The sequence below is a fragment of the Dendrobates tinctorius genome, unplaced genomic scaffold, assembly GCF_039654945.1.
Source record: "Dendrobates tinctorius isolate UK_male_01 unplaced genomic scaffold, ASM3965494v1 ptg000019l, whole genome shotgun sequence".
NCBI classification, from domain to species: domain Eukaryota; kingdom Metazoa; phylum Chordata; class Amphibia; order Anura; family Dendrobatidae; genus Dendrobates; species Dendrobates tinctorius.
In genome coordinates, this window is record NW_027361687.1 from 12,529,278 (window position 1) to 12,601,366 (window position 72,089).

The following is a 72,089-nucleotide window of genomic DNA, read 5'->3' on the forward strand; positions in this document are numbered from 1 at the left end:
TTTGATGATGTCTTAATCATTGGATGATGTCATAATCATTTTGTTGATGTCATAATCATTTGATGATGTCATAATCATTTTGTTGATGTCATAATCATTTGATGATGTCATAATCATTGGATGATGTCATAATCATTGGATGATGTCATAATCATTTTGTTGATGTCATAATCATTTGATGATGTCAAAATTATTTGATGTCATAATCATTGGATGATGTCATAATCATTTTGTTAATGTCATAATCATTTGATGATGTCATAATCATTTTGTTGATGTCATAATCATTTTGTTGATGTCATAATGATTTGATGATGTCTTAATCATTGGATGATGTCATAATCATTGGATGATGTAATAATCATTTTGTTGATGTCATAATCATTTGATGTCATAATCATTGGATGATGTCATAATCATTTTGTTGATGTCATAATCATTTGATGATGTCATAATCATTTTGTTGATGTCATAATCATTTGATGATGTCATAATCATTTGATGTCATAATCATGGGATGATGTCATAATCATTTTGTTGATGTCATAATGATTTGATGATGTCATAATCATTGGATGATGTCATAATCATTGGATTATGTCATCATCATTTTGTTGATGTCATAATCATTTGTTGATGTCATAATCATTTGATGATGTCATAATCATTGGATGATGTCATAATCATTTTGTTGATGTCATAATCATTTGATGATGTCAAAATCATTTGATGACATAAACATTGGATGATGTAATAATCATTTTGTTGATGTCATAATCATTTGATGATGTCATAATCATTTTGTTGATGTCATAATCATTTGATGATGTCATAATCATTGGATGATGTCATAATCATTGGATGATGTCATAATCATTTTGTTGATGTCATAATCATTTGATGATGTCAAAATTATTTGATGTCATAATCATTGGATGATGTCATAATCATTTTGTTAATGTCATAATCATTTGATGATGTCATAATCATTTTGTTGATGTCATAATCATTTTGTTGATGTCATAATGATTTGATGATGTCATAATCATTGGATGATGTCATAATCATTGGATGATGTCATAATCATTTTGTTGATGTCATAATCATTTGATGTCATAATCATTGGATGATGTCATAATCATTTTGTTGATGTCATAATCATTTGATGATGTCATAATCATTTTGTTGATGTCATAATCATTTGATGATGTCATAATCATTTGATGTCATAATCATTGGATGATGTCATAATCATTTTGTTGATATCATAATCATTTGATGATGTCATAATCATTTTGTTGATGTCATAATCATTTGATGATGCCATAATCATTTTATTGATGTCATAATCATTTGATGATGCCATAATCATTTTGTTGATGTCATAATCATTGGATGATGTCATAATCATTTTGTTGATGTCATAATCATTTGATGATGTCTTAATCATTGGATGATGTCATAATCATTTTGTTGATGTCATAATCATTTGATGATGTCATAATCATTAGATGTTGTCATAATCATTTTGTTGATGTCATAATCATTTGATGATGTCATAATCATTTGATGATGTCATAATCATTTGGCTGATGTCATAATCATTTGATGATGTCATAATCATTTTGTTGATGTCATAATCATTTGATGATGTCATAATCATTTTGTTGATGTCATAATCATTTGATGATGTCATAATCATTTTGTTGATGTCATAATCATTTGATGATGTCATAATCATTGGATGATGTCATAATCATTTTGTTGATGTCATAATCATTTGGTGATGTCAAAATTATTTGATGTCATAATCATTTGGTGATGTCAAAATTATTTGATGTCATAATCATTGGATGATGTCATAATCATTTTGTTAATGTCATAATCATTTGATGATGTCATAATCATTTTGTTGATGTCATAATCATTTTGTTGATGTCATAATGATTTGATGATGTCATAATCATTGGATGATGTCATAATCATTGGATGATGTCATAATCATTTTGTTGATGTCATAATCATTTGATGTCATAATCATTGGATGATGTCATAATCATTTTGTTGATGTCATAATCATTTGATGATGTCATAATCATTTTCTTGATGTCATAATCATTTGATGATGTCATAATCATTTGATGTCATAATCATTGGATGATGTCATAATCATTTTGTTGATATCATAATCATTTGATGATGTCATAATCATTTTGTTGATGTCATAATCATTTGATGATGCCATAATCATTTTATTGATGTCATAATCATTTGATGATGCCATAATCATTTTGTTGATGTCATTATCATTGGATGATGTCATAATCATTTTGTTGATGTCATAATCATTTGATTATGTCTTAATCATTGGATGATGTCATAATCATTTTGTTGATGTCATAATCATTTGATGATGTCATAATCATTAGATGTTGTCATAATCATTTTGTTGATGTCATAATCATTTTGTTGATGTCATAATCATTGGATGATGTCATAATCATTGGATGATGACATAATCATTTTGTTGATGTCATAATCATTTTGTTGATGTCATTATCATTGGATGATGTCATAATCATTAGATGATGTCATAATCATTTGATGTCATAATCAATGGATGATGTCATAATCATTTTGTTGATGTCATAATCATTTGATGATGTCATAATCATTAGATGATGTCATAATCATTTTGTTGATGTCATAATCATTTGATGATGTCATAATCATTTTGTTGATGTCATAATGATTTGATGAAGTCATAATCATTGGATGATGTCATAATCATTGGATGATGTCATAATCATTTTGTTGATGTCATAATCATTTGATGATGTCAAAATCATTTGATGTCATAATCATTGGATGATGTAATAATCATTTTGTTGATGTCATAATCATTTGATGATGTCTTAATCATTTTGTTGATGTCATAATGATTTGATGATGTCATAATCATTGGATGATGTCATAATCATTGGATGATGTCATAATCATTGGATGATGTCATAATCATTTTGTTGATGTCATAATCATTTGATGATGCAATAATCATTTGATGTCATAATCATTGGATGATGTCATAATCATTTGATGATGTCATAATCATTTTGTTGATGTCATAATCATTTCATGATGTCATAATCATTTTGTTGATGTCATAATCATTTGATGATGTCATAATCATTTTGTTGATGTCATAATCATTTGATGATGTCATAATCATTTTGTTGATGTCATAATCATTTGATGATGTCATAATCATTGGATGATGTCATAATCATTTTGTTGATGTCATAATCATTTCGTGATGTCAAAATTATTTGATGTCATAATCATTGGATGATGTCATAATCATTTTGTTGATGTCATAATCATTTGATGATGTCATAATCATTTTGTTGATGTCATAATCATTTTGTTGATGTCATAATGATTTGATGATGTCATAATCATTGGATGATGTCATAATCATTGGATGATGTCATCATCATTTTGTTGATGTCATAATCATTTGATGATGTCATAATCATTTGATGTCATAATCATTGGATGATGTCATAATCATTGGATGATGTCATAATCATTTTGTTGATGTCATAATCATTTGATGATGTCAAAATTATTTGATGTCATAATCATTGGATGATGTCATAATCATTTTGTTAATGTCATAATCATTTGATGATGTCATAATCATTTTGTTGATGTCATAATCATTTTGTTGATGTCATAATGATTTGATGATGTCATAATCATTGGATGATGTCATAATCATTGGATGATGTAATAATCATTTTGTTGATGTCATAATCATTTGATGTCATAATCATTGGATGATGTCATAATCATTTTGTTGATGTCATAATCATTTGATGATGTCATAATCATTTTGTTGATGTCATAATCATTTGATGATGTCATAATCATTTGATGTCATAATCATGGGATGATGTCATAATCATTTTGTTGATGTCATAATGATTTGATGATGTCATAATCATTGGATGATGTCATAATCATTGGATTATGTCATCATCATTTTGTTGATGTCATAATCATTTGTTGATGTCATAATCATTTGATGATGTCATAATCATTGGATGATGTCATAATCATTTTGTTGATGTCATAATCATTTGATGATGTCAAAATCATTTGATGACATAAACATTGGATGATGTAATAATCATTTTGTTGATGTCATAATCATTTGATGATGTCATAATCATTTTGTTGATGTCATAATCATTTGATGATGTCATAATCATTGGATGATGTCATAATCATTGGATGATGTCATAATCATTTTGTTGATGTCATAATCATTTGATGATGTCAAAATTATTTGATGTCATAATCATTGGATGATGTCATAATCATTTTGTTAATGTCATAATCATTTGATGATGTCATAATCATTTTGTTGATGTCATAATCATTTTGTTGATGTCATAATGATTTGATGATGTCATAATCATTGGATGATGTCATAATCATTGGATGATGTCATAATCATTTTGTTGATGTCATAATCATTTGATGTCATAATCATTGGATGATGTCATAATCATTTTGTTGATGGCATAATCATTTGATGATGTCATAATCATTTTGTTGATGTCATAATCATTTGATGATGTCATAATCATTTGATGTCATAATCATTGGATGATGTCATAATCATTTTGTTGATATCATAATAATTTGATGATGTCATAATCATTTTGTTGATGTCATAATCATTTGATGATGCCATAATCATTTTATTGATGTCATAATCATTTGATGATGCCATAATCATTTTGTTGATGTCATAATCATTGGATGATGTCATAATCATTTTGTTGATGTCATAATCATTTGATGATGTCTTAATCATTGGATGATGTCATAATCATTTTGTTGATGTCATAATCATTTGATGATGTCATAATCATTAGATGTTGTCATAATCATTTTGTTGATGTCATAATCATTTGATGATGTCATAATCATTTGATGATGTCATAATCATTTGGCTGATGTCATAATCATTTGATGATGTCATAATCATTTTGTTGATGTCATAATCATTTGATGATGTCATAATCATTTTGTTGATGTCATAATCATTTGATGATGTCATAATCATTTTGTTGATGTCATAATCATTTGATGATGTCATAATCATTGGATGATGTCATAATCATTTTGTTGATGTCATAATCATTTGGTGATGTCAAAATTATTTGATGTCATAATCATTTGGTGATGTCAAAATTATTTGATGTCATAATCATTGGATGATGTCATAATCATTTTGTTAATGTCATAATCATTTGATGATGTCATAATCATTTTGTTGATGTCATAATCATTTTGTTGATGTCATAATGATTTGATGATGTCATAATCATTGGATGATGTCATAATCATTGGATGATGTCATAATCATTTTGTTGATGTCATAATCATTTGATGTCATAATCATTGGATGATGTCATAATCATTTTGTTGATGTCATAATCATTTGATGATGTCATAATCATTTTCTTGATGTCATAATCATTTGATGATGTCATAATCATTTGATGTCATAATCATTGGATGATGTCATAATCATTTTGTTGATATCATAATCATTTGATGATGTCATAATCATTTTGTTGATGTCATAATCATTTGATGATGCCATAATCATTTTATTGATGTCATAATCATTTGATGATGCCATAATCATTTTGTTGATGTCATTATCATTGGATGATGTCATAATCATTTTGTTGATGTCATAATCATTTGATTATGTCTTAATCATTGGATGATGTCATAATCATTTTGTTGATGTCATAATCATTTGATGATGTCATAATCATTAGATGTTGTCATAATCATTTTGTTGATGTCATAATCATTTTGTTGATGTCATAATCATTGGATGATGTCATAATCATTGGATGATGACATAATCATTTTGTTGATGTCATAATCATTTTGTTGATGTCATTATCATTGGATGATGTCATAATCATTAGATGATGTCATAATCATTTGATGTCATAATCAATGGATGATGTCATAATCATTTTGTTGATGTCATAATCATTTGATGATGTCATAATCATTAGATGATGTCATAATCATTTTGTTGATGTCATAATCATTTGATGATGTCATAATCATTTTGTTGATGTCATAATGATTTGATGAAGTCATAATCATTGGATGATGTCATAATCATTGGATGATGTCATAATCATTTTGTTGATGTCATAATCATTTGATGATGTCAAAATCATTTGATGTCATAATCATTGGATGATGTAATAATCAGTTTGTTGATGTCATAATCATTTGATGATGTCATAATCATTTTGTTGATGTCATAATGATTTGATGATGTCATAATCATTGGATGATGTCATAATCATTGGATGATGTCATAATCATTGGATGATGTCATAATCATTTTGTTGATGTCATAATCATTTGATGATGCAATAATCATTTGATGTCATAATCATTGGATGATGTCATAATCATTTGATGATGTCATAATCATTTTGTTGATGTCATAATCATTTCATGATGTCATAATCATTTTGTTGATGTCATAATCATTTGATGATGTCATAATCATTTTGTTGATGTCATAATCATTTGATGATGTCATAATCATTTTGTTGATGTCATAATCATTTGATGATGTCATAATCATTGGATGATGTCATAATCATTTTGTTGATGTCATAATCATTTCGTGATGTCAAAATTATTTGATGTCATAATCATTGGATGATGTCATAATCATTTTGTTGATGTCATAATCATTTGATGATGTCATAATCATTTTGTTGATGTCATAATCATTTTGTTGATGTCATAATGATTTGATGATGTCATAATCATTGGATGATGTCATAATCATTGGATGATGTCATCATCATTTTGTTGATGTCATAATCATTTGATGATGTCATAATCATTTGATGTCATAATCATTGGATGATGTCATAATCATTGGATGATGTCATAATCATTTTGTTGATGTCATAATCATTTGATGATGTCAAAATCATTTGATGTCATAAACATTGGATGATGTAATAATCATTTTGTTGATGTCATAATCATTTGATGATGTCATAATCATTTTGTTGATGTCATATTGATTTGATGATGTCATAATCATTGGATGATGTCATAATCATTTTGTTGATGTCATAATCATTTGATGATGTCAAAATTATTTGATGTCATAATCACTGGATGATGTCATAATCATTTTGTTAATGTCATAATCATTTGATGATGTCATAATCATTTTGTTGATGTCATAATCATTTTGTTGATGTCATAATGATTTGATGATGTCATAATCATTGGATGATGTCATAATCATTGGATGATGTCATAATCATTTTGTTGATGTCATAATCATTTGATGTCATAATCATTGGATGATGTCATAATCATTTTGTTGATGTCATAATCATTTGATGATGCCATAATCATTTTATTGATGTCATAATCATTTGATGATGCCATAATCATTTTGTTGATGTCATAATCATTGGATGATGTCATAATCATTTTGTTGATGTCATAATCATTTGATGATGTCTTAATCATTGGATGATGTCATAATCATTTTGTTGATGTCATAATCATTGGATGATGTCATAATCATTTTGTTGATGACATAATCATTTTGTTGATGTCATAATCATTTGATGATGTCAAAATCATTTGATGTCATAATCATTGGATGATGTCATAATCATTTTGTTGATGTCATAATGATTTGATGAAGTCATAATCATTGGATGATGTCATAATCATTGGATGATGTCATAATCATTTTGTTGATGTCATAATCATTTGATGATGTCAAAATCATTTGATGTCATAATCATTGGATGATGTAATAAACATTTTGTTGACGTCATAATCATTTGATGATGTCATAATCATTTTGTTGATGTCATAATGATTTGATGATGTCATAATCATTGGATGATGTCATAATCATTGGATGATGTCGTAATCATTTTGTTGATGTCATAATCATTGGATGATGCAATAATCATTTGAAGTCATAATCATTGGATGATGTCATAATCATTTGATGATGTCATAATCATTTTGTTGATGTCATAATCATTTGATGATGTCATAATCATTTTGTTGATGTCCTAATCATTTGATGATGTCATAATCATTTTGTTGATGTCATAATCATTTGATGATGTCATAATCATTTTGTTGATGTCATAATCATTGGATGATGTCATAATCATTAGATGATGGCATAATCATTTGATAATGTCATAATCATTAGATGATGTCATAATCATTTTGTTGATGTCATAATCATTTGATGATGTCATAATCATTAGATGATGTTATAATCATTTTGTTGATGACATAATCATTTGATGATGCCATAATCATTTTGTTGATGTCATTATCATTGGATGATGTCATAATCATTTTGTTGATGTCATAATCATTTGATGATGCCATAATCATTTTGTTGATGTCATAAGCATTTGATGATGTCATAATCATTTGATGTCATAATCATTGGATGATGTCATAATCATTTTGTTGATGTCATAATCATTTGATGATGTCATAATCATTTGATGTCATAATCATTGGATGATGTCATAATCATTTGAAGATGTCATAATCATTTTGTTGATGTCATAATCATTGGATGATGTCATAATCATTTTGTTGATGTCATAATCATTTGATGATGTCATAATCATTTTGTTGATGTCATAATCATTTTGTTGATGTCATAATGATTTGATGATGTCATAATCATTGGATGATGTCATAATCATTGGATGATGTCATAATCATTTTGTTTATGTCATAATCATTTGATGATGTCATAATCATTTTGTTGATGTCATAATCATTTGATGATGTCATAATCATTTGATGTCATAATCATTGGATGATGTCATAATCATTTTGTTGATATCATAATCATTTGATGATGTCATAATCATTTTGTTGATGTCATAATCATTTGATGATGCCATAATCATTTTATTGATGTCATAATCATTTGATCATGCCATAATCATTTTGTTGATGTCATAATCATTGGATGATGTCATAAACATTTTGTTGATGTCATAATCATTTGATGATGTCTTAATCATTGGATGATGTCATAATCATTTTGTTGATGTCATAATCATTTGATGATGTCAAAATTATTTGATGTCATAATCATTGGATGATGTCATAATCATTTTGTCAATGTCATAATCATTTGATGATGTCATAATCATTTTGTTGATGTCATAATGATTTGATGATGTCATAATCATTGGATGATGTCATAATCATTTTGTTGATGTCATAATCATTTGATGATGTCTTAATCATTGGATGATGTCATAATCATTTTGTTGATGTCATAATCATTTGATGATGTCATAATCATTTTGTTGATGTCATAATCATTTGATGATGTCATAATCATTGGATGATGTCATAATCATTGGATGATGTCATAATCATTTTGTTGATGTCAAAATTATTTGATGTCATAATCATTGGATGATGTCATAATCATTTTGTTAATGTCATAATCATTTGATGATGTCATAATCATTTTGTTGATGTCATAATCATTTTGTTGATGTCATAATGATTTGATGATGTCATAATCATTGGATGATGTCATAATCATTGGATGATGTAATAATCATTTTGTTGATGTCATAATCATTTGATGTCATAATCATTGGATGATGTCATAATCATTTTGATGATGTCATAATCATTTGATGATGTCATAATCATTAGATGATGTCATAATCATTTTGTTGATGTCATAATCATTTGATGATGTCATAATCATTTTGTTGATGTCATAATCATTTGATGATGTCATAATCATTTTGTTGATGTCATAATCATTTGATGATGTCATAATCATTTGATGTCATAATCATGGGATGATGTCATAATCATTTTGTTGATGTCATAATCATTTGATGATGTCATAATCATTAGATGATGTCATAATCATTTTGTTGATGTCATAATGATTTGATGATGTCATAATCATTGGATGATGTCATAATCATTGGATGATGTCATCATCATTTTGTTGATGTCATAATCATTTGATGATGTCATAATCATTGGATGATGTCATAATCATTTTGTTGATGTCATAATCATTTGATGATGTCAAAATCATTTGATGACATAAACATTGGATGATGTAATAATCATTTTGTTGATGTCATAATCATTTGATGATGTCATAATCATTTTGTTGATGTCATAATCATTTGATGATGTCATAATCATTGGATGATGTCATAATCATTGGATGATGTCATAATCATTTTGTTGATGTCATAATCATTTGATGATGTCAAAATTATTTGATGTCATAATCATTGGATGATGTCATAATCATTTTGTTAATGTCATAATCATTTGATGATGTCATAATCATTTTGTTGATGTCATAATCATTTTGTTGATGTCATAATGATTTGATGATGTCATAATCATTGGATGATGTCATAATCATTGGATGATGTCATAATCATTTTGTTGATGTCATAATCATTTGATGTCATAATCATTGGATGATGTCATAATCATTTTGTTGATGTCATAATCATTTGATGATGTCATAATCATTTTGTTGATGTCATAATCATTTGATGATGTCATAATCATTTGATGTCATAATCATTGGATGATGTCATAATCATTTTGTTGATATCATAATCATTTGATGATGTCATAATCATTTTGTTGATGTCATAATCATTTGATGATGCCATAATCATTTTATTGATGTCATAATCATTTGATGATGCCATAATCATTTTGTTGATGTCATAATCATTGGATGATGTCATAATCATTTTGTTGATGTCATAATCATTTGATGATGTCTTAATCATTGGATGATGTCATAATCATTTTGTTGATGTCATAATCATTTGATGATGTCATAATCATTAGATGTTGTCATAATCATTTTGTTGATGTCATAATCATTTGAAGATGTCATAATCATTAGATGATGTCATAATCATTTTGTTGATGTCATAATGATTTGATGAAGTCATAATCATTGGATGATGTCATAATCATTGGATGATGTCATAATCATTTTGTTGATGTCATAATCATTTGATGATGTCAAAATCATTTGATGTCATAATCATTGGATGATGTAATAATCATTTTGTTGATGTCATAATCATTTGATGATGTCATAATCATTTTGTTGATGTCATAATGATTTGATGATGTCATAATCATTGGATGATGTCATAATCATTGGATGATGTCATAATCATTTTGTTGATGTCATAATCATTTGATGATGCAATAATCATTTGATGTCATAATCATTGGATGTTGTCATAATCATTTGATGATGTCATAATCATTTTGCTGATGTCATAATCATTTGATGATGTCATAATCATTTTGTTGATGTCATAATCATTTGATGATGTCATAATCATTGGATGATGTCATAATCATTTTGTTGATGTCATAATCATTTGGTGATGTCAAAATTATTTGATGTCATAATCATTTGGTGATGTCAAAATTATTTGATGTCATAATCATTGGATGATGTCATAATCATTTTGTTAATGTCATAATCATTTGATGATGTCATAATCATTTTGTTGATGTCATAATCATTTTGTTGATGTCATAATGATTTGATGATGTCATAATCATTGGATGATGTCATAATCATTGGATGATGTCATAATCATTTTGTTGATGTCATAATCATTTGATGTCATAATCATTGGATGATGTCATAATCATTTTGTTGATGTCATAATCATTTGATGATGTCATAATCATTTTCTTGATGTCATAATCATTTGATGATGTCATAATCATTTGATGTCATAATCATTGGATGATGTCATAATCATTTTGTTGATATCATAATCATTTGATGATGTCATAATCATTTTGTTGATGTCATAATCATTTGATGATGCCATAATCATTTTATTGATGTCATAATCATTTGATGATGCCATAATCATTTTGTTGATGTCATTATCATTGGATGATGTCATAAACATTTTGTTGATGTCATAATCATTTGATGATGTCTTAATCATTGGATGATGTCATAATCATTTTGTTGATGTCATAATCATTTGATGATGTCATAATCATTAGATGTTGTCATAATCATTTTGTTGATGTCATAATCATTTTGTTGATGTCATAATCATTGGATGATGTCATAATCATTGGATGATGACATAATCATTTTGTTGATGTCATAATCATTTTGTTGATGTCATTATCATTGGATGATGTCATAATCATTAGATGATGTCATAATCATTTGATGTCATAATCATTGGATGATGTCATAATCATTTTGTTGATGTCATAATCATTTGATGATGTCATAATCATTAGATGATGTCATAATCATTTTGTTGATGTCATAATCATTTGATGATGTCATAATCATTTTGTTGATGTCATAATGATTTGATGAAGTCATAATCATTGGATGATGTCATAATCATTGGATGATGTCATAATCATTTTGTTGATGTCATAATCATTTGATGATGTCAAAATCATTTGATGTCATAATCATTGGATGATGTAATAATCATTTTGTTGATGTCATAATCATTTGATGATGTCATAATCATTTTGTTGATGTCATAATGATTTGATGATGTCATAATCATTGGATGATGTCATAATCATTGGATGATGTCATAATCATTTTGTTGATGTCATAATCATTTGATGATGCAATAATCATTTGATGTCATAATCATTGGATGATGTCATAATCATTTGATGATGTCATAATCATTTTGTTGATGTCATAATCATATGATGATGCCATAATCATTTTATTGATGTCATAATCATTTGATGATGCCATAATCATTTTGTTGATGTCATAATCATTGGATGATGTCATAATCATTTTGTTGATGTCATAATCATTTGATGATGTCTTAATCATTGGATGATGTCATAATCATTTTGTTGATGTCATAATCATTTGATGATGTCATAATCATTTTGTTGATGTCATAATCATTTGGTGATGTCATAATCATTGGATGATGTCATAATCATTGGATGATGTCATAATCATTTTGTTGATGTCAAAATTATTTGATGTCATAATCATTGGATGATGTCATAATCATTTTGTTAATGTCATAATCATTTGATGATGTCATAATCATTTTGTTGATGTCATAATCATTTTGTTGATGTCATAATGATTTGATGATGTCATAATCATTGGATGATGTCATAATCATTGGATGATGTAATAATCATTTTGTTGATGTCATAATCATTTGATGTCATAATCATTGGATGATGTCATAATCATTTTGATGATGTCATAATCATTTGATGATGTCATAATCATTAGATGATGTCATAATCATTTTGTTGATGTCATAATCATTTGATGATGTCATAATCATTTTGTTGATGTCATAATCATTTGATGATGTCATAATCATTTGATGTCATAATCATGGGATGATGTCATAATCATTTTGTTGATGTCATAATCATTTGATGATGTCATAATCATTAGATGATGTCATAATCATTTTGTTGATGTCATAATGATTTGATGATGTCATAATCATTGGATGATGTCATAATCATTGGATGATGTCATCATCATTTTGTTGATGTCATAATCATTTGTTGATGTCATAATCATTTGATGATGTCATAATCATTGGATGATGTCATAATCATTTTGTTGATGTCATAATCATTTGATGATGTCAAAATCATTTGATGACATAAACATTGGATGATGTAATAATCATTTTGTTGATGTCATAATCATTTGATGATGTCATAATCATTTTGTTGATGTCATAATCATTTGATGATGTCATAATCATTGGATGATGTCATAATCATTGGATGATGTCATAATCATTTTGTTGATGTCATAATCATTTGATGATGTCAAAATTATTTGATGTCATAATCATTGGATGATGTCATAATCATTTTGTTAATGTCATAATCATTTGATGATGTCATAATCATTTTGTTGATGTCATAATCATTTTGTTGATGTCATAATGATTTGATGATGTCATAATCATTGGATGATGTCATAATCATTGGATGATGTCATAATCATTTTGTTGATGTCATAATCATTTGATGTCATAATCATTGGATGATGTCATAATCATTTTGTTGATGTCATAATCATTAGATGATGTCATAATCATTTTGTTGATGTCATAATCATTTGATGATGTCATAATCATTTGATGTCATAATCATTGGATGATGTCATAATCATTTTGTTGATATCATAATCATTTGATGATGTCATAATCATTTTGTTGATGTCATAATCATTTGATGATGCCATAATCATTTTATTGATGTCATAATCATTTGATGATGCCATAATCATTTTGTTGATGTCATAATCATTGGATGATGTCATAATCATTTTGTTGATGTCATAATCATTTGATGATGTCTTAATCATTGGATGATGTCATAATCATTTTGTTGATGTCATAATCATTTGATGATGTCATAATCATTAGATGTTGTCATAATCATTTTGTTGATGTCATAATCATTTGATGATGTCATAATCATTAGATGATGTCATAATCATTTTGTTGATGTCATAATGATTTGATGAAGTCATAATCATTGGATGATGTCATAATCATTGGATGATGTCATAATCATTTTGTTGATGTCATAATCATTTGATGATGTCAAAATCATTTGATGTCATAATCATTGGATGATGTAATAATCATTTTGTTGATGTCATAATCATTTGATGATGTCATAATCATTTTGTTGATGTCATAATGATTTGATGATGTCATAATCATTGGATGATGTCATAATCATTGGATGATGTCATAATCATTTTGTTGATGTCATAATCATTTGATGATGCAATAATCATTTGATGTCATAATCATTGGATGTTGTCATAATCATTTGATGATGTCATAATCATTTTGCTGATGTCATAATCATTTGATGATGTCATAATCATTTTGTTGATGTCATAATCATTTGATGATGTCATAATCATTGGATGATGTCATAATCATTTTGTTGATGTCATAATCATTTGGTGATGTCAAAATTATTTGATGTCATAATCATTTGGTGATGTCAAAATTATTTGATGTCATAATCATTGGATGATGTCATAATCATTTTGTTAATGTCATAATCATTTGATGATGTCATAATCATTTTGTTGATGTCATAATCATTTTGTTGATGTCATAATGATTTGATGATGTCATAATCATTGGATGATGTCATAATCATTGGATGATGTCATAATCATTTTGTTGATGTCATAATCATTTGATGTCATAATCATTGGATGATGTCATAATCATTTTGTTGATGTCATAATCATTTGATGATGTCATAATCATTTTCTTGATGTCATAATCATTTGATGATGTCATAATCATTTGATGTCATAATCATTGGATGATGTCATAATCATTTTGTTGATATCATAATCATTTGATGATGTCATAATCATTTTGTTGATGTCATAATCATTTGATGATGCCATAATCATTTTATTGATGTCATAATCATTTGATGATGCCATAATCATTTTGTTGATGTCATTATCATTGGATGATGTCATAAACATTTTGTTGATGTCATAATCATTTGATGATGTCTTAATCATTGGATGATGTCATAATCATTTTGTTGATGTCATAATCATTTGATGATGTCATAATCATTAGATGTTGTCATAATCATTTTGTTGATGTCATAATCATTTTGTTGATGTCATAATCATTGGATGATGTCATAATCATTGGATGATGACATAATCATTTTGTTGATGTCATAATCATTTTGTTGATGTCATTATCATTGGATGATGTCATAATCATTAGATGATGTCATAATCATTTGATGTCATAATCATTGGATGATGTCATAATCATTTTGTTGATGTCATAATCATTTGATGATGTCATAATCATTAGATGATGTCATAATCATTTTGTTGATGTCATAATCATTTGATGATGTCATAATCATTTTGTTGATGTCATAATGATTTGATGAAGTCATAATCATTGGATGATGTCATAATCATTGGATGATGTCATAATCATTTTGTTGATGTCATAATCATTTGATGATGTCAAAATCATTTGATGTCATAATCATTGGATGATGTAATAATCATTTTGTTGATGTCATAATCATTTGATGATGTCATAATCATTTTGTTGATGTCATAATGATTTGATGATGTCATAATCATTGGATGATGTCATAATCATTTTGTTGATGTCATAATCATTTGATGATGCAATAATCATTTGATGTCATAATCATTGGATGATGTCATAATCATTTGATGATGTCATAATCATTTTGTTGATGTCATAATCATTTGATGATGCCATAATCATTTTATTGATGTCATAATCATTTGATGATGCCATAATCATTTTGTTGATGTCATAATCATTGGATGATGTCATAATCATTTTGTTGATGTCATAATCATTTGATGATGTCTTAATCATTGGATGATGTCATAATCATTTTGTTGATGTCATAATCATTTGATGATGTCATAATCATTAGATGTTGTCATAATCATTTTGTTGATGTCATAATCATTTGATGATGTCATAATCATTAGATGATGTCATAATCATTTTGTTGATGTCATAATGATTTGATGAAGTCATAATCATTGGATGATGTCATAATCATTGGATGATGTCATAATCATTTTGTTGATGTCATAATCATTTGATGATGTCAAAATCATTTGATGTCATAATCATTGGATGATGTAATAATCATTTTGTTGATGTCATAATCATTTGATGATGTCATAATCATTTTGTTGATGTCATAATGATTTGATGATGTCATAATCATTGGATGATGTCATAATCATTGGATGATGTCATAATCATTTTGTTGATGTCATAATCATTTGATGATGCAATAATCATTTGATGTCATAATCATTGGATGTTGTCATAATCATTTGATGATGTCATAATCATTTTGCTGATGTCATAATCATTTGATGATGTCATAATCATTTTGTTGATGTCATAATCATTTGATGATGTCATAATCATTGGATGATGTCATAATCATTTGGTGATGTCAAAATTATTTGATGTCATAATCATTTGGTGATGTCAAAATTATTTGATGTCATAATCATTGGATGATGTCATAATCATTTTGTTAATGTCATAATCATTTGATGATGTCATAATCATTTTGTTGATGTCATAATCATTTTGTTGATGTCATAATGATTTGATGATGTCATAATCATTGGATGATGTCATAATCATTGGATGATGTCATAATCATTTTGTTGATGTCATAATCATTTGATGTCATAATCATTGGATGATGTCATAATCATTTTGTTGATGTCATAATCATTTGATGATGTCATAATCATTTTCTTGATGTCATAATCATTTGATGATGTCATAATCATTTGATGTCATAATCATTGGATGATGTCATAATCATTTTGTTGATATCATAATCATTTGATGATGCCATAATCATTTTATTGATGTCATAATCATTTGATGATGCCATAATCATTTTGTTGATGTCATTATCATTGGATGATGTCATAAACATTTTGTTGATGTCATAATCATTTGATGATGTCTTAATCATTGGATGATGTCATAATCATTTTGTTGATGTCATAATCATTTGATGATGTCATAATCATTAGATGTTGTCATAATCATTTTGTTGATGTCATAATCATTTTGTTGATGTCATAATCATTGGATGATGTCATAATCATTGGATGATGACATAATCATTTTGTTGATGTCATAATCATTTTGTTGATGTCATTATCATTGGATGATGTCATAATCATTAGATGATGTCATAATCATTTGATGTCATAATCATTGGATGATGTCATAATCATTTTGTTGATGTCATAATCATTTGATGATGCCATAATCATTTTATTGATGTCATAATCATTTGATGATGCCATAATCATTTTGTTGATGTCATTATCATTGGATGATGTCATAAACATTTTGTTGATGTCATAATCATTTGATGATGTCTTAATCATTGGATGATGTCATAATCATTTTGTTGATGTCATAATCATTTGATGATGTCATAATCATTAGATGTTGTCATAATCATTTTGTTGATGTCATAATCATTTTGTTGATGTCATAATCATTGGATGATGTCATAATCATTGGATGATGACATAATCATTTTGTTGATGTCATAATCATTTTGTTGATGTCATTATCATTGGATGATGTCATAATCATTAGATGATGTCATAATCATTTGATGTCATAATCATTGGATGATGTCATAATCATTTTGTTGATGTCATAATCATTTGATGATGTCATAATCATTAGATGATGTCATAATCATTTTGTTGATGTCATAATCATTTGATGATGTCATAATCATTTTGTTGATGTCATAATGATTTGATGAAGTCATAATCATTGGATGATGTCATAATCATTGGATGATGTCATAATCATTTTGTTGATGTCATAATCATTTGATGATGTCAAAATCATTTGATGTCATAATCATTGGATGATGTAATAATCATTTTGTTGATGTCATAATCATTTGATGATGTCATAATCATTTTGTTGATGTCATAATGATTTGATGATGTCATAATCATTGGATGATGTCATAATCATTGGATGATGTCATAATCATTTTGTTGATGTCATAATCATTTGATGATGCAATAATCATTTGATGTCATAATCATTGGATGATGTCATAATCATTTGATGATGTCATAATCATTTTGTTGATGTCATAATCATTTGATGATGTCATAATCATTTTGTTGATGTCATAATCATTTGATGATGTCATAATCATTTTGTTGATGTCATAATCATTTGATGATGTCATAATCATTTTGTTGATGTCATAATCATTTGATGATGTCATAATCATTGGATGATGTCATAATCATTTTGTTGATGTCATAATCATTTGGTGATGTCAAAATTATTTGATGTCATAATCATTGGATGATGTCATAATCATTTTGTTGATGTCATAATCATTTGATGATGTCATAATCATTTTGTTGATGTCATAATCATTTTGTTGATGTCATAATGATTTGATGATGTCATAATCATTGGATGATGTCATAATCATTGGATGATGTCATCATCATTTTGTTGATGTCATAATCATTTGATGATGTCATAATCATTTGATGTCATAATCATTGGATGATGTCATAATCATTGGATGATGTCATAATCATTTTGTTGATGTCATAATCATTTGATGATGTCAAAATCATTTGATGTCATAAACATTGGATGATGTTATAATCATTTTGTTGATGTCATAATCATTTGATGATGTCATAATCATTTTGTTGATGTCATATTGATTTGATGATGTCATAATCATTGGATGATGTCATAATCATTTTGTTGATGTCATAATCATTTGATGATGTCAAAATTATTTGATGTCATAATCACTGGATGATGTCATAATCATTTTGTTGATGTCATAATCATTTGATGATGTCATAATCATTTTGTTGATGTCATAATCATTTGATGATGTCATAATCATTTTGTTGATTTCATAATGATTTGATGATGTCATAATCATTGGATGAAGTCATAATCATTGGATGATGTCATAATCATTTTGTTGATGTCATAATCATTTGATGATGTCAAAATCATTTGATGTCATAATCATTGGATGATGTAATAATCATTTTGTTGATGTCATAATCATTTGATGATGTCATAATCATTTTGTTGATGTCATAATGATTTGATGATATTATAATCATTGGATGATGTCATAATCATTTTGTTGATGTCATAATCATTTGATGATGTCATAATCATTTTGTTGATGTCATAATCATTTTGTTGATGTCATAATGATTTGATGATGTCATAATCATTGGATGATGTCATAATCATTTGATGATGTCATAATCATTTTGTTGATGTCATAATCATTTGATGATGTCAAAATCATATGATGTCATAATCATTGGATGATGTCATAATCATTTTGTTGATGTCATAATCATTTGATGATGTCATAATCATTTTGTTGATGTCATAATCATTTGATGATGTCATAATCATTTTGTTGATGTCATAATCATTTGATGATGTCATACTCATTTTGTTGATGTCATAATCATTTTGTTGATGTCATAATCATTGGATGATGTCATAATCATTGGATGATGTTATAATCATTTTGTTGATGTCATAAACATTTGATGATGTCAAAATCATTTGATGTCATAATCATTTGATGATGTCATAATCATTTTGTTGATGTCATAATCATTTGATGATGTCATAATCATTTTATTGATGTCATAATCATTTGATGATGTCATAATCATTTTGTTGATGTCATAATCATTTTGTCGATGTCATAATCATTTTGTTGATGTCATAATCATTGGATGATGTCATAAACATTGGATGATGTCATAATCATTTTGTTGATGTCATAATCATTTGATGATGTCAAAATCATTTGATGTCATAATCATTGGATGATGTCATAATCATTGGATGATGTCATCATCATTTTGTTGATGTCATAATCATTTGTTGATGTCATAATCATTTGATGATGTCATAATCATTGGATGATGTCATAATCATTTTGTTGATGTCATAATCATTTGATGATGTCAAAATCATTTGATGACATAAACATTGGATGATGTAATAATCATTTTGTTGATGTCATAATCATTTGATGATGTCATAATCATTTTGTTGATGTCATAATCATTTGATGATGTCATAATCATTGGATGATGTCATAATCATTGGATGATGTCATAATCATTTTGTTGATGTCATAATCATTTGATGATGTCAAAATTATTTGATGTCATAATCATTGGATGATGTCATAATCATTTTGTTAATGTCATAATCATTTGATGATGTCATAATCATTTTGTTGATGTCATAATCATTTTGTTGATGTCATAATGATTTGATGATGTCATAATCATTGGATGATGTCATAATCATTGGATGATGTCATAATCATTTTGTTGATGTCATAATCATTTGATGTCATAATCATTGGATGATGTCATAATCATTTTGTTGATGTCATAATCATTTGATGATGTCATAATCATTTTGTTGATGTCATAATCATTTGATGATGTCATAATCATTTGATGTCATAATCATTGGATGATGTCATAATCATTTTGTTGATATCATAATCATTTGATGATGTCATAATCATTTTGTTGATGTCATAATCATTTGATGATGCCATAATCATTTTATTGATGTCATAATCATTTGATGATGCCATAATCATTTTGTTGATGTCATAATCATTGGATGATGTCATAATCATTTTGTTGATGTCATAATCATTTGATGATGTCTTAATCATTGGATGATGTCATAATCATTTTGTTGATGTCATAATCATTTGATGATGTCATAATCATTAGATGATGTCATAATCATTTTGTTGATGTCATAATGATTTGATGAAGTCATAATCATTGGATGATGTCATAATCATTGGATGATGTCATAATCATTTTGTTGATGTCATAATCATTTGATGATGTCAAAATCATTTGATGTCATAATCATTGGATGATGTAATAATCATTTTGTTGATGTCATAATCATTTGATGATGTCATAATCATTTTGTTGATGTCATAATGATTTGATGATGTCATAATCATTGGATGATGTCATAATCATTGGATGATGTCATAATCATTTTGTTGATGTCATAATGATTTGATGATATTATAATCATTGGATGATGTCATAATCATTTTGTTGATGTCATAATCATTTGATGATGTCATAATCATTTTGTTGATGTCATAATCATTTTGTTGATGTCATAATGATTTGATGATGTCATAATCATTGGATGATGTCATAATCATTTGATGATGTCATAATCATTTTGTTGATGTCATAATCATTTGATGATGTCACAATCATATGATGTCATAATCATTGGATGATGTCATAATCATTTTGTTGATGTCATAATCATTTGATGATGTCATAATCATTTTGTTGATGTCATAATCATTTGATGATGTCATAATCATTTTGTTGATGTCATAATCATTTGATGATGTCATACTCATTTTGTTGATGTCATAATCATTTTGTTGATGTCATAATCATTGGATGATGTCATAATCATTGGATGATGTTATAATCATTTTGTTGATGTCATAAACATTTGATGATGTCAAAATCATTTGATGTCATAATCATTTGATGATGTCATAATCATTTTGTTGATGTCATAATCATTTGATGATGTCATAATCATTTTATTGATGTCATAATCATTTGATGATGTCATAATCATTTTGTTGATGTCATAATCATTTTGTCGATGTCATAATCATTTTGTTGATGTCATAATCATTGGATGATGTCATAAACATTGGATGATGTCATAATCATTTTGTTGATGTCATAATCATTTGATGATGTCAAAATCATTTGATGTCATAATCATTGGATGATGTCATAATCATTGGATGATGTCATCATCATTTTGTTGATGTCATAATCATTTGTTGATGTCATAATCATTTGATGATGTCATAATCATTGGATGATGTCATAATCATTTTGTTGATGTCATAATCATTTGATGATGTCAAAATCATTTGATGACATAAACATTGGATGATGTAATAATCATTTTGTTGATGTCATAATCATTTGATGATGTCATAATCATTTTGTTGATGTCATAATCATTTGATGATGTCATAATCATTGGATGATGTCATAATCATTGGATGATGTCATAATCATTTTGTTGATGTCATAATCATTTGATGATGTCAAAATTATTTGATGTCATAATCATTGGATGATGTCATAATCATTTTGTTAATGTCATAATCATTTGATGATGTCATAATCATTTTGTTGATGTCATAATCATTTTGATGATGTCATAATGATTTGATGATGTCATAATCATTGGATGATGTCATAATCATTGGATGATGTCATAATCATTTTGTTGATGTCATAATCATTTGATGTCATAATCATTGGATGATGTCATAATCATTTTGTTGATGTCATAATCATTGGATGATGTCATAATCATTTTGTTGATATCATAATCATTTGATGATGTCATAATCATTTTGTTGATGTCATAATCATTTGATGATGCCATAATCATTTTATTGATGTCATAATCATTTGATGATGCCATAATCATTTTGTTGATGTCATAATCATTGGATGATGTCATAATCATTTTGTTGATGTCATAATCATTTGATGATGTCTTAATCATTGGATGATGTCATAATCATTTTGTTGATGTCATAATCATTTGATGATGTCATAATCATTAGATGATGTCATAATCATTTTGTTGATGTCATAATGATTTGATGAAGTCATAATCATTGGATGATGTCATAATCATTGGATGATGTCATAATCATTTTGTTGATGTCATAATCATTTGATGATGTCAAAATCATTTGATGTCATAATCATTGGATGATGTAATAATCATTTTGTTGATGTCATAATCATTTGATGATGTCATAATCATTTTGTTGATGTCATAATGATTTGATGATGTCATAATCATTGGATGATGTCATAATCATTGGATGATGTCATAATCATTTTGTTGATGTCATAATCATTTGATGATGCAATAATCATTTGATGTCATAATCATTGGATGTTGTCATAATCATTTGATGATGTCATAATCATTTTGCTGATGTCATAATCATTTGATGATGTCATAATCATTTTGTTGATGTCATAATCATTTGATGATGTCATAATCATTGGATGATGTCATAATCATTTTGTTGATGTCATAATCATTTGGTGATGTCAAAATTATTTGATGTCATAATCATTTGGTGATGTCAAAATTATTTGATGTCATAATCATTGGATGATGTCATAATCATTTTGTTAATGTCATAATCATTTGATGATGTCATAATCATTTTGTTGATGTCATAATCATTTTGTTGATGTCATAATGATTTGATGATGTCATAATCATTGGATGATGTCATAATCATTGGATGATGTCATAATCATTTTGTTGATGTCATAATCATTTGATGTCATAATCATTGGATGATGTCATAATCATTTTGTTGATGTCATAATCATTTGATGATGTCATAATCATTTTCTTGATGTCATAATCATTTGATGATGTCATAATCATTTGATGTCATAATCATTGGATGATGTCATAATCATTTTGTTGATATCATAATCATTTGATGATGTCATAATCATTTTGTTGATGTCATAATCATTTGATGATGCCATAATCATTTTATTGATGTCATAATCATTTGATGATGCCATAATCATTTTGTTGATGTCATTATCATTGGATGATGTCATAAACATTTTGTTGATGTCATAATCATTTGATGATGTCTTAATCATTGGATGATGTCATAATCATTTTGTTGATGTCATAATCATTTGATGATGTCATAATCATTAGATGTTGTCATAATCATTTTGTTGATGTCATAATCATTTTGTTGATGTCATAATCATTGGATGATGTCATAATCATTGGATGATGACATAATCATTTTGTTGATGTCATAATCATTTTGTTGATGTCATTATCATTGGATGATGTCATAATCATTAGATGATGTCATAATCATTTGATGTCATAATCATTGGATGATGTCATAATCATTTTGTTGATGTCATAATCATTTGATGATGTCATAATCATTAGATGATGTCATAATCATTTTGTTGATGTCATAATCATTTGATGATGTCATAATCATTTTGTTGATGTCATAATGATTTGATGAAGTCATAATCATTGGATGATGTCATAATCATTGGATGATGTCATAATCATTTTGTTGATGTCATAATCATTTGATGATGTCAAAATCATTTGATGTCATAATCATTGGATGATGTAATAATCATTTTGTTGATGTCATAATTATTTGATGATGTCATAATCATTTTGTTGATGTCATAATGATTTGATGATGTCATAATCATTGGATGATGTCATAATCATTGGATGATGTCATAATCATTTTGTTGATGTCATAATCATTTGATGATGCAATAATCATTTGATGTCATAATCATTGGATGATGTCATAATCATTTGATGATGTCATAATCATTTTGTTGATGTCATAATCATTTGATGATGCCATAATCATTTTATTGATGTCATAATCATTTGATGATGCCATAATCATTTTGTTGATGTCATAATCATTGGATGATGTCATAATCATTTTGTTGATGTCATAATCATTTGACGATGTCTTAATCATTGGATGATGTCATAATCATTTTGTTGATGTCATAATCATTTGATGATGTCATAATCATTAGATGTTGTCATAATCATTTTGTTGATGTCATAATCATTTGATGATGTCATAATCATTAGATGATGTCATAATCATTTTGTTGATGTCATAATGATTTGATGAAGTCATAATCATTGGATGATGTCATAATCATTGGATGATGTCATAATCATTTTGTTGATGTCATAATCATTTGATGATGTCAAAATCATTTGATGTCATAATCATTGGATGATGTAATAATCATTTTGTTGATGTCATAATCATTTGATGATGTCATAATCATTTTGTTGATGTCATAATGATTTGATGATGTCATAATCATTGGATGATGTCATAATCATTGGATGATGTCATAATCATTTTGTTGATGTCATAATCATTTGATGATGCAATAATCATTTGATGTCATAATCATTGGATGTTGTCATAATCATTTGATGATGTCATAATCATTTTGCTGATGTCATAATCATTTGATGATGTCATAATCATTTTGTTGATGTCATAATCATTTGATGATGTCATAATCATTGGATGATGTCATAATCATTTTGTTGATGTCATAATCATTTGGTGATGTCAAAATTATTTGATGTCATAATCATTTGGTGATGTCAAAATTATTTGATGTCATAATCATTGGATGATGTCATAATCATTTTGTTAATGTCATAATCATTTGATGATGTCATAATCATTTTGTTGATGTCATAATCATTTTGTTGATGTCATAATGATTTGATGATGTCATAATCATTGGATGATGTCATAATCATTGGATGATGTCATAATCATTTTGTTGATGTCATAATCATTTGATGTCATAATCATTGGATGATGTCATAATCATTTTGTTGATGTCATAATCATTTGATGATGTCATAATCATTTTCTTGATGTCATAATCATTTGATGATGTCATAATCATTTGATGTCATAATCATTGGATGATGTCATAATCATTTTGTTGATATCATAATCATTTGATGATGTCATAATCATTTTGTTGATGTCATAATCATTTGATGATGCCATAATCATTTTATTGATGTCATAATCATTTGATGATGCCATAATCATTTTGTTGATGTCATTATCATTGGATGATGTCATAAACATTTTGTTGATGTCATAATCATTTGATGATGTCTTAATCATTGGATGATGTCATAATCATTTTGTTGATGTCATAATCATTTGATGATGTCATAATCATTAGATGTTGTCATAATCATTTTGTTGATGTCATAATCATTTTGTTGATGTCATAATCATTGGATGATGTCATAATCATTGGATGATGACATAATCATTTTGTTGATGTCATAATCATTTTGTTGATGTCATTATCATTGGATGATGTCATAATCATTAGATGATGTCATAATCATTTGATGTCATAATCATTGGATGATGTCATAATCATTTTGTTGATGTCATAATCATTTGATGATGTCATAATCATTAGATGATGTCATAATAATTTTGTTGATGTCATAATCATTTGATGATGTCATAATCATTTTGTTGATGTCATAATGATTTGATGAAGTCATAATCATTGGATGATGTCATAATCATTGGATGATGTCATAATCATTTTGTTGATGTCATAATCATTTGATGATGTCAAAATCATTTGATGTCATAATCATTGGATGATGTAATAATCATTTTGTTGATGTCATAATCATTTGATGATGTCATAATCATTTTGTTGATGTCATAATGATTTGATGATGTCATAATCATTGGATGATGTCATAATCATTGGATGATGTCATAATCATTTTGTTGATGTCATAATCATTTGATGATGCAATAATCATTTGATGTCATAATCATTGGATGATGTCATAATCATTTGATGATGTCATAATCATTTTGTTGATGTCATAATCATTTGATGATGTCATAATCATTTTGTTGATGTCATAATCATTTGATGATGTCATAATCATTTTGTTGATGTCATAATCATTTGATGATGTCATAATCATTTTGTTGATGTCATAATCATTTGATGATGTCATAATCATTGGATGATGTCATAATCATTTTGTTGATGTCATAATCATTTGGTGATGTCAAAATTATTTGATGTCATAATCATTGGATGATGTCATAATCATTTTGTTGATGTCATAATCATTTGATGATGTCATAATCATTTTGTTGATGTCATAATCATTTTGTTGATGTCATAATGATTTGATGATGTCATAATCATTGGATGATGTCATAATCATTGGATGATGTCATCATCATTTTGTTGATGTCATAATCATTTGATGATGTCATAATCATTTGATGTCATAATCATTGGATGATGTCATAATCATTGGATGATGTCATAATCATTTTGTTGATGTCATAATCATTTGATGATGTCAAAATCATTTGATGTCATAAACATTGGATGATGTAATAATCATTTTGTTGATGTCATAATCATTTGATGATGTCATAATCATTTTGTTGATGTCATATTGATTTGATGATGTCATAATCATTGGATGATGTCATAATCATTTTGTTGATGTCATAATCATTTGATGATGTCAAAATTATTTGATGTCATAATCACTGGATGATGTCATAATCATTTTGTTGATGTCATAATCATTTGATGATGTCATAATCATTTTGTTGATGTCATAATCATTTGATGATGTCATAATCATTTTGTTGATTTCATAATGATTTGATGATGTCATAATCATTGGATGAAGTCATAATCATTGGATGATGTCATAATCATTTTGTTGATGTCATAATCATTTGATGATGTCAAAATCATTTGATGTCATAATCATTGGATGATGTAATAATCATTTTGTTGATGTCATAATCATTTGATGATGTCATAATCATTTTGTTGATGTCATAATGATTTGATGATATTATAATCATTGGATGATGTCATAATCATTTTGTTGATGTCATAATCATTTGATGATGTCATAATCATTTTGTTGATGTCATAATCATTTTGTTGATGTCATAATGATTTGATGATGTCATAATCATTGGATGATGTCATAATCATTTGATGATGTCATAATCATTTTGTTGATGTCATAATCATTTGATGATGTCAAAATCATATGATGTCATAATCATTGGATGATGTCATAATCATTTTGTTGATGTCATAATCATTTGATGATGTCATAATCATTTTGTTGATGTCATAATCATTTGATGATGTCATAATCATTTTGTTGATGTCATAATCATTTGATGATGTCATACTCATTTTGTTGATGTCATAATCATTTTGTTGATGTCATAATCATTGGATGATGTCATAATCATTGGATGATGTTATAATCATTTTGTTGATGTCATAAACATTTGATGATGTCAAAATCATTTGATGTCATAATCATTTGATGATGTCATAATCATTTTGTTGATGTCATAATCATTTGATGATGTCATAATCATTTTATTGATGTCATAATCATTTGATGATGTCATAATCATTTTGTTGATGTCATAATCATTTTGTCGATGTCATAATCATTTTGTTGATGTCATAATCATTGGATGATGTCATAAACATTGGATGATGTCATAATCATTTTGTTGATGTCATAATCATTTGATGATGTCAAAATCATTTGATGTCATAATCATTGGATGATGTAATAATCATTTTGTTTATGTCATAATCATTTGATGATGTCATAATCATTTTGTTGATGTCATAATGATTTGATGATGTCATAAACATTGGATGATGTCATAATCATTGGATGATGTCATAATCATTTTGTTGATGTCATAATCATTTGATGATGTCAAAATCATTTGATGTCATAATAATTGGATGATGTAATAATCATTTTGTTGCTGTCATAATCATTTGATGATGTCATAATCATTTTGTTGATGTCATAATGATTTGATGATGTTATAATCATTGGATGATGTCATAATCATTTTATTGATGTCATAATCATTTTGTTGATGTCATAATCATTTTGTTGATGTCATAATGATTTGATGATGTCATAATCATTGGATGATGTCATAATCATTGGATGATGTCATAATCATTTTGTTGATGTCATAATCATTTGATGATGTCATAATCATTTTGTTGATGTCATAATCATTTGATGATGTCATAATCATTTTGTTGATGTCATAATCATTTGATGATGTCATAATCATTTTGTTGATGTCATAATCATTTGATGATGTCATAATCATTTTGTTGATGTCATAATCATTTTGTTGATGTCTTAATCATTGGATGATGTCATAATCATTTTGTTGATGTCATAATCATTTGATGATGTCATAATCATTTGATGTCATAATCATTAAATGATGTAATAATCATTTTGTTGATGTCATAATCATTTGATGATGTCATAATGATTTGATGATGTCATAATCATTTTGTTGACGTCATAATCATTTAGTTGATGTCATAATGATTTGATGATGTCATAATCATTGGATGATGTCATAATCATTAGATGATGTCATAATCATTTTGTTGATGTCATAATGATTTGATGATGTCATAATCATTAGATGATGTCATAATCATTTGATGATGTCATAATCAATAGATGATGTCATAATCATTTGATGATGTCATAATCATTTGATGTCATAATCATTGGATGATGTCATAATCATTTTGTTGATGTCATAATCATTTGATGATGTCATAATCATTTGATGTCATAATCATTGGATGATGTCATAATCATTTTGTTGATGTCATAATGATTTGATGATGTCATAATCATTAGATGATGTCATAATCATTTGATGATGTCATAATCATTTGATGTCATAATCATTGGATGATGTCATAATCATTTTGTTGATGTCATAATCATTTGATGATGTCATAATCATTTTCTTGATGTCATAATCATTTGATGATGTCATAATCATTTGATGTCATAATCATTGGATGATGTCATAATCATTTTGTTGATATCATAATCATTTTGTTGATGTCATTATCATTTGATGATGCCATAATCATTTTATTGATGTCATAATCATTTGATGATGCCATAATCATTTTGTTGATGTCATAATCATTGGATGATGTCATAATCATTGGATGATGTCATAATCATTTTGTTGATGTCATAATCATTTGATGATGTCATAATCATTAGATGTTGTCATAATCATTTTGTTGATGTCAGAATCATTTTGTTGATGTCATAATCATTGGATGATGTCATAATCATTGGATGATGTCATAATCATTGGATGATGACATAATCATTTTGTTGATGTCATAATCATTTTGTTGATGTCATAATCATTGGATGATGTCATAATCATTAGATGATGTCATAATCATTTGATGTCATAATCATTGGATGATGTCATAATCATTTTGTTGATGTTATAATCATTTGATGATGTCATAATCATTAGATGATGTCATAATCATTTTGTTGATGTCATAATCATTTGATGATGTCATAATCATTAGATGATGTCATAATCATTTTGTTGATGTCATAATGATTTGATGAAGTCATAATCATTGGATGATGTCATAATCATTGGATGATGTCATAATCATTTTGTTGATGTCATAATCATTTGATGATGTCAAAATCATTTGATGTCATAATCATTGTATGATGTAATAATCATTTTGTTGATGTCATAATCATTTGATGATGTCATAATCATTTTGTTGATGTCATAATGATTTGATGATGTCATAATCATTGGATGATATCATAATCATTGGATGATGTCATAATCATTGGATGATGTCATAATCATTTTGTTGATGTCATAATCATTTGATGATGCAATAATCATTTGATGTCATAATCATTGGATGATGTCATAATCATTTGATGATGTCATAATCATTTTGTTGATGTCATAATCATTTGATGATGTCATAATCATTTTGTTGATGTCATAATCATTTGATGATGTCATAATCATTTTGTTGATGTCATAATCATTTGATGATGTCATAATCATTTTGTTGATGTCATAATCATTTGATGATGTCATAATCATTTTGTTGATGTCATAATCATTTGATGATGTCATAATCATTTTGTTGATGTCATAATCATTTGATGATGTCATAATCATTTTGTTGATGTCATAATCATTTGATGATGTCATAATCATTGGATGATGTCATAATATTTTGTTGATGTCATAATCATTTGGTGATGTCAAAATTATTTGATGTCATAATCATTGGATGATGTCATAATCATTTTGTTGATGTCATAATCATTTGATGATGTCATAGTCATTTTGTTGATGTCATAATCATTTTGTTGATGTCATAATGATTTGATGATGTCATAATCATTGGATGATGTCATAATCATTGGATGATGTCATCATCATTTTGTTGATGTCATAATCATTTGATGATGTCATAATCATTTGATGTCATAATCATTGGATGATGTCATAATCATTGGATGATGTCATAATCATTTTCTTGATGTCATAATCATTTGATGATGTCATAATCATTTGATGTCATAATCATTGGATGATGTCATAATCATTTTGTTGATATCATAATCATTTGATGATGTCATAATCATTTTGTTGATGTCATAATCATTTGATGATGCCATAATCATTTTATTGATGTCATAATCATTTGATGATGCCATAATCATTTTGTTGATGTCATAATCATTTGATGATGTCATAATCATTTTGTTGATGTCATAATCATTTGATGATGTCATAATCATTTTGTTGATTTCATAATGATTTGATGATGTCATAATCATTGGATGAAGTCATAATCATTGGATGATGTCATAATCATTTTGTTGATGTCATAATCATTTGATGATGTCAAAATCATTTGATGTCATAATCATTGGATGATGTAATAATCATTTTGTTGATGTCATAATCATTTGATGATGTCATAATCATTTTGTTGATGTCATAATGATTTGATGATATTATAATCATTGGATGATGTCATAATCATTTTGTTGATGTCATAATCATTTGATGATGTCATAATCATTTTGTTGATGTCATAATCATTTTGTTGATGTCATAATGATTTGATGATGTCATAATCATTGGATGATGTCATAATCATTTGATGATGTCATAATCATTTTGTTGATGTCATAATCATTTGATGATGTCAAAATCATATGATGTCATAATCATTGGATGATGTCATAATCATTTTGTTGATGTCATAATCATTTGATGATGTCATAATCATTTTGTTGATGTCATAATCATTTGATGATGTCATAATCATTTTGTTGATGTCATAATCATTTGATGATGTCATACTCATTTTGTTGATGTCATAATCATTTTGTTGATGTCATAATCATTGGATGATGTCATAATCATTGGATGATGTTATAATCATTTTGTTGATGTCATAAACATTTGATGATGTCAAAATCATTTGATGTCATAATCATTTGATGATGTCATAATCATTTTGTTGATGTCATAATCATTTGATGATGTCATAATCATTTTATTGATGTCATAATCATTTGATGATGTCATAATCATTTTGTTGATGTCATAATCATTTTGTCGATGTCATAATCATTTTGTTGATGTCATAATCATTGGATGATGTCATAAACATTGGATGATGTCATAATCATTTTGTTGATGTCATAATCATTTGATGATGTCAAAATCATTTGATGTCATAATCATTGGATGATGTAATAATCATTTTGTTTATGTCATAATCATTTGATGATGTCATAATCATTTTGTTGATGTCATAATGATTTGATGATGTCATAAACATTGGATGATGTCATAATCATTGGATGATGTCATAATCATTTTGTTGATGTCATAATCATTTGATGATGTCAAAATCATTTGATGTCATAATAATTGGATGATGTAATAATCATTTTGTTGCTGTCATAATCATTTGATGATGTCATAATCATTTTGTTGATGTCATAATGATTTGATGATGTTATAATCATTGGATGATGTCATAATCATTTTATTGATGTCATAATCATTTTGTTGATGTCATAATCATTTTGTTGATGTCATAATGATTTGATGATGTCATAATCATTGGATGATGTCATAATCATTGGATGATGTCATAATCATTTTGTTGATGTCATAATCATTTGATGATGTCATAATCATTTTGTTGATGTCATAATCATTTGATGATGTCATAATCATTTTGTTGATGTCATAATCATTTGATGATGTCATAATCATTTTGTTGATGTCATAATCATTTTGTTGATGTCTTAATCATTGGATGATGTCATAATCATTTTGTTGATGTCATAATCATTTGATGATGTCATAATCATTTGATGTCATAATCATTAAATGATGTCATAATCATTTTGTTGATGTCATAATCATTTGATGATGTCATAATGATTTGATGATGTCATAATCATTTTGTTGATGTCATAATCATTTGATGATGTCATAATCATTTTGTTGATGTCATAATCATTTGATGATGTCATAATCATTGGATGATGTCATAATCATTTTGTTGATGTCATAATAATTTGGTGATGTCAAAATTATTTGATGTCATAATCATTGGATGATGTCATAATCATTTTGTTGATGTCATAATCATTTGATGATGTCATAATCATTTTGTTGATGTCATAATCATTTTGTTGATGTCATAATGATTTGATGATGTCATAATCATTGGATGATGTCATAATCATTGGATGATGTCATCATCATTTTGTTGATGTCATAATCATTTGATGATGTCATAATCATTTGATTTCATAATCATTGGATGATGTCATAATCATTGGATGATGTCATAATCATTTTCTTGATGTCATAATCATTTGATGATGTCATAATCATTTGATGTCATAATCATTGGATGATGTCATAATCATTTTGTTGATATCATAATCATTTGATGATGTCATAATCATTTTGTTGATGTCATAATCATTTGATGATGCCATAATCATTTTATTGATGTCATAATCATTTGATGATGCCATAATCATTTTGTTGATGTCATAATCATTGGATGATGTCATAATCATTTTGTTGATGTCATAATCATTTGATGATGTCTTAATCATTGGATGATGTCATAATCATTTTGTTGATGTCATAATCATTTGATGATGTCATAATCATTAGATGTTGTCATAATCATTTTGTTGATGTCATAATCATTTTGTTGATGTCATAATCATTGGATGATGTCATAATCATTGGATGATGTCATAATCATTGGATGATGACATAATCATTTTGTTGATGTCATAATCATTTGATGATGTCAAAATCATTTGATGTCATAATCATTGGATGATGTAATAATCATTTTGTTGATGTCATAATCATTTGATGATGTCATAATCATTTTGTTGATGTCATAATGATTTGATGAAGTCCTAATCATTGGATGATGTCATAATCATTGGATGATGTCATAATCATTTTGTTGATGTCATAATCATTTGATGATGTCAAAATCATTTGATGTCATAATCATTGGATGATGTAATAAACATTTTGTTGATGTCATAATCATTTGATGATGTCATAATCATTTTGTTGATGTCATAATGATTTGATGATGTCATAATCATTGGATGATGTCATAATCATTGGATGATGTCATAATCATTTTGTTGATGTCATAATCATTTGATGATGCAATAATCATTTGATGTCATAATCATTGGATGTTGTCATAATCATTTGATGATGTCATAATCATTTTGCTGATGTCATAATCATTTGATGATGTCATAATCATTTTGTTGATGTCATAATCATTTGATGATGTCATAATCATTGGATGATGTCATAATCATTTTGTTGATGTCATAATCATTTGGTGATGTCAAAATTATTTGATGTCATAATCATTTGGTGATGTCAAAATTATTTGATGTCATAATCATTGGATGATGTCATAATCATTTTGTTAATGTCATAATCATTTGATGATGTCATAATCATTTTGTTGATGTCATAATCATTTTGTTGATGTCATAATGATTTGATGATGTCATAATCATTGGATGATGTCATAATCATTGGATGATGTCATAATCATTTTGTTGATGTCATAATCATTTGATGTCATAATCATTGGATGATGTCATAATCATTTTGTTGATGTCATAATCATTTGATGATGTCATAATCATTTTCTTGATGTCATAATCATTTGATGATGTCATAATCATTTGATGTCATAATCATTGGATGATGTCATAATCATTTTGTTGATATCATAATCATTTGATGATGTCATAATCATTTTGTTGATGTCATAATCATTTGATGATGCCATAATCATTTTATTGATGTCATAATCATTTGATGATGCCATAATCATTTTGTTGATGTCATTATCATTGGATGATGTCATAAACATTTTGTTGATGTCATAATCATTTGATGATGTCTTAATCATTGGATGATGTCATAATCATTTTGTTGATGTCATAATCATTTGATGATGTCATAATCATTAGATGTTGTCATAATCATTTTGTTGATGTCATAATCATTTTGTTGATGTCATAATCATTGGATGATGTCATAATCATTGGATGATGACATAATCATTTTGTTGATGTCATAATCATTTTGTTGATGTCATTATCATTGGATGATGTCATAATCATTAGATGATGTCATAATCATTTGATGTCATAATCATTGGATGATGTCATAATCATTTTGTTGATGTCATAATCATTTGATGATGTCATAATCATTAGATGATGTCATAATCATTTTGTTGATGTCATAATCATTTGATGATGTCATAATCATTTTGTTGATGTCATAATGATTTGATGAAGTCATAATCATTGGATGATGTCATAATCATTGGATGATGTCATAATCATTTTGTTGATGTCATAATCATTTGATGATGTCAAAATCATTTGATGTCATAATCATTGGATGATGTAATAATCATTTTGTTGATGTCATAATCATTTGATGATGTCATAATCATTTTGTTGATGTCATAATGATTTGATGATGTCATAATCATTGGATGATGTCATAATCATTGGATGATGTCATAATCATTTTGTTGATGTCATAATCATTTGATGATGCAATAATCATTTGATGTCATAATCATTGGATGATGTCATAATCATTTGATGATGTCATAATCATTTTGTTGATGTCATAATCATTTGATGATGCCATAATCATTTTATTGATGTCATAATCATTTGATGATGCCATAATCATTTTGTTGATGTCATAATCATTGGATGATGTCATAATCATTTTGTTGATGTCATAATCATTTGATGATGTCTTAATCATTGGATGATGTCATAATCATTTTGTTGATGTCATAATCATTTGATGATGTCATAATCATTAGATGTTGTCATAATCATTTTGTTGATGTCATAATCATTTGATGATGTCATAATCATTAGATGATGTCATAATCATTTTGTTGATGTCATAATGATTTGATGAAGTCATAATCATTGGATGATGTCATAATCATTGGATGATGTCATAATCATTTTGTTGATGTCATAATCATTTGATGATGTCAAAATCATTTGATGTCATAATCATTGGATGATGTAATAATCATTTTGTTGATGTCATAATCATTTGATGATGTCATAATCATTTTGTTGATGTCATAATCATTTGATGATGTCATAATCATTTTGTTGATGTCATAATCATTTGATGATGTCATAATCATTTTGTTGATGTCATAATCATTTGATGATGTCATAATCATTTTGTTGATGTCATAATCATTTGATGATGTCATAATCATTGGATGATGTCATAATCATTTTGTTGATGTCATAATCATTTGGTGATGTCAAAATTATTTGATGTCATAATCATTGGATGATGTCATAATCATTTTGTTGATGTCATAATCATTTGATGATGTCATAATCATTTTGTTGATGTCATAATCATTTTGTTGATGTCATAATGATTTGATGATGTCATAATCATTGGATGATGTCATAATCATTGGATGATGTCATCATCATTTTGTTGATGTCATAATCATTTGATGATGTCATAATCATTTGATGTCATAATCATTGGATGATGTCATAATCATTGGATGATGTCATAATCAATTTGTTGATGTCATAATCATTTGATGATGTCAAAATCATTTGATGTCATAAACATTGGATGATGTAATAATCATTTTGTTGATGTCATAATCATTTGATGATGTCATAATCATTTTGTTGATGTCATATTGATTTGATGATGTCATAATCATTGGATGATGTCATAATCATTGGATGATGTCATAATCATTTTGTTGATGTCATAATCATTTGATGATGTCAAAATCATTTGATGTCATAATCATTGGATGATGTAATAATCATTTTGTTGATGTCATAATCATTTGATGATGTCATAATCATTTTGTTGATGTCATAATGATTTGATGATATTATAATCATTGGATGATGTCATAATCATTTTGTTGATGTCATAATCATTTGATGATGTCATAATCATTTTGTTGATGTCATAATCATTTTGTTGATGTCATAATGATTTGATGATGTCATAATCATTGGATGATGTCATAATCATTTGATGATGTCATAATCATTTTGTTGATGTCATAATCATTTGATGATGTCAAAATCATATGATGTCATAATCATTGGATGATGTCATAATCATTTTGTTGATGTCATAATCATTTGATGATGTCATAATCATTTTGTTGATGTCATAATCATTTGATGATGTCATAATCATTTTGTTGATGTCATAATCATTTGATGATGTCATACTCATTTTGTTGATGTCATAATCATTTTGTTGATGTCATAATCATTGGATGATGTCATAATCATTGGATGATGTTATAATCATTTTGTTGATGTCATAAACATTTGATGATGTCAAAATCATTTGATGTCATAATCATTTGATGATGTCATAATCATTTTGTTGATGTCATAATCATTTGATGATGTCATAATCATTTTATTGATGTCATAATCATTTGATGATGTCATAATCATTTTGTTGATGTCATAATCATTTTGTCGATGTCATAATCATTTTGTTGATGTCATAATCATTGGATGATGTCATAAACATTGGATGATGTCATAATCATTTTGTTGATGTCATAATCATTTGATGATGTCAAAATCATTTGATGTCATAATCATTGGATGATGTAATAATCATTTTGTTTATGTCATAATCATTTGATGATGTCACAATCATTTTGTTGATGTCATAATGATTTGATGATGTCATAAACATTGGATGATGTCATAATCATTGGATGATGTCATAATCATTTTGTTGATGTCATAATCATTTGATGATGTCAAAATCATTTGATGTCATAATAATTGGATGATGTAATAATCATTTTGTTGCTGTCATAATCATTTGATGATGTCATAATCATTTTGTTGATGTCATAATGATTTGATGATGTTATAATCATTGGATGATGTCATAATCATTTTATTGATGTCATAATCATTTTGTTGATGTCATAATCATTTTGTTGATGTCATAATGATTTGATGATGTCATAATCATTGGATGATGTCATAATCATTGGATGATGTCATAATCATTTTGTTGATGTCATAATCATTTGATGATGTCATAATCATTTTGTTGATGTCATAATCATTTGATGATGTCATAATCATTTTGTTGATGTCATAATCATTTGATGATGTCATAATCATTTTGTTGATGTCATAATCATTTGATGATGTCATAATCATTTTGTTGATGTCATAATCATTTTGTTGATGTCTTAATCATTGGATGATGTCATAATCATTTTGTTGATGTCATAATCATTTGATGATGTCATAATCATTTGATGTCATAATCATTAAATGATGTAATAATCATTTTGTTGATGTCATAATCATTTGATGATGTCATAATGATTTGTTGATGTCATAATCATTTTGTTGACGTCATAATCATTTAGTTGATGTCATAATGATTTGATGATGTCATAATCATTGGATGATGTCATAATCATTAGATGATGTCATAATCATTTTGTTGATGTCATAATGATTTGATGATGTCATAATCATTAGATGATGTCATAATCATTTGATGATGTCATAATCAATAGATGATGTCATAATCATTTGATGATGTCATAATCATTTGATGTCATAATCATTTTGTTGATGTCATAATCATTTTGTTGATGTCATAATCATTTGATGATGTCATAATCATTTGATGTCATAATCATTGGATGATGTCATAATCATTTTGTTGATGTCATAATGATTTGATGATGTCATAATCATTAGATGATGTCATACTCATTTGATGATGTCATAATCATTTGATGTCATAATCATTGGATGATGTCATAATCATTTTGTTGATGTCATAATCATTTGATGATGTCATAATCATTTTCTTGATGTCATAATCATTTGATGATGTCATAATCATTTGATGTCATAATCATTGGATGATGTCATAATCATTTTGTTGATATCATAATCATTTGATGATGTCATAATCATTTTGTTGATGTCATAATCATTTGATGATGCCATAATCATTTTATTGATGTCATAATCATTTGATGATGCCATAATCATTTTGTTGATGTCATAATCATTGGATGATGTCATAATCATTGGATGATGTCATAATCATTTTGTTGATGTCATAATCATTTGATGATGTCATAATCATTAGATGTTGTCATAATCATTTTGTTGATGTCAGAATCATTTTGTTGATGTCATAATCATTGGATGATGTCATAATCATTGGATGATGTCATAATCATTGGATGATGACATAATCATTTTGTTGATGTCATAATCATTTTGTTGATGTCATAATCATTGGATGATGTCATAATCATTAGATGATGTCATAATCATTTGATGTCATAATCATTGGATGATGTCATAATCATTTTGTTGATGTCATAATCATTTGATGATGTCATAATCATTAGATGATGTCATAATCATTTTGTTGATGTCATAATCATTTGATGATGTCATAATCATTAGATGATGTCATAATCATTTTGTTGATGTCATAATGATTTGATGAAGTCATAATCATTGGATGATGTCATAATCATTGGATGATGTCATAATCATTTTGTTGATGTCATAATCATTTGATGATGTCAAAATCATTTGATGTCATAATCATTGTATGATGTAATAATCATTTTGTTGATGTCATAATCATTTGATGATGTCATAATCATTTTGTTGATGTCATAATGATTTGATGATGTCATAATCATTGGATGATGTCATAATCATTGGATGATGTCATAATCATTGGATGATGTCATAATCATTTTGTTGATGTCATAATCATTTGATGATGCAATAATCATTTGATGTCATAATCATTGGATGATGTCATAATCATTTGATGATGTCATAATCATTTTGTTGATGTCATAATCATTTGATGATGTCATAATCATTTTGTTGATGTCATAATCATTTGATGATGTCATAATCATTTTGTTGAAGTCATAATCATTTGATGATGTCATAATCATTTTGTTGATGTCATAATCATTTGATGATGTCATAATCATTTTGTTGATGTCATAATCATTTGATGATGTCATAATCATTTTGTTGATGTCATAATCATTTGATGATGTCATAATCATTTTGTTGATGTCATAATCATTTGATGATGTCATAATCATTGGATGATGTCATAATATTTTGTTGATGTCATAATCATTTGGTGATGTCAAAATTATTTGATGTCATAATCATTGGATGATGTCATAATCATTTTGTTGATGTCATAATCATTTGATGATGTCATAATCATTTTGTTGATGTCATAATCATTTTGTTGATGTCATAATGATTTGATGATGTCATAATCATTGAATGATGTCATAATCATTGGATGATGTCATCATCATTTTGTTGATGTCATAATCATTTGATGATGTCATAATCATTTGATGTCATAATCATTGGATGATGTCATAATCATTGGATGATGTCATAATCATTTTCTTGATGTCATAATCATTTGATGATGTCATAATCATTTGATGTCATAATCATTGGATGATGTCATAATCATTTTGTTGATATCATAATCATTTGATGATGTCATAATCATTTTGTTGATGTCATAATCATTTGATGATGCCATAATCATTTTATTGATGTCATAATCATTTGATGATGCCATAATCATTTTGTTGATGTCATAATCATTGGATGATGTCATAATCATTTTGTTGATGTCATAATCATTTGATGATGTCATAATCATTTTGTTGATTTCATAATGATTTGATGATGTCATAATCATTGGATGAAGTCATAATCATTGGATGATGTCATAATCATTTTGTTGATGTCATAATCATTTGATGATGTCAAAATCATTTGATGTCATAATCATTGGATGATGTAATAATCATTTTGTTGATGTCATAATCATTTGATGATGTCATAATCATTTTGTTGATGTCATAATGATTTGATGATATTATAATCATTGGATGATGTCATAATCATTTTGTTGATGTCATAATCATTTGATGATGTCATAATCATTTTGTTGATGTCATAATCATTTTGTTGATGTCATAATGATTTGATGATGTCATAATCATTGGATGATGTCATAATCATTTGATGATGTCATAATCATTTTGTTGATGTCATAATCATTTGATGATGTCAAAATCATATGATGTCATAATCATTGGATGATGTCATAATCATTTTGTTGATGTCATAATCATTTGATGATGTCATAATCATTTTGTTGATGTCATAATCATTTGATGATGTCATAATCATTTTGTTGATGTCATAATCATTTGATGATGTCATACTCATTTTGTTGATGTCATAATCATTTTGTTGATGTCATAATCATTGGATGATGTCATAATCATTGGATGATGTTATAATCATTTTGTTGATGTCATAAACATTTGATGATGTCAAAATCATTTGATGTCATAATCATTTGATGATGTCATAATCATTTTGTTGATGTCATAATCATTTGATGATGTCATAATCATTTTATTGATGTCATAATCATTTGATGATGTCATAATCATTTTGTTGATGTCATAATCATTTTGACGATGTCATAATCATTTTGTTGATGTCATAATCATTGGATGATGTCATAAACATTGGATGATGTCATAATCATTTTGTTGATGTCATAATCATTTGATGATGTCAAAATCATTTGATGTCATAATCATTGGATGATGTAATAATCATTTTGTTTATGTCATAATCATTTGATGATGTCATAATCATTTTGTTGATGTCATAATGATTTGATGATGTCATAAACATTGGATGATGTCATAATCATTGGATGATGTCATAATCATTTTGTTGATGTCATAATCATTTGATGATGTCAAAATCATTTGATGTCATAATAATTGGATGATGTAATAATCATTTTGTTGCTGTCATAATCATTTGATGATGTCATAATCATTTTGTTGATGTCATAATGATTTGATGATGTTATAATCATTGGATGATGTCATAATCATTTTATTGATGTCATAATCATTTTGTTGATGTCATAATCATTTTGTTGATGTCATAATGATTTGATGATGTCATAATCATTGGATGATGTCATAATCATTGGATGATGTCATAATCATTTTGTTGATGTCATAATCATTTGATGATGTCATAATCATTTTGTTGATGTCATAATCATTTGATGATGTCATAATCATTTTGTTGATGTCATAATCATTTGATGATGTCATAATCATTTTGTTGATGTCATAATCATTTGATGATGTCATAATCATTTTGTTGATGTCATAATCATTTTGTTGATGTCTTAATCATTGGATGATGTCATAATCATTTTGTTGATGTCATAATCATTTGATGATGTCATAATCATTTGATGTCATAATCATTAAATGATGTCATAATCATTTTGTTGATGTCATAATCATTTGATGATGTCATAATGATTTGATGATGTCATAATCATTTTGTTGATGTCATAATCATTTGATGATGTCATAATCATTTTGTTGATGTCATAATCATTTGATGATGTCATAATCATTGGATGATGTCATAATCATTTTGTTGATGTCATAATCATTTGGTGATGTCAAAATTATTTGATGTCATAATCATTGGATGATGTCATAATCATTTTGTTGATGTCATAATCATTTGATGATGTCATAATCATTTTGTTGATGTCATAATCATTTTGTTGATGTCATAATGATTTGATGATGTCATAATCATTGGATGATGTCATAATCATTGGATGATGTCATCATCATTTTGTTGATGTCATAATCATTTGATGATGTCATAATCATTTGATGTCATAATCATTGGATGATGTCATAATCATTGGATGATGTCATAATCATTTTCTTGATGTCATAATCATTTGATGATGTCATAATCATTTGATGTCATAATCATTGGATGATGTCATAATCATTTTGTTGATATCATAATCATTTGATGATGTCATAATCATTTTGTTGATGTCATAATCATTTGATGATGCCATAATCATTTTATTGATGTCATAATCATTTGATGATGCCATAATCATTTTGTTGATGTCATAATCATTGGATGATGTCATAATCATTTTGTTGATGTCATAATCATTTGATGATGTCTTAATCATTGGATGATGTCATAATCATTTTGTTGATGTCATAATCATTTGATGATGTCATAATCATTAGATGTTGTCATAATCATTTTGTTGATGTCATAATCATTTTGTTGATGTCATAATCATTGGATGATGTCATAATCATTGGATGATGTCATAATCATTGGATGATGACATAATCATTTTGTTGATGTCATAATCATTTGATGATGTCAAAATCATTTGATGTCATAATCATTGGATGATGTAATAATCATTTTGTTGATGTCATAATCATTTGATGATGTAATAATCATTTTGTTGATGTCATAATCATTTGATGATGTCATAATCATTTTGTTGATGTCATAATGATTTGATGATGTCATAATCATTGGATGATGTCATAATCATTGGATGATGTCATAATCATTGGATGATGTCATAATCATTTTGTTGATGTCATAATCATTTGATGATGCAATAATCATTTGATGTCATAATCATTGGATGATGTCATAATCATTTGATGATGTCATAATCATTTTGTTGATGTCATAATCATTTGATGATGTCATAATCATTTTGTTGATGTCATAATCATTTGATGATGTCATAATCATTTTGTTGAAGTCATAATCATTTGATGATGTCATAATCATTTTGTTGATGTCATAATCATTTGATGATGTCATAATCATTTTGTTGATGTCATAATCATTTGATGATGTCATAATCATTTTGTTGATGTCATAATCATTTGATGATGTCATAATCATTTTGTTGATGTCATAATCATTTGATGATGTCATAATCATTGGATGATGTCATAATATTTTGTTGATGTCATAATCATTTGGTGATGTCAAAATTATTTGATGTCATAATCATTGGATGATGTCATAATCATTTTGTTGATGTCATAATCATTTGATGATGTCATAATCATTTTGTTGATGTCATAATCATTTTGTTGATGTCATAATGATTTGATGATGTCATAATCATTGGATGATGTCATAATCATTGGATGATGTCATCATCATTTTGTTGATGTCATAATCATTTGATGATGTCATAATCATTTGATGTCATAATCATTGGATGATGTCATAATCATTGGATGATGTCATAATCATTTTCTTGATGTCATAATCATTTGATGATGTCATAATCATTTGATGTCATAATCATTGGATGATGTCATAATCATTTTGTTGATATCATAATCATTTGATGATGTCATAATCATTTTGTTGATGTCATAATCATTTGATGATGCCATAATCATTTTATTGATGTCATAATCATTTGATGATGCCATAATCATTTTGTTGATGTCATAATCATTGGATGATGTCATAATCATTTTGTTGATGTCATAATCATTTGATGATGTCATAATCATTTTGTTGATTTCATAATGATTTGATGATGTCATAATCATTGGATGAAGTCATAATCATTGGATGATGTCATAATCATTTTGTTGATGTCATAATCATTTGATGATGTCAAAATCATTTGATGTCATAATCATTGGATGATGTAATAATCATTTTGTTGATGTCATAATCATTTGATGATGTCATAATCATTTTGTTGATGTCATAATGATTTGATGATATTATAATCATTGGATGATGTCATAATCATTTTGTTGATGTCATAATCATTTGATGATGTCATAATCATTTTGTTGATGTCATAATCATTTTGTTGATGTCATAATGATTTGATGATGTCATAATCATTGGATGATGTCATAATCATTTGATGATGTCATAATCATTTTGTTGATGTCATAATCATTTGATGATGTCAAAATCATATGATGTCATAATCATTGGATGATGTCATAATCATTTTGTTGATGTCATAATCATTTGATGATGTCATAATCATTTTGTTGATGTCATAATCATTTGATGATGTCATAATCATTTTGTTGATGTCATAATCATTTGATGATGTCATACTCATTTTGTTGATGTCATAATCATTTTGTTGATGTCATAATCATTGGATGATGTCATAATCATTGGATGATGTTATAATCATTTTGTTGATGTCATAAACATTTGATGATGTCAAAATCATTTGATGTCATAATCATTTGATGATGTCATAATCATTTTGTTGATGTCATAATCATTTGATGATGTCATAATCATTTTATTGATGTCATAATCATTTGATGATGTCATAATCATTTTGTTGATGTCATAATCATTTTGTCGATGTCATAATCATTTTGTTGATGTCATAATCATTGGATGATGTCATAAACATTGGATGATGTCATAATCATTTTGTTGATGTCATAATCATTTGATGATGTCAAAATCATTTGATGTCATAATCATTGGATGATGTAATAATCATTTTGTTTATGTCATAATCATTTGATGATGTCATAATCATTTTGTTGATGTCATAATGATTTGATGATGTCATAAACATTGGATGATGTCATAATCATTGGATGATGTCATAATCATTTTGTTGATGTCATAATCATTTGATGATGTCAAAATCATTTGATGTCATAATAATTGGATGATGTAATAATCATTTTGTTGCTGTCATAATCATTTGATGATGTCATAATCATTTTGTTGATGTCATAATGATTTGATGATGTTATAATCATTGGATGATGTCATAATCATTTTATTGATGTCATAATCATTTTGTTGATGTCATAATCATTTTGTTGATGTCATAATGATTTGATGATGTCATAATCATTGGATGATGTCATAATCATTGGATGATGTCATAATCATTTTGTTGATGTCATAATCATTGGATGATGTCATAATCATTTTGTTGATGTCATAATCATTTGATGATGTCATAATCATTTTGTTGATGTCATAATCATTTGATGATGTCATAATCATTTTGTTGATGTCATAATCATTTGATGATGTCATAATCATTTTGTTGATGTCATAATCATTTTGTTGATGTCTTAATCATTGGATGATGTCATAATCATTTTGTTGATGTCATAATCATTTGATGATGTCATAATCATTTGATGTCATAATCATTAAATGATGTCATAATCATTTTGTTGATGTCATAATCATTTGATGATGTCATAATGATTTGATGATGTCATAATCATTTTGTTGATGTCATAATCATTTGATGATGTCATAATCATTTTGTTGATGTCATAATCATTTGATGATGTCATAATCATTGGATGATGTCATAATCATTTTGTTGATGTCATAATCATTTGGTGATGTCAAAATTATTTGATGTCATAATCATTGGATGATGTCATAATCATTTTGTTGATGTCATAATCATTTGATGATGTCATAATCATTTTGTTGATGTCATAATCATTTTGTTGATGTCATAATGATTTGATGATGTCATAATCATTGGATGATGTCATAATCATTGGATGATGTCATCATCATTTTGTTGATGTCATAATCATTTGATGATGTCATAATCATTTGATGTCATAATCATTGGATGATGTCATAATCATTGGATGATGTCATAATCATTTTCTTGATGTCATAATCATTTGATGATGTCATAATCATTTGATGTCATAATCATTGGATGATGTCATAATCATTTTGTTGATATCATAATCATTTGATGATGTCATAATCATTTTGTTGATGTCATAATCATTTGATGATGCCATAATCATTTTATTGATGTCATAATCATTTGATGATGCCATAATCATTTTGTTGATGTCATAATCATTGGATGATGTCATAATCATTTTGTTGATGTCATAATCATTTGATGATGTCTTAATCATTGGATGATGTCATAATCATTTTGTTGATGTCATAATCATTTGATGATGTCATAATCATTAGATGTTGTCATAATCATTTTGTTGATGTCATAATCATTTTGTTGATGTCATAATCATTGGATGATGTCATAATCATTGGATGATGTCATAATCATTGGATGATGACATAATCATTTTGTTGATGTCATAATCATTTGATGATGTCAAAATCATTTGATGTCATAATCATTGGATGATGTAATAATCATTTTGTTGATGTCATAATCATTTGATGATGTCATAATCATTTTGTTGATGTCATAATGATTTGATGAAGTCATAATCATTGGATGAAGTCATAATCATTGGATGATGTCATAATCATTTTGTTGATGTCATAATCATTTGATGATGTCAAAATCATTTGATGTCATAATCATTGGATGATGTAATAAACATTTTGTTGATGTCATAATCATTTGATGATGTCATAATCATTTTGTTGATGTCATAATGATTTGATGATGTCATAATCATTGGATGATGTCATAATCATTGGATGATGTCGTAATCATTTTGTTGATGTCATAATCATTTGATGATGCAATAGTCATTTGATGTCATAATCATTGGATGATGTCATAATCATTTGATGATGTCATAATCATTTTGTTGATGTCATAATCATTTGATGATGTCATAATCATTTTGTTGATGTCATAATCATTTGATGATGTCATAATCATTTTGTTGATGTCATAATCATTTGATGATGTCATAATCATTTTGTTGATGTCATAATCATTTTGTTGATGTCATAACCATTGGATGATGTCATAATCATTAGATGATGTCATAATCATTTGATAATGTCATAATCATTAGATGATGTCATAATCATTTTGTTGATGTCATAATCATTTGATGATGTCATAATCATTTGATGTCATAATCATTGGATGATGTCATAATCATTTTGTTGATGTCATAATCATTTGATGATGTCATAATCATTTGATGTCATAATCATTGGATGATGTCATAATCATTTTGTTGATGTCATAATCATTAGATGATGTCATAATCATTAGATGATGTTATAATCATTTTGTTGATGTCATAATCATTGGATGATGTCATAATCATTTTGTTGATGTCATAATCATTTGATGATGCCATAATCATTTTGTTGATGTCATAATCATTTGATGATGTCATAATCATTTGATGTCATAATCATTTGATGATGTCATAATCATTTTGTTTATGTCATAATCATTTGATGATGTCATAATCATTTTGTTGATGTCATAATCATTTTGTCGATGTCATAATCATTTTGTTGATGTCATAATCATTGGATGATGTCATAAACATTGGATGATGTCATAATCATTTTGTTGATGTCATAATCATTTGATGATGTCAAAATCATTTGATGTCATAATCATTGGATGATGTAATAATCATTTTGTTTATGTCATAATCATTTGATGATGTCATAATCATTTTGTTGATGTCATAATGATTTGATGATGTCATAAACATTGGATGATGTCATAATCATTGGATGATGTCATAATCATTTTGTTGATGTCATAATCATTTGATGATGTCAAAATCATTTGATGTCATAATAATTGGATGATGTAATAATCATTTTGTTGCTGTCATAATCATTTGATGATGTCATAATCATTTTGTTGATGTCATAATGATTTGATGATGTTATAATCATTGGATGATGTCATAATCATTTTATTGATGTCATAATCATTTTGTTGATGTCATAATCATTTTGTTGATGTCATAATGATTTGATGATGTCATAATCATTGGATGATGTCATAATCATTGGATGATGTCATAATCATTTTGTTGATGTCATAATCATTTGATGATGTCATAATCATTTTGTTGATGTCATAATCATTTGATGATGTCATAATCATTTTGTTGATGTCATAATCATTTGATGATGTCATAATCATTTTGTTGATGTCATAATCATTTGATGATGTCATAATCATTTTGTTGATGTCATAATCATTTTGTTGATGTCTTAATCATTGGATGATGTCATAATCATTTTGTTGATGTCATAATCATTTGATGATGTCATAATCATTTGATGTCATAATCATTAAATGATGTCATAATCATTTTGTTGATGTCATAATCATTTGATGATGTCATAATGATTTGATGATGTCATAATCATTTTGTTGATGTCATAATCATTTGATGATGTCATAATCATTTTGTTGATGTCATAATCATTTGATGATGTCATAATCATTGGATGATGTCATAATCATTTTGTTGATGTCATAATCATTTGGTGATGTCAAAATTATTTGATGTCATAATCATTGGATGATGTCATAATCATTTTGTTGATGTCATAATCATTTGATGATGTCATAATCATTTTGTTGATGTCATAATCATTTTGTTGATGTCATAATGATTTGATGATGTCATAATCATTGGATGATGTCATAATCATTGGATGATGTCATCATCATTTTGTTGATGTCATAATCATTTGATGATGTCATAATCATTTGATGTCATAATCATTGGATGATGTCATAATCATTGGATGATGTCATAATCATTTTCTTGATGTCATAATCATTTGATGATGTCATAATCATTTGATGTCATAATCATTGGATGATGTCATAATCATTTTGTTGATATCATAATCATTTGATGATGTCATAATCATTTTGTTGATGTCATAATCATTTGATGATGCCATAATCATTTTATTGATGTCATAATCATTTGATGATGCCATAATCATTTTGTTGATGTCATAATCATTGGATGATGTCATAATCATTTTGTTGATGTCATAATCATTTGATGATGTCTTAATCATTGGATGATGTCATAATCATTTTGTTGATGTCATAATCATTTGATGATGTCATAATCATTAGATGTTGTCATAATCATTTTGTTGATGTCATAATCATTTTGTTGATGTCATAATCATTGGATGATGTCATAATCATTGGATGATGTCATAATCATTGGATGATGACATAATCATTTTGTTGATGTCATAATCATTTGATGATGTCAAAATCATTTGATGTCATAATCATTGGATGATGTAATAATCATTTTGTTGATGTCATAATCATTTTGTTGATGTCATAATGATTTGATGAAGTCATAATCATTGGATGATGTCATAATCATTGGATGATGTCATAATCATTTTGTTGATGTCATAATCATTTGATGATGTCAAAATCATTTGATGTCATAATCATTGGATGATGTAATAAACATTTTGTTGATGTCATAATCATTTGATGATGTCATAATCATTTTGTTGATGTCATAATGATTTGATGATGTCATAATCATTGGATGATGTCATAATCATTGGATGATGTCGTAATCATTTTGTTGATGTCATAATCATTTGATGATGCAATAGTCATTTGATGTCATAATCATTGGATGATGTCATAATCATTTGATGATGTCATAATCATTTTGTTGATGTCATAATCATTTGATGATGTCATAATCATTTTGTTGATGTCATAATCATTTGATGATGTCATAATCATTTTGTTGATGTCATAATCATTTGATGATGTCATAATCATTTTGTTGATGTCATAATCATTTTGTTGATGTCATAACCATTGGATGATGTCATAATCATTAGATGATGTCATAATCATTTGATAATGTCATAATCATTAGATGATGTCATAATCATTTTGTTGATGTCATAATCATTTGATGATGTCATAATCATTTGATGTCATAATCATTGGATGATGTCATAATCATTTTGTTGATGTCATAATCATTTGATGATGTCATAATCATTTGATGTCATAATCATTGGATGATGTCATAATCATTTTGTTGATGTCATAATCATTAGATGATGTCATAATCATTAGATGATGTTATAATCATTTTGTTGATGTCATAATCATTGGATGATGTCATAATCATTTTGTTGATGTCATAATCATTTGATGATGCCATAATCATTTTGTTGATGTCATAATCATTTGATGATGTCATAATCATTTGATGTCATAATCATTTGATGATGTCATAATCATTTTGTTGATGTCATAATCATTTGATGATGTCATAATCATTTGATGTCATAATCATTGGATGATGTCATAATCATTTGAAGATGTCATAATCATTTTGTTGATGTCATAATCATTTGATGATGTCATAATCATTTTGTTGATGTCATAATCATTTGATGATGTCATAATCATTTTGTTGATGTCATAATCATTTTGTTGATGTCATAATGATTTGATGATGTCATAATCATTGGATGATGTCATAATCATTGGATGATGTCATAATCATTTTGTTTATGTCATAATCATTAGATGATGTCATAATCATTTTGTTGATGTCATAATCATTTGATGATGTCATAATCATTGGATGATGTCATAATCATTGGATGATGTCATAATCATTGGATGATGTCATAATCATTTTGTTGATGTCATAATCATTTGATGATGCAATAATCATTTGATGTCATAATCTTAGGATGATGTCATAATCATTTGATGATGTCATAATCATTTTGTTGATGTCATAATCATTTTGTTGATGTCATAATCATTTGATGATGTCATAATCATTTGATGTCATAATCATTAGATGATGTCATAATCATTTTGTTGATGTCATAATCATTTGATGATGTCATAATCATTTGATGTCATAATCATTGGATGATGTCATAATCATTTTGTTGATGTCATAATCATTTGATGATGTCATAATCATTTGATGTCATAATCATTGGATGATGTCATAATCATTTTGTTGATGTCATAATCATTAGATGATGTCATAATCATTAGATGATGTTATAATCATTTTGTTGATGTCATAATCATTGGATGATGTCATAATCATTTTGTTGATGTCATAATCATTTGATGATGCCATAATCATTTTGTTGATGTCATAATCATTTGATGATGTCATAATCATTTGATGTCATAATCATTTGATGATGTCATAATCATTTTGTTGATGTCATAATCATTTGATGTCATAATCATTGGATGATGTCATAATCATTTGAAGATGTCATAATCATTTTGTTGATGTCATAATCATTTGATGATGTCATAATCATTTTGTTGATGTCATAATCATTTGATGATGTCATAATCATTTTGTTGATGTCATAATCATTTTGTTGATGTCATAATGATTTGATGATGTCATAATCATTGGATGATGTCATAATCATTGGATGATGTCATAATCATTTTGTTTATGTCATAATCATTAGATGATGTCATAATCATTTTGTTGATGTCATAATCATTTGATGATGTCATAATCATTGGATGATGTCATAATCATTGGATGATGTCATAATCATTTTGTTGATGTCATAATCATTTGATGATGCAATAATCATTTGATGTCATAATCATTGGATGATGTCATAATCATTTGATGATGTCATAATCATTTTGTTGATGTCATAATCATTTTGTTGATGTCATAATCATTTGATGATGTCATAATCATTTTGTTGATGTCATAATCATTTGATGATGTCATAATCATTTTGTTGATGTCATAATAATTTGATGATGTCATAATCATTGGATGATGTCATAATCATTTTGTTGATGTCATAATCATTTGGTGATGTCAAAATTATTTGATGTCATAATCATTGGATGATGTCATAATCATTTTGTTGATGTCATAATCATTTGATGATGTCATAATCATTTTGTTGATGTCATAATCATTTTGTTGATGTCATAATGATTTGATGATGTCATAATCATTGGATGATGTCATAATCATTGGATGATGTCATCATCATTTTGTTGATGTCATAATCATTTGATGATGTCATAATCATTTGATGTCATAATCATTGGATGATGTCATAATCATTGGATGATGTCATAATCATTTTGTTGATGTCATAATCATTTGATGATGCAATAATCATTTGATGTCATAATCATTGGATGATGTCATAATCATTTGATGATGTCATAATCATTTTGTTGATGTCATAATCATTTTGTTGATGTCATAATCATTTGATGATGTCATAATCATTTGATGTCATAATCATTAGATGATGTCATAATCATTTTGTTGATGTCATAATCATTTGATGATGTCATAATCATTTGATGTCATAATCATTGGATGATGTCATAATCATTTTGTTGATGTCATAATCATTTGATGATGTCATAATCATTTGATGTCATAATCATTGGATGATGTCATAATCATTTTGTTGATGTCATAATCATTAGATGATGTCATAATCATTAGATGATGTTATAATCATTTTGTTGATGTCATAATCATTGGATGATGTCATAATCATTTTGTTGATGTCATAATCATTTGATGATGCCATAATCATTTTGTTGATGTCATAATCATTTGATGATGTCATAATCATTTGATGTCATAATCATTTGATGATGTCATAATCATTTTGTTGATGTCATAATCATTTGATGATGTCATAATCATTTGATGTCATAATCATTGGATGATGTCATAATCATTTGAAGATGTCATAATCATTTTGTTGATGTCATAATCATTTGATGATGTCATAATCATTTTGTTGATGTCATAATCATTTGATGATGTCATAATCATTTTGTTGATGTCATAATGATTTGATGATGTCATAATCATTGGATGATGTCATAATCATTGGATGATGTCATAATCATTTTGTTTATGTCATAATCATTAGATGATGTCATAATCATTTTGTTGATGTCATAATCATTTGATGATGTCATAATCATTGGATGATGTCATAATCATTGGATGATGTCATAATCATTGGATGATGTCATAATCATTTTGTTGATGTCATAATCATTTGATGATGCAATAATCATTTGATGTCATAATCATTGGATGATGTCATAATCATTTGATGATGTCATAATCATTTTGTTGATGTCATAATCATTTGATGATGTCATAATCATTTTGTTGATGTCATAATCATTTGATGATGTCATAATCATTTTGTTGATGTCATAATAATTTGATGATGTCATAATCATTGGATGATGTCATAATCATTTTGTTGATGTCATAATCATTTGGTGATGTCAAAATTATTTGATGTCATAATCATTGGATGATGTCATAATCATTTTGTTGATGTCATAATCATTGGATGATGTCATAATCATTTTGTTGATGTCATAATCATTTTGTTGATGTCATAATGATTTGATGATGTCATAATCATTGGATGATGTCATAATCATTGGATGATGTCATCATCATTTTGTTGATGTCATAATCATTTGATGATGTCATAATCATTTGATGTCATAATCATTGGATGATGTCATAATCATTGGATGATGTCATAATCATTTTGTTGATGTCATAATCATTTGATGATGTCAAAATCATTTGATGTCATAAACATTGGATGATGTAATAATCATTTTGTTGATGTCAGAATCATTTGATGATGTCATATTCATTTTGTTGATGTCATATTGATTTGATGATGTCATAATCATTGGATGATGTCATAATCATTGGATGATGTCATAATCATTTTGTTGATGTCATAATCATTTGATGATGTCAAAATTATTTGATGTCATAATCATTGGATGATGTCATAATCATTTTGTTAATGTCATAATCATTTGATGATGTCATAATCATTTTGTTGATGTCATAATCATTTTGTTGATGTCATAATGATTTGATGATGTCATAATCATTGGATGATGTCATAATCATTGGATGATGTCATAATCATTTGATGTCATAATCATTGGATGATGTCATAATCATTTTGTTGATGTCATAATCATTTGATGATGTCATAATCATTTGATGTCATAATCATTGGATGATGTCATAATCATTTTGTTGATGTCATAATCATTGGATGATGTCATAATCATTTTCTTGATGTCATAATCATTTGATGTCATAATCATTGGATGATGTCATAATCATTTTGTTGATATCATAATCATTTGATGATGTCATAATCATTTTGTTGATGTCATAATCATTTGATGATGCCATAATCATTTTATTGATGTCATAATCATTTGATGATGCCATAATCATTTTGTTGATGTCATAATCATTGGATGATGTCATAATCATTTTGTTGATGTCATAATCATTTGATGATGTCTTAATCATTGGATGATGTCATAATCATTTTGTTGATGTCATAATCATTTGATGATGTCATAATCATTAGATGTTGTCATAATCATTTTGTTGATGTCATAATCATTTTGTTGATGTCATAATCATTGGATGATGTCATAATCATTGGATGATGTCATAATCATTGGATGATGACATAATCATTTTGTTGATGTCATAATCATTTGATGATGTCAAAATCATTTGATGTCATAATCATTGGATGATGTAATAATCATTTTGTTGATGTCATAATCATTTGATGATGTCATAATCATTTTGTTGATGTCATAATGATTTGATGAAGTCATAATCATTGGATGATGTCATAATCATTGGATGATGTCATAATCATTTTGTTGATGTCATAATCATTTGATGATGTCAAAATCATTTGATGTCATAATCATTGGATGATGTAATAAACATTTTGTTGATGTCATAATCATTTGATGATGTCATAATCATTTTGTTGATGTCATAATGATTTGATGATGTCATAATCATTGGATGATGTCATAATCATTGGATGATGTCGTAATCATTTTGTTGATGTCATAATCATTTGATGATGCAATAGTCATTTGATGTCATAATCATTGGATGATGTCATAATCATTTGATGATGTCATAATCATTTTGTTGATGTCATAATCATTTGATGATGTCATAATCATTTTGTTGATGTCATAATCATTTGATGATGTCATAATCATTTTGTTGATGTCATAATCATTTGATGATGTCATAATCATTTTGTTGATGTCATAATCATTTTGTTGATGTCATAACCATTGGATGATGTCATAATCATTAGATGATGTCATAATCATTTGATAATGTCATAATCATTAGATGATGTCATAATCATTTTGTTGATGTCATAATCATTTGATGATGTCATAATCATTTGATGTCATAATCATTGGATGATGTCATAATCATTTTGTTGATGTCATAATCATTTGATGATGTCATAATCATTTGATGTCATAATCATTGGATGATGTCATAATCATTTTGTTGATGTCATAATCATTAGATGATGTCATAATCATTAGATGATGTTATAATCATTTTGTTGATGTCATAATCATTGGATGATGTCATAATCATTTTGTTGATGTCATAATCATTTGATGATGCCATAATCATTTTGTTGATGTCATAATCATTTGATGATGTCATAATCATTTGATGTCATAATCATTTGATGATGTCATAATCATTTTGTTGATGTCATAATCATTTGATGATGTCATAATCATTTGATGTCATAATCATTGGATGATGTCATAATCATTTGAAGATGTCATAATCATTTTGTTGATGTCATAATCATTTGATGATGTCATAATCATTTTGTTGATGTCATAATCATTTGATGATGTCATAATCATTTTGTTGATGTCATAATCATTTTGTTGATGTCATAATGATTTGATGATGTCATAATCATTGGATGATGTCATAATCATTGGATGATGTCATAATCATTTTGTTTATGTCATAATCATTAGATGATGTCATAATCATTTTGTTGATGTCATAATCATTTGATGATGTCATAATCATTGGATGATGTCATAATCATTGGATGATGTCATAATCATTGGATGATGTCATAATCATTTTGTTGATGTCATAATCATTTGATGATGCAATAATCATTTGATGTCATAATCTTAGGATGATGTCATAATCATTTGATGATGTCATAATCATTTTGTTGATGTCATAATCATTTTGTTGATGTCATAATCATTTGATGATGTCATAATCATTTGATGTCATAATCATTAGATGATGTCATAATCATTTTGTTGATGTCATAATCATTTGATGATGTCATAATCATTTGATGTCATAATCATTGGATGATGTCATAATCATTTTGTTGATGTCATAATCATTTGATGATGTCATAATCATTTGATGTCATAATCATTGGATGATGTCATAATCATTTTGTTGATGTCATAATCATTAGATGATGTCATAATCATTAGATGATGTTATAATCATTTTGTTGATGTCATAATCATTGGATGATGTCATAATCATTTTGTTGATGTCATAATCATTTGATGATGCCATAATCATTTTGTTGATGTCATAATCATTTGATGATGTCATAATCATTTGATGTCATAATCATTTGATGATGTCATAATCATTTTGTTGATGTCATAATCATTTGATGTCATAATCATTGGATGATGTCATAATCATTTGAAGATGTCATAATCATTTTGTTGATGTCATAATCATTTGATGATGTCATAATCATTTTGTTGATGTCATAATCATTTGATGATGTCATAATCATTTTGTTGATGTCATAATCATTTTGTTGATGTCATAATGATTTGATGATGTCATAATCATTGGATGATGTCATAATCATTGGATGATGTCATAATCATTTTGTTTATGTCATAATCATTAGATGATGTCATAATCATTTTGTTGATGTCATAATCATTTGATGATGTCATAATCATTGGATGATGTCATAATCATTGGATGATGTCATAATCATTTTGTTGATGTCATAATCATTTGATGATGCAATAATCATTTGATGTCATAATCATTGGATGATGTCATAATCATTTGATGATGTCATAATCATTTTGTTGATGTCATAATCATTTTGTTGATGTCATAATCATTTGATGATGTCATAATCATTTTGTTGATGTCATAATCATTTGATGATGTCATAATCATTTTGTTGATGTCATAATAATTTGATGATGTCATAATCATTGGATGATGTTATAATCATTTTGTTGATGTCATAATCATTTGGTGATGTCAAAATTATTTGATGTCATAATCATTGGATGATGTCATAATCATTTTGTTGATGTCATAATCATTTGATGATGTCATAATCATTTTGTTGATGTCATAATCATTTTGTTGATGTCATAATGATTTGATGATGTCATAATCATTGGATGATGTCATAATCATTGGATGATGTCATCATCATTTTGTTGATGTCATAATCATTTGATGATGTCATAATCATTTGATGTCATAATCATTGGATGATGTCATAATCATTGGATGATGTCATAATCATTTTGTTGATGTCATAATCATTTGATGATGCAATAATCATTTGATGTCATAATCATTGGATGATGTCATAATCATTTGATGATGTCATAATCATTTTGTTGATGTCATAATCATTTGATGATGTCATAATCATTTGATGTCATAATCATTAGATGATGTCATAATCATTTTGTTGATGTCATAATCATTTGATGATGTCATAATCATTTGATGTCATAATCATTGGATGATGTCATAATCATTTTGTTGATGTCATAATCATTTGATGATGTCATAATCATTTGATGTCATAATCATTGGATGATGTCATAATCATTTTGTTGATGTCATAATCATTAGATGATGTCATAATCATTAGATGATGTTATAATCATTTTGTTGATGTCATAATCATTGGATGATGTCATAATCATTTTGTTGATGTCATAATCATTTGATGATGCCATAATCATTTTGTTGATGTCATAATCATTTGATGATGTCATAATCATTTGATGTCATAATCATTTGATGATGTCATAATCATTTTGTTGATGTCATAATCATTTGATGATGTCATAATCATTTGATGTCATAATCATTGGATGATGTCATAATCATTTGAAGATGTCATAATCATTTTGTTGATGTCATAATCATTTGATGATGTCATAATCATTTTGTTGATGTCATAATCATTTGATGATGTCATAATCATTTTGTTGATGTCATAATCATTTTGTTGATGTCATAATGATTTGATGATGTCATAATCATTGGATGATGTCATAATCATTGGATGATGTCATAATCATTTTGTTTATGTCATAATCATTAGATGATGTCATAATCATTTTGTTGATGTCATAATCATGTGATGATGTCATAATCATTGGATGATGTCATAATCATTGGATGATGTCATAATCATTGGATGATGTCATAATCATTTTGTTGATGTCATAATCATTTGATGATGCAATAATCATTTGATGTCATAATCATTGGATGATGTCATAATCATTTGATGATGTCATAATCATTTTGTTGATGTCATAATCATTTGATGATGTCATAATCATTTTGTTGATGTCATAATAATTTGATGATGTCATAATCATTGGATGATGTCATAATCATTTTGTTGATGTCATAATCATTTGGTGATGTCAAAATTATTTGATGTCATAATCATTGGATGATGTCATAATCATTTTGTTGATGTCATAATCATTGGATGATGTCATAATCATTTTGTTGATGTCATAATCATTTTGTTGATGTCATAATGATTTGATGATGTCATAATCATTGGATGATGTCATAATCATTGGATGATGTCATCATCATTTTGTTGATGTCATAATCATTTGATGATGTCATAATCATTTGATGTCATAATCATTGGATGATGTCATAATCATTGGATGATGTCATAATCATTTTGTTGATGTCATAATCATTTGATGATGTCAAAATCATTTGATGTCATAAACATTGGATGATGTAATAATCATTTTGTTGATGTCAGAATCATTTGATGATGTCATATTCATTTTGTTGATGTCATATTGATTTGATGATGTCATAATCATTGGATGATGTCATAATCATTGGATGATGTCATAATCATTTTGTTGATGTCATAATCATTTGATGATGTCAAAATTATTTGATGTCATAATCATTGGATGATGTCATAATCATTTTGTTAATGTCATAATCATTTGATGATGTCATAATCATTTTGTTGATGTCATAATCATTTTGTTGATGTCATAATGATTTGATGATGTCATAATCATTGGATGATGTCATAATCATTGGATGATGTCATAATCATTTGATGTCATAATCATTGGATGATGTCATAATCATTTTGTTGATGTCATAATCATTTGATGATGTCATAATCATTTGATGTCATAATCATTGGATGATGTCATAATCATTTTGTTGATGTCATAATCATTGGATGATGTCATAATCATTTTCTTGATGTCATAATCATTTGATGTCATAATCATTGGATGATGTCATAATCATTTTGTTGATATCATAATCATTTGATGATGTCATAATCATTTTGTTGATGTCATAATCATTTGATGATGCCATAATCATTTTATTGATGTCATAATCATTTGATGATGCCATAATCATTTTGTTGATGTCATAATCATTGGATGATGTCATAATCATTTTGTTGATGTCATAATCATTTGATGATGTCTTAATCATTGGATGATGTCATAATCATTTTGTTGATGTCATAATCATTTGATGATGTCATAATCATTAGATGTTGTCATAATCATTTTGTTGATGTCATAATCATTTTGTTGATGTCATAATCATTGGATGATGACATAATCATTTTGTTGATGTCATAATCATTTGATGATGTCAAAATCATTTGATGTCATAATCATTGGATGATGTAATAATCATTTTGTTGATGTCATAATCATTTGATGATGTCATAATCATTTTGTTGATGTCATAATGATTTGATGAAGTCATAATCATTGGATGATGTCATAATCATTGGATGATGTCATAATCATTTTGTTGATGTCATAATCATTTGATGATGTCAAAATCATTTGATGTCATAATCATTGGATGATGTAATAAACATTTTGTTGATGTCATAATCATTTGATGATGTCATAATCATTTTGTTGATGTCATAATGATTTGATGATGTCATAATCATTGGATGATGTCATAATCATTGGATGATGTCGTAATCATTTTGTTGATGTCGTAATCATTTGATGATGCAATAATCATTTGATGTCATAATCATTGGATGATGTCATAATCATTTGATGATGTCATAATCATTTTGTTGATGTCATAATCATTTGATGATGTCATAATCATGTTGTTGATGTCATAATCATTTGATGATGTCATAATCATTTTGTTGATGTCATAATCATTTGATGATGTCATAATCATTTTGTTGATGTCATAATCATTTTGTTGATGTCATAACCATTGGATGATGTCATAATCATTAGATGATGTCATAATCATTTGATAATGTCATAATCATTAGATGATGTCATAATCATTTTGTTGATGTCATAATCATTTGATGATGTCATAATCATTTGATGTCATAATCATTGGATGATGTCATAATCATTTTGTTGATGTCATAATCATTTGATGATGTCATAATCATTTGATGTCATAATCATTGGATGATGTCATAATCATTTTGTTGATGTCATAATCATTAGATGATGTCATAATCATTAGATGATGTTATAATCATTTTGTTGATGTCATAATCATTTGATGATGTCATAATCATTTTGTTGATGTCATAATCATTGGATGATGTCATAATCATTTTGTTGATGTCATAATCATTTGATGATGTCATAATCATTTTGTTGATGTCATAATCATTTGATGATGTCATAATCATTTGATGTCATAATCATTTGATGATGTCATAATCATTTGAAGATGTCATAATCATTTTGTTGATGTCATAATCATTTGATGATGTCATAATCATTTTGTTGATGTCATAATCATTTGATGATGTCATAATCATTTTGTTGATGTCATAATCATTTGATGATGTCATAATCATTTTGTTGATGTCATAATCATTTTGTTGATGTCATAATGATTTGATGATGTCATAATGATTGGATGATGTCATAATCATTGGATGATGTCATAATCATTTTGTTTATGTCATAATCATTTGATGATGTCATAATCATTAGATGATGTCATAATCATTTTGTTGATGTCATAATCATTTGATGATGTCATAATCATTTGATGATGTCATAATCATTTTGTTGATGTCATAATCATTTGATGATGTCATAATCATTAGATGATGTCATAATCATTTTGTTGATGTCATAATCATTTGATGATGTCATAATCATTTTGTTGATTTCATAATCATTTGATGATGTCATAATCATTTGATGTCATAATCATGGGATGATGTCATAATCATTTTGTTGATGTCATAATCATTTGATGATGTCATAATCATTAGATGATGTCATAATCATTTTGTTTATGTCATAATGATTTGATGATGTCATAATCTTTGGATGATGTCATAATCATTGGATGATGTCATCATCATTTTGTTGATGTCATAATCATTTGATGATGTCATAATCATTTGATGTCATAATCATTGGATGATGTCATAATCATTGGATGATGTCATAATCATTTTGTTGATGTCATAATCATTTGATGATGTCAAAATCATTTGATGTCATAATCATTGGATGATGTAATAATCATTTTTTTGATGTCATAATCATTTCATGATGTCATAATCATTTTGTTGATGTCATAATGATTTGATGATGTCATAATCATTGGATGATGTCATAATCATTGGATGATGTCATAATCATTTTGTTGATGTCATAATCATTTGATGATGTCAAAATTATTTGATGTCATAATTATTGGATGATGTCATAATCATTTTGTTGATGTCATAATCATTTGATGATGTCATAATCATTTTGCTGATGTCATAATCATTTTGTTGATGTCATAATGATTTGATGATGTCATAATCATTGGATGATGTCATAATCATTGGATGATGTCATAATCATTTTGTTGATGTCATAATCATTTGATGTCATAATCATTGGATGATGTCATAATCATTTTGTTGATGTCATTATCATTTGATGATGTCATAATCATTTTGTTGATGTCATAATCATTTGATGATGTCATAATCATTTGATGTCATAATCATTGGATGATGTCATAATCATTTTGTTGATATCATAATCATTTGATGATGTCATAATCATTTTGTTGATGTCATAATCATTTGATGATGCCATAATCATTTTGTTGATGTCATAATCATTTGATGATGTCATAATCATTTTGTTGATGTCATAATCATTTGATGATGTCATAATCATTAGATGTTGTCATAATCATTTTGGTGATGTCATAATCATTGGATGATGTCATAATCATTTTGTTGATGTCATAATCATTTGATGATGTCATAATCATGTTGTTGATGTCATAATCATTTGATGATGTCATAATCATTTTGTTGATGTCATAATCATTTGATGATGTCATAATCATTTTGTTGATGTCATAATCATTTTGTTGATGTCATAACCATTGGATGATGTCATAATCATTAGATGATGTCATAATCATTTGATAATGTCATAATCATTAGATGATGTCATAATCATTTTGTTGATGTCATAATCATTTGATGATGTCATAATCATTTGATGTCATAATCATTGGATGATGTCATAATCATTTTGTTGATGTCATAATCATTTGATGATGTCATAATCATTTGATGTCATAATCATTGGATGATGTCATAATCATTTTGTTGATGTCATAATCATTAGATGATGTCATAATCATTAGATGATGTTATAATCATTTTGTTGATGTCATAATCATTTGATGATGTCATAATCATTTTGTTGATGTCATAATCATTGGATGATGTCATAATCATTTTGTTGATGTCATAATCATTTGATGATGTCATAATCATTTTGTTGATGTCATAATCATTTGATGATGTCATAATCATTTGATGTCATAATCATTGGATGATGTCATAATCATTTGAAGATGTCATAATCATTTTGTTGATGTCATAATCATTTGATGATGTCATAATCATTTTGTTGATGTCATAATCATTTGATGATGTCATAATCATTTTGTTGATGTCATAATCATTTTGTTGATGTCATAATGATTTGATGATGTCATAATGATTGGATGATGTCATAATCATTGGATGATGTCATAATCATTTTGTTTATGTCATAATCATTTGATGATGTCATAATCATTAGATGATGTCATAATCATTTTGTTGATGTCATAATCATTTGATGATGTCATAATCATTTGATGATGTCATAATCATTTTGTTGATGTCATAATCATTTGATGATGTCATAATCATTAGATGATGTCATAATCATTTTGTTGATGTCATAATCATTTGATGATGTCATAATCATTTTGTTGATTTCATAATCATTTGATGATGTCATAATCATTTGATGTCATAATCATGGGATGATGTCATAATCATTTTGTTGATGTCATAATCATTTGATGATGTCATAATCATTAGATGATGTCATCATCATTTTGTTGATGTCATAATCATTTGATGATGTCATAATCATTTGATGTCATAATCATTGGATGATGTCATAATCATTGGATGATGTCATAATCATTTTGTTGATGTCATAATCATTTGATGATGTCAAAATCATTTGATGTCATAATCATTGGATGATGTAATAATCATTTTTTTGATGTCATAATCATTTCATGATGTCATAATCATTTTGTTGATGTCATAATGATTTGATGATGTCATAATCATTGGATGATGTCATAATCATTGGATGATGTCATAATCATTTTGTTGATGTCATAATCATTTGATGATGTCAAAATTATTTGATGTCATAATTATTGGATGATGTCATAATCATTTTGTTGATGTCATAATCATTTGATGATGTCATAATCATTTTGCTGATGTCATAATCATTTTGTTGATGTCATAATGATTTGATGATGTCATAATCATTGGATGATGTCATAATCATTGAATGATGTCATAATCATTTTGTTGATGTCATAATCATTTGATGTCATAATCATTGGATGATGTCATAATCATTTTGTTGATGTCATTATCATTTGATGATGTCATAATCATTTTGTTGATGTCATAATCATTTGATGATGTCATAATCATTTGATGTCATAATCATTGGATGATGTCATAATCATTTTGTTGATATCATAATCATTTGATGATGTCATAATCATTTTGTTGATGTCATAATCATTTGATGATGCCATAATCATTTTGTTGATGTCATAATCATTTGATGATGTCATAATCATTTTGTTGATGTCATAATCATTTGATGATGTCATAATCATTAGATGTTGTCATAATCATTTTGGTGATGTCATAATCATTGGATGATGTCATAATCATTGGATGATGTCATAATCATTTTGTTGATGTCATAATCATTTGATGATGTCATAATCATTTTGTTGATGTCATAATGATTTGATGAAGTAATAATCATTGGATGATGTCATACTCATTGGATGATGTCATAATCATTTTGTTGATGTCATAATCATTTGATGATGTCAAAATCATTTGATGTCATAATCATTGGATGATGTAATAATCATTTTGTTGATGTCATAATCATTTGATGATGTCATAATCATTTTGTTGATGTCATAATGATTTGATGATGTCATAATCATTGGATGATGTCATAATCATTTTGTTGATGTCATAATCATTTGATGATGCAATAATCATTTGATGTCATAATCATTGGATGATGTCATAATCATTTGATGATGTCATAATCATTTTGTTGATGTCATAATCATTTGATGATGTCATAATCATTTTGTTGATGTCATAATCATTTGATGATGTCATAATCATTTTGTTGATGTCATAATCATTTGATGATGTCATAATCATTTTGTTGATGTCATAATCATTTTGTTGATGTCATAATCATTGGATGATGTCATAATCATTGGATGATGTCATAATCATTTTGTTGATGTCATAATCATTTGATGATGTCAAAATTATTTGATGTCATAATCATTGGATGATGTCATAATCATTTTGTTAATGTCATAATCATTTGATGATGTCATAATCATTTTGTTGATGTCATAATGATTTGATGATGTCATAATCATTGGATGATGTCATAATCATTGGATGATGTCATAATCATTTGATGTCATAATCATTGGATGATGTCATAATCATTTTGTTGATATCATAATCATTTGATGATGTCATAATCATTTTGTTGATGTCATAATCATTTGATGATGCCATAATCATTTTATTGATGTCATAATCATTTGATGATGCCATAATCATTAGATGTTGTCATAATCATTTTGTTGATGTCATAATCATTTTGTTGATGTCATAATCATTGGATGATGTCATAATCATTGGATGATGACATAATCATTTTGTTGATGTCATAATCATTTGATGATGTCAAAATCATTTGATGTCATAATCATTGCATGATGTAATAATCATTTTGTTGATGTCATAATCATTTGATGATGTCATAATCATTTTGTTGATGTCATGATGATTTGATGAAGTCATAATCATTGGATGATGTCATAATCATTGGATGATGTCATAATCATTTTGTTGATGTCATAATCATTTGATGATGTCAAAATCATTTGATGTCATAATCATTGGATGATGTAATAAACATTTTGTTGATGTCATAATCATTTGATGATGTCATAATCATTTTGTTGATGTCATAATGATTTGATGATGTCATAATCATTGGATGATGTCATAATCATTGGATGATGTCGTAATCATTTTGTTGATGTCATAATCATTTGATGATGCAATAATCATTTGATGTCATAATCATTGGATGATGTCATAATCATTTGATGATGTCATAATCATTTTGTTGATGTCATAATCATTTGATGATGTCATAATCATTTTGTTGATGTCATAATCATTTGATGATGTCATAATCATTTTGTTGATGTCATAATCATTTGATGATGTCATAATCATTTTGTTGATGTCATAATCATTTTGTTGATGTCATAACCATTGGATGATGTCATAATCATTAGATGATGTCATAATCATTTGATAATGTCATAATCATTAGATGATGTCATAATCATTTTGTTGATGTCATAATCATTTGATGATGTCATAATCATTTGATGTCATAATCATTGGATGATGTCATAATCATTTTGTTGATGTCATAATCATTTGATGATGTCATAATCATTTGATGTCATAATCATTGGATGATGTCATAATCATTTTGTTGATGTCATAATCATTAGATGATGTCATAATCATTAGATGATGTTATAATCATTTTGTTGATGTCATAATCATTTGATGATGTCATAATCATTTTGTTGATGTCATAATCATTGGATGATGTCATAATCATTTTGTTGATGTCATAATCATTTGATGATGTCATAATCATTTTGTTGATGTCATAATCATTTGATGATGTCATAATCATTTGATGTCATAATCATTGGATGATGTCATAATCATTTGAAGATGTCATAATCATTTTGTTGATGTCATAATCATTTGATGATGTCATAATCATTTTGTTGATGTCATAATCATTTGATGATGTCATAATCATTTTGTTGATGTCATAATCATTTTGTTGATGTCATAATGATTTGATGATGTCATAATGATTGGATGATGTCATAATCATTGGATGATGTCATAATCATTTTGTTTATGTCATAATCATTTGATGATGTCATAATCATTAGATGATGTCATAATCATTTTGTTGATGTCATAATCATTTGATGATGTCATAATCATTTGATGATGTCATAATCATTAGATGATGTCATAATCATTTTGTTGATGTCATAATCATTTGATGATGTCATAATCATTAGATGATGTCATAATCATTTTGTTGATGTCATAATCATTTGATGATGTCATAATCATTTTGTTGATTTCATAATCATTTGATGATGTCATAATCATTTGATGTCATAATCATGGGATGATGTCATAATCATTTTGTTGATGTCATAATCATTTGATGATGTCATAATCATTAGATGATGTCATAATCATTTTGTTTATGTCATAATGATTTGATGATGTCATAATCTTTGGATGATGTCATAATCATTGGATGATGTCATAATCATTTTGTTGATGTCATAATGATTTGATGATGTCATAATCATTGGATGATGTCATAATCATTGGATGATGTCATAATCATTTTGTTGATGTCATAATCATTTGATGATGTCAAAATTATTTGATGTCATAATTATTGGATGATGTCATAATCATTTTGTTGATGTCATAATCATTTGATGATGTCATAATCATTTTGCTGATGTCATAATCATTTTGTTGATGTCATAATGATTTGATGATGTCATAATCATTGGATGATGTCATAATCATTGGATGATGTCATAATCATTTTGTTGATGTCATAATCATTTGATGTCATAATCATTGGATGATGTCATAATCATTTTGTTGATGTCATAATCATTTGATGATGCCATAATCATTTTGTTGATGTCATAATCATTTGATGATGTCATAATCATTTGATGTCATAATCATTGGATGATGTCATAATCATTTTGTTGATATCATAATCATTTGATGATGTCATAATCATTTTGTTGATGTCATAATCATTTGATGATGCCATAATCATTTTGTTGATGTCATAATCATTTGATGATGCCATAATCATTTTGTTGATGTCATAATCATTGGATGATGTCATAATCATTTTGTTGATGTCATAATCATTTGATGATGTCATAATCATTAGATGTTGTCATAATCATTTTGTTGATGTCATAATCATTGGATGATGTCATAATCATTGGATGATGTCATAATCATTTTGTTGATGTCATAATCATTTGATGATGTCAAAATCATTTGATGTCATAATCATTGGATGATGTAATAATCATTTTGTTGATGTCATAATCATTTGATGATGTCATAATCATTTTGTTGATGTCATAAGCATTTTGTTTATGTCATAATCATTTTGTTGATGTCATAATCATTTGATGATGTCATAATCATTTTGTTGATGTCATAATCATTTGATGATGTCATAATCATTTTGTTGATGTCATAAGCATTTTGTTGATGTCATAATCATTGGATGATGTCATAATCATTGGATGATGTCATAATCATTTTGTTGATGTCATAGTCATTTGATGATGTCAAAATCATTTGATGTCCTAATCTTTGGATGATGTAATAATCATTTTGTTGATGTCATAATCATTTGATGATGTCATAATCATTTTGTTGATTTCATAATGATTTGATGATGTCATAATCATTTTGTTGATGTCATAATCATTTGATGATGTCATAATCATTTTGTTGATGTCATAATCATTTGATGATGTCATAATCATTTTGTTGATGTCATAATCATTTGATGATGTCATAATCATTTTGTTGATGTCATAATCATTTGATGATGTCATAATCATTTTGTTGATGTCATAAGCATTTTGTTGATGTCATAATCATTGGATGATGTCATAATCATTGGATGATGTCATAATCATTTTGTTGATGTCATAGTCATTTGATGATGTCAAAATCATTTGATGTCCTAATCTTTGGATGATGTAATAATCATTTTGTTGATGTCATAATCATTTGATGATGTCATAATCATTTTGTTGATTTCATAATGATTTGATGATGTCATAATCATTGGATGAAGTCATAATCATTGGATGATGTCATAATCATTTTGTTGATGTCATAATCATTTGATGATGTCAAAACCATTTGATGTCATAATCATTGGATGATGTAATAATCATTTTGTTGATGTCATAATCATTTGATGATGTCATAATCATTTTGTTGATGTCATAATGATTTGATGATATTATAATCATTGGATGATGTCATAATCATTTTGTTGATGTCATAATCATTTGATGATGTCATAATCATTTTGTTGATGTCATAATCATTTTGTTGATGTCATAATGATTTGATGATGTCATAATCATTGGATGATGTCATAATCATTTGATGATGTCATAATCATTTTGTTGATGTCATAATCATTTGATGATGGCAAAATCATATGATATCATAATCATTTGCTGATGTCATAATCATTTTGTTGATGTCATAATCATTTGATGATGTTATAATCATTTTGTTGATGTCATAATCATTTGATGATGTCAAAATCATTTGATGTCATAATCATTTGATGATGTCATAATCATTTTGTTGATGTCATAATCATTTGATGATGTCATAATCATTTTATTGATGTCATAATCATTTGATGATGTCATAATCATTTTGTTGATGTCATAATCATTTGATGATGTCATAATCATTTTGTCGATGTCATAATCATTTTGTTGATGTCATAATCATTGGATGATGTCATAATCATTGGATGATGTCATAATCATTTTGTTGATGTCATAATCATTGGATGATGTCATAATCATTGGATGATGTTATAATCATTTTGTTGATGTCATAAACATTTGATGATGTCAAAATCATTTGGTGTCATAATCATTTGATGATGTCATAATCATTTTGTTGATGTCATAATCATTTGATGATGTCATAATCATTTTATTGATGTCATAATCATTTGATGATGTCATAATCATTTTGTTGATGTCATAATCATTTGATGATGTCATAATCATTTTGTCGATGTCATAATCATTTTGTTGATGTCATAATGATTTGATGATGTCATAATCATTGGATGATGTCATAATCATTGGATGATGTCATAATCATTTTGTTGATGTCATAATCATTTGATGATGTCAAAATCATTTGATGTCATAATAATTGGATGATTTAATAATCATTTTGTTGCTGTCATAATCATTTGATGATGTCATAATCATTTTGTTGATGTCATAATGATTTGATGATGTTATAATCATTGGATGATGTCATAATCATTTTATTGATGTCATAATCATTTTGTTGATGTCATAATCATTTTGTTGATGTCATAATGATTTGATGATGTCATAATCATTGGATGATGTCATAATCATTGGATGATGTCATAATCATTTTGTTGATGTCATAATCATT